The sequence below is a fragment of the Nelumbo lutea genome, chromosome 1, assembly GCF_056320005.1.
Source record: "Nelumbo lutea isolate HS-2025 chromosome 1, American lotus-T2T, whole genome shotgun sequence".
Classification (NCBI taxonomy): Eukaryota; Viridiplantae; Streptophyta; class Magnoliopsida; order Proteales; family Nelumbonaceae; genus Nelumbo; species Nelumbo lutea.
The window spans coordinates 190,451,211-190,523,299 of NC_142684.1; the positions used below are offsets into that span (position 1 = coordinate 190,451,211).

A 72,089-nucleotide genomic window follows, 5' to 3' on the forward strand; every position below is an offset into this window, starting at 1 on the left:
AGGAAAAGGGAAAGATTACTTTGAAAGCGCACAAGAACTGCAGTAATCTGGACATTGTGGGAAGAAATAAATAAGAGAATATTTGAGGAGAGAATAAAAGTAAACAGACTCCGATTGAAAGTATAATGGTGACACATTGGGTGAAAACAGCTAAATTGTTTCTAGACTTCACATTTGATGATATTTTTAGACAATGGGACACAATTGCTGCATCATCCTCAGCTAAGAAACAAATGGTAATATGGAAACCACCAATGGATGATGATGAGGGCGGATTTGGCCCTCCAGTGAAATTGTGACACCTGACACCTCATGCAAACCAAGTGCAGCCTCTTGACAACTGGGCAGCTCGACAGAGCTTGCCACAACTTGCCATTTACAGACAGCTCGGCATGGCTCGCCACAAGTAGCTCTGCATAGGCAGCTCGCCATAGGCAGCTGGCCACTCCGCAGGTAGCCTGGTGTCTCACGAAGAGCTCGCCACTTAGGGGTAGCTCGGCACTTACAGGTAGCTCGGCATAGGCAGCTCGCCACAAGCAGCTGGCCACTCCGCAGGCAGCCTGGTGTCTTACGAAGAGCTCGCCACTTAGAGGCATCTCGACACTTACATGTAGCTCGGCATAGGCAGCTCGCCACTCCGTAGGCAGCCTGGCATGTTACGAAGAGCTCGCCACTTAGGGGTAGCTCAGCATAGGCAGCTGGCCACAGGCAGCTGGCCACTCCGCAGGCAGCCTGGCGTTTTACGAAGAGCTCGGCACTTGGGGGTAGCTCGGCACTTAGGGGCAGCTCGGTGTATTGTAGGAAGATCTCATGCCTGACAACCGTACCTGACAAATCCAAAGACCTACGCCCACGTCTCTCGCTAGGCGGTGCCGTGCCTGCCAGTCCTGAGAGTTGTCCCTTGACTGGAAGAGCCGTACTTTGCGGCAGCCGCCTGCACCCGCCACCTCAGCTCTGGTAGTAACAGCTGCGGCAGAGAGACAGAGGCGGTTACGCCTGATTTGACAGACACCACTATATCAGGACTCCGACCCCCAAAGACAAGAGAGAGAGAATGAAAAAATGGAGGTAATCCCTGGTCTCTAGCTCTCTCATTTCACTCCAAGCTCCCTACAATCAGAATGCTAACTTAGGCATCGGAGAGTCCTCGTCGGTAAAATATCCCCGGGTCCTCTGATTCAGTTCTCGCAAGTCCCTCAGCTCCCGTCGGCTACAAAGGAGATGAGATCACCTCATGTAGAGGACAGTCGGGTTGCGCTACACCAGGGAGCTCCACCATCCCCTGAGTTACAAGCCGCCTAGGAGTAGGTCAAATGACGAGTCCACCCAGGTAGCTCACCACTAGGGAACTCGTCACCAAGTAGTTCACCACCAAGGAGCTCGTCACCAAGTAGCTCACCACCAGGTAGCTCTCCACCCGGGAGTTCGTCACCAAGTAGCTCACCACCAGGGAGCTCGTCACCAAATAGCTCACCACCAGGGAGCTCGTCACCAGGTATCTCTCCACCAGGGAGATCGTCACCAGGTATCTCTCCACCAGGAAGCTCGTCACCAGGTAGCTCACCACCAGGGAATTCGCCACCAAGTAGCTCATCGCCAGGCAATTTGCCACCAGGGAGCTCTACCATCCTCTCCTGGGAGCAGGTCAAATAGTGAGGCACTTAACCAAAAAAAAATTGATACATCACAAAAAATTGATATGTGACCAGAAACAATTACATCATATGATTTTTTCAAATTGAATTTTGACAAGAGCTGTTTTGGCAATCTGGGTGCTACGGGAATGGGAGGGGAGATAAGAAAGTCGAGGAAAATAGTGTTTTTGTTTTATGGGCCTATAGGGCAAGGGGACTCAACGGGTGCAGAACTAAAACCTACTGTTTTGGTGTCCAATAGGAATGGAATAAGGGATCAGAAAGTTGTTGATTGAAGGAGATTCAAAGGTAATCAGCAGCTGGCTGAAGAAGTTTAAAAGATTCTCAAAAGACATGCAGGTGAATGTGCAATGGGTTCCTAGATCAGCAAACAGTTTAGCTGATTATTTTGTCAAGCGAGGGGTCAATAGAGGGAATTGCTTTTGGACTCAGCAGTAACTGTAAGAATATGGTTCTGCTATCGTCCTAAGAGTTTGGGGTAGCGGAGACTACTCTTATTGTAAATTTTCTTTCAAAATTAATAAAAGAATTTTTTCTGTTGCTGATAAAAAAAATATTAAGCCATTTTTAATTTGTTACATTCATCTAGTAGTTACTTTTGGAGTTACCAAAAGTTACCAAATCGTCACTAAGGCTCAGTTGGTAAAGAGTACAAATACAAATATGTATAATGCAATTACATACAAAATATAAGGTCAAATTTGTATCTGTATGTACTCCCAAACTGAGCCTAAAGGAGTTGAATTTTGTTCCTTCCATGAAGGATGACAGTGTCTTCCCAAGCACCTTAGGGTTTGGTTTGAAGGGAAAGGTAATAGGCTCCCCTACCTTAAACTTCAAACCAAACATAGCTTAATGGACGGTAACCAGACTTGAACAACAGCCAAAAAAAAATAATATTCAGGTCTCATACAATCCTGATTACATGCATTCTACAGTAACCAGCTTCGAAATAAACTCGTTTTTCTGATGGGTAGGGCCAAAATGAACGCTTCTACAGTAACATACATTCTAGATTTCTCAAAAATTAATGGCCTCCAGGTAATAATCATAATCAGCCTAGATTAACTTATCTAAAGCCTCTAGGTAATCATTCTGGATTCTGGTCAGGCTCGAGGGCCCACAAGGGCACAGTCTCTGAATGAGGAATATGTGTGATCTGGTTGCATAAGCCAATCCAAAATTCCAAACCAGACAAATGGACTCTGGCGAAACAGAAGGAGAAGAGACAATGCCTTCAAATCGAAGGTTCCAGGGAATACCAATCTGCCAAAATACCACTTCAAATACCTGCTGTGCCTAAAGTAAGGAGGTTTTCTCCAATCTGCCAGCATACCTCTCTCTCTCTCTCTAACTGGGGCCCAAACCGGGTTTAGAAAATAAGGTTTTTTCAAACTGAAAACGAGAAGTCATTTCCCAATCTTGTATTAAAATAAAAATTAAAAAAAGATAGCAAACAAAAGGCTTTAAAAGTTATCAATCATCAGTTGCCCCTATTAAAGACTGCATTATTTTATATTTCCATAACTGTTTTTTTTTAATAATTTTACACTACAATCAGTAAATGACAGATTATTCATGATCTAATACTGCAATCACAGCTGGACAATGGGTTAGCAGAGAATACTGAAAATCTGCACCGACGGTCACCTTGAATATAAGTGTTAAAGCATGCAAACCGGAGAAGATATCATATACATAACCTCTTCCAAAATCCAATAGTTATTTAGAACAAAAAAAAAAAAACAATAGTTACAGACCAATTATGCAATGCATTTTCTCTTTTGTTGGCAAACAAAGCTCTGAGAACTTTACAGGGAGTATTGGTAAGGTGGACGAGAGAGCATGTTAGTTCAGTTGCCTTCGGGCAAAACTTGTGACTTCTCAATAATTGATTCAATTCTCTGTTGAAGAAGGGATAGGTTAAAGCAGTTTAAAAAGAAAAAATAAAAGTCAACAATAGAAGAGAAATGGAACCTATGAAATGAAAAGACAATTAAGGTTTAAATTGGATAATAAGCTATAGATATCTTGAAATCTTAAAATTGGGAAAAAAGCGGAGATCCACACCTTAACTGATTGCTTAACTTCTTCAAGTCTATGTAGCAACAAATCACTAGGCACTGCAGTTCTAGTCTCCTGTAAGGCACTCTGTGGTGAACCTGTCACCTGCATATATAAAAATAAAGCAGTTATTTAATAGCATAAAGGCATGATGATAACAAATCCATCAACAATAGAATGGAAGAATTTTGCCTACAATGTAGAATATAAAACATTGCTAATATTATACTTTTATATTTATACTGAATCCCAGAGAAGAAAAAATTTCCACTTTCTGATGCCCTTTCCTTGTTCAAATGTTTATCAAGGCAGAATACGTCAAAATGGGAGAAAAACAACGCTTTCTAATACAGAGGGAAAACAAAGAATCCACCGCCATAATTTCCTAGCACCTCCGACCACAAGGAGTCAAAGACCTATATCTACAATTCTACATCATTGCAGCCACCTTGCAAATTATAATATAGAATTCTGGACAACGGTAACTGTAGAAGCATGGCACTTAAAGACTTTGAATATGCAATTTGATGATGATGATAAATAACAAAGGTTAGGTCTGTATCCAGTCTATCCCTCCCAAGTCCCCGGATGGCAAGGACCATTGATAATAACCCTTTTTGGGATTAGGCCTTCATCCAGATGGTTGTTTCTGCAACGGAAATAGGTTTCCATGAAGGTCTTATTTGGAGAGGGAGCCCTTTATTCAAACTATCCTTTCCCATATTCTTTTTGTTTACTTGATCTTACTTTCTGTTGATGCAGTTGTGTGCTTCAAGAATTTGTTTTGTCTTTCTTCTTGGTTGTGTCAAATTCCTGATTGGCTGGAGACATAATCATGCACTGCAGACTGGGCAACCTATCATGAGTGAACATGCTGGTGTTCTGTATGAATAAGGTGAGTCCCACGTTCGCCCCCCTCCTGATTGGTTTCCCTGCCCAGTGTGCATGATTTTGTCTCCAACCCATCCAGTCCTTAAAATATTAGAATAACATATCAAAGATGAGATTTTCCTCCCTCATACATTTGCAAAGTATAAGGGGAAAAGATATTTCAAACTTATTTTTATGTTCTGGCCTAAACAGATAAAGCCTTGGTTATTGCTAATTTCCCAAAGAGATAATCTAAACAGAAAACAAAATATTAAACAATGAAAGCAACAACCTAGGGCCCCAAAAAATCCTGACTTGTGAATCCCTGAGATAAGCAACTCAAAAGTTACAAAACTGAACATGATCTGCAATGTTATTGTTGATCAACAAGAACAAAATCAAAAAACATAAACATCCCCCAGAGGGTACAGACAAACACAAGTCAAGAGCATTGAAGTACTACAAAGACTGTAGCCATCACAAAGAACAGAATGCAAGACAGCTTCAATGAAGGCAGCAGGCTCATCTAATAGGCCTGCTATATATTGAGCACTATGCCATCACTCTGGACCACATGGCCAATGTACCCACGCTAATAAACATTTGATGGAAAATATGAGCTTTATTAGATTATCATAAGCATCTATAGAATATTTACTCAATTATAGTCATGCTAGTTATCACCCAAATTAATAAATTGATAGAAGTTGTCAAACAACTAGAAATTTCATAACAGCTTGATCTTTGGCCTAAGTAATCATATTACAAGAGCCTGATGATTGGAGAATCCCAGCCTGATAAGAATGTACAGTACTGACCCATATCATCCACACAAAAGCATGGTAGTACAGAAAACATTCCTTGTTTATCATTCTGAAGTGCCAGTCGTTCATTGAACTAAAATAGTATCTAAGTCTCAGACAAGCTTCAGAAAAAAATAATTAGACAGTTGGTGACAGTTTGTTTGGAACAAGTTTTGCAGAAGGGAAAAGCAATTTTAGGAGTCATAAATCATTACCTTCCAACTTTTAGATGGTGATCTACCAACTGGTTGTGTCTCAGATAAAGATGCCATACGAACTGGTGTACTTGCCCCTTCACCAGTGTGACTAGTCTTCAAGCTTATACTAACTTCTTGTATAATCTTTGCAGCTTCAGTGATAATGATCTGCATGACATGCAGAGATCCCCATAATAAAATTAAAGGATATGAATTAATCTCCAAACCATCAAATGTAGCTATCTATTTTCATTGCTAATAAAAACAACTAGAAAGAATGTTGCACATACAGAATTGTTGAAATACGAAGAGACAGGTAATCAGTGGAGTTTTGAGTTACCTTCCTCAGAAGTCCTGGGTTAGACACTCCTTGAACCTGTAGTTGATCCACAGGGGCAGCTTTTCCATGGGTTATGTGCTCAACTCTAAGTGTATGGATTCCATATACTGATTGCAAACAACCTGAAGGAAACAACTTACTAAATTTCATTAACCTAATGAAGGAATTTTTCATAGGTCATTTGTCTTTTATTTTTAAAGGTATACCAACTCAAAGAAAATTGAGGCCTTTTCAATATTTGAAAATTACACCTACAGTAATTCAGATAATGCAAGAAAGGAAGGAAAGAGAGGAAGAGAATCCAGGGCCCTCTGGGATTGGAGGAGTTTTCAGGAATGAGGAAGGGGTTGTTATTGCTTTATTCTCTGGCCTATTGAAGGAGGTGACTCTCTTAGGGCTGAGACCCTTGCAGCACTTGAAGGAATTCGAAGAGCAAAGAAATTAAATATCAGCCGTTTGATCCTGGAAGGTGATTCGAAGGTGGTGGTTAGCTGGTTGAAGAAAGAGGACAGTGGATTGTGGAACTTTAACAATGAAAAGAAACAGTTCTTATGGCTGTGTAAGGACATTGAGATACGATATAGCTGGGTGAAGAGGAGTGCCAACTCATTTGCAGATGGGTTGGCCAAGCAAGGGGAGAATAGGGAGTCTGTCTTTTGGGCTAGTTTTTAATTTTTTTCTCTTTGTATTCTGTTATTGGGGAGCTAAGATATTTTATCCCCCCTCTTGTATCCACAATCCCTGTTTTCTTTTAATTTAATGAAGCTGGTGTTATTGATCAAAAAAAAAAAAAAAAACAAAGAGAGAGGAAGAAAAAGAAGATGAAAGAAGTTTCAGCAATAGGTTGTGGAAGAAAAAAAGAAGGGAAGAGAGAAAAGAAGAATTCGAACCTCTCTCTAGCCCCCATTCATCACTTTTATTAATAATTCTAAGTACAATTACATGGATGCCCTTAATGGGGTGGCCCACACTAAAGAAATAATTAAATAAAATAAAAGAAGGCCCATAACTTTTAAACACTACTTAAAATAAATGAAGAACACTAAGGCCCATTCGGCCCATTCTCACTACACCCCTCAAACTGAGCATAAATGTCAATCATGCCCAGCTTTCTTACATAATGATGAAGCTTTGCCTTTGGGACTCCCTTAGTTAGAAAATCTGCTAGCTACTCTTCTGATGCAATGAAGGGTAGGCACACCTCTCCTGAAGCCACTCTCTCCCGAATAAAGTGTTTGTCTATCTCAATGTGCTAAGTTCTATCATGCTGAACTGGGTTGTGAGCAATGTTAATAGCAGCTTAGTTATCACAATACAACATTAGTGGCTTGTCACATGAAACACCCATCTCATTAAGGAGAGATCTAAACCATAACAACTCAAAAACACCATGAGCCATAGCTCTATACTCTACCTCAGCTGAAGATATAGTAACCACTGACTGCTTTTTGCTTCTCCAGGAAACAATATTTCCAGCTACCACAGCACAATATCCTGATGTGGATCTCCTGTTGTCCACATTTTCTGCTCAATCAACATCTGTATATGCTTCTACCTTCATGTGTCCATGTTTAGCAAATAATATACCCTTCCCAGGTTCCCCCTTAAGGTAGTCTCTAGGAGCATACATGAATTGGCTGATGACACTCAAAGCAAATGAAATGTTTGGATGAGTCATACATAAATATAGAAGTTTCTCCAGTAACCTTTGAAACACTCCCTTGTCAACTAAAAGTTCTCCATCATTAGCTGAGAGTTTATGATTCACATCAATAAGGTAGAGGTAGCTTTAGCACCAAGTTTTCTAATCTCAGTAAGAAAGTCTAGTACATACTTCCATTGAGAAATAAAGATACCTTCCTTGGACCTAGCAACCTCAATGCTCAGTAAATACCAAAACTCCCCTAAATCTTTAATTTCAAATTCAGAACTAAGAAACTGTTTGAGAGCACTAACTTCTTCTGTATTACTGCCAGTAACCACAATATCATCTACATAAACTATAAGGAATGTCATATTATCACCAGAGTGCCTTTTTCTCTTAACAAAGAGGGTATGATCTAATTAAGTCCGAGTGTAGCCAAACTAAATAGGAGCAGCCCTAAACTTGTCAAACCAAACACGTGGAGATTGTTTCAGGCCATAAAGTGATTTTTTCAATCTACACCCCTTACCCTGCATTTCCTTGCCATATATACCAGGAGGAAGGGGCATATATACCTCTTCAATGAGATCACCATTTAGGAATGCATTCTTAACATCAAATTGATACAAAGACCACCCATAGCTCATTGCTAAGGATAAAAGAACTCTCATCGAAGTCATCTTAGCAACTGCTGAAAAGGTCTCAATGTAATTTATCCCATATACCAGGGCATATCCTTTGGCAGCAAGCCAAGCCTTATACCTCTCAATTGACCCATTTGCACAATACTTGATGATGAAAACTCACTTGCACCCAACAAGTTCCTTCCAGCTGGCAAGTCAACAATATCCTAGGTATTGTTTTTATGAAAGGCTTCTATTTCAATACTCATAGCATCCCTCCAATCTGGTGTGGTTAGAAAGGCATGGTAGGATGGGGACAACAAGTTGTAGGAAAGGTGTTTGGAAATACAATAAGTTGTACATTTCCACTTACCTTTTGTCAAAGCATTGGGTAGGTCAAGTTTTGGAAACGAGGGTGCTGGTGGAGAAGGTGATGGGCATGTCCTCTCTCCAGTAAGGAGCGCCTGAGACGCAACCGGAGGTGTGGGATCAACCTGTGTTTACCTTAGCCTTTGCTGCCGGTACCATCTCTAGAGAATAGGATGAGTAGAAACAACTAGAGGTCTAGTAAGAGGAGGGGGAGGAGCATGAGTAGAAGACCTCAAAGGAGAGGATGACTCCACGGGAATGGGAGTAACTGTAGAGGGCTCAACACAAGACTCAATTGGAGTTGGCAAAGGGATGAAGAAAACAACTCGAGAGATCTCTCCCCCTCAGAAGGATGGCTATAAAAAGGAACTGACTCTACAAAGGTGACATCCATGGAAACAAATTGAGTTCCACTAATGCGATCAAAACAACAATACCCTTTCTGTGTGGAGGCATAACTAAGGAAGATACACTTCTGAGCCTTGGGGTCGAACTTATGTCTTTTGGAACTGGGAATGTGGACATAACAAGTGCAATCAAAGACCCTCAGAGGAATAGAGAAAATCTCAACATCAGGAAAAATGACTCCAAAAGGAGATTTTAACCCCAAGACTCGAGAAGGCATGAAGTTAATAAGATAGGTAACTGTTAAAACTGCATCACCCCAAAACTTCAAAGGACCATGGGTAGCAAAAAGAATGCTCCTTGCAACTTCCACAATGTGTTTGTTTTTCCTCTCCGTTACTCCATTTTGTTGTGGAGTGCGGGCACGAGAACTCTAATGAATAACCCCAAACTTTTCAAGATAGGAGGTAAGGTCATTCTTAAAATATTCCTTAGCAGTGTCTAACCGGAATATTTTGATGTGGGTATTAAACTGAGTGGGTATGTGTTCATGGAACTGTTGCACAAGTTTAGACACTTCAGCCCGAGAGCACATAAGGTAAATCCAAGTATATTGTGAAAAATCATCAATAAATAAGATGAAATATTTATACCTACCCATACATGGTAAATGGTAAGGCCCCCACATATCAGAGTGAACAATATTAAAAGAAATAGTTAATCTTTTATTACTTGAAGGATGAGTGCTCTTACAATGCTTTGAGAACTCACAAGATTCATAATGAAGACTCGATAGACTAATTCCTTTAAATAACTCTAGAGACAATTGACTCAATGAAGAAAAGGATAAATGACCAAAACGACTAGTGGACTCTGACAAATGCAATTCTCTTAGGTTGTACTCGGCTCTGCTCAAGCATGTCTAACAAATAGATCCCATTTGCCTCATGGCCACTCCCAATCACCTTCTAAGATTCCATGTCCTGAAAAACACAATGTGAAGGAAAAAAGGTCATACTACAATTCAAGGATTTAGTCATATTACTAACTAAAAGCAAATTGGTATTAAGTTTGGGTACATGAAGAACAGATGATAAGGTCAAGGCGTTACAGGTCTTAATGTCTCCCTTTCTCGTGATAGGGGCTAGGGAGCCATCAACAAGGGATATCTTATCCCGGCCAAAAAGAAGTTGGTAAGAGATAAATAACTGTGAAACACTGGTCATATGGTCAAAAGCACCAGAATCAATTATCCAAGGGGTTTTATAAGTATCTGAGACTGAAGCATGATGTGCAGTGGCATGAATACCTAAGTGAGCATATGTACAGAAAGGAATAGTCTTTGAAGGAGCTATAGCAATGGACTCCAAGTGACTAATGATTTGGCCATACTTCTCATATTCAGCCCTGGCGATTGCAAGCTAATTCTCCCACTAATTTCTCTCCACCCCATCCTTGTTCACCATGTAAAGAGATACATTTGAATTTCCACCTTTTCCAATTTCAGCCTTTTTTCCACCATTTTCTTTCTTGAATCTGATAGGAACGAGCTCTGGATGCAGTTTCCAACATGTGTCTTTAGAGTGTTTAGGCTTTTTGCAATATTCACAGATAACATCTTTCTTCCCAGTGCTAACCTTCAACTTCATCCTACCATTAGCATAATGATCAACCTGCGACTCAACAAACTGAACCTGTCTTTTGCTCTCCTCATTGCCCACCATAGCATATGCCTAAGACAAAGTTACCTCATCCTTCGCTAAAACATTTTGCCTTGCAATATCATACTCCGAGTTGAGTTTGGTGAGGAACTCAAAAACCTGATTTCTCTCCACCAACCTTCTATATATTTTTGCATCCTTTGTGCAATCCCATACAATAGTCTCCATCAAATCAATCTCTTAATCTCTTGCCAAAGAGATTTCAGTTTAGAGAAATAGCTTGCTAAGGGCTTCTCCCCTTGTCTAAGATTATTCATATCATGCTTCAATTTGTAGGCCCGAGAAACATTAAGCTTTTGGGAATAGATCTCTGTGACACTATCCCACACTTCTTTTGTAGTTTCCATCCACAGGTAATGCTGATTAATGTGTGGTTGCATAGAATTCACTAACCAACCCACTATTGTGAAGTTTTCCTGCATCCACCTTTCATAGGTAGGATCATCCCCCTCTGGTTTCTTCTTGGTCCCAGTAATATAACCCCATTTTCCTCTACTACACACATGTATCTTAATAGATTGAAACCAAGCTAAGTAATTGGTCCCATCTAACTTCACAGTAGTTACAGCCCCAAAAAGATTCTCCACCGACCCCCCACATGTCCAAACTCAGAATCTATGGAATATTTGGTCTCTCCTCCAGTTTGTTCCATTGAGTAAACGAATGCAAACAAAAATCAAATAAGTGATTTACTAGGCTAGATTTATTGTTCTAAGCAAAGAACAAATTAGGGTTTCACAGGGTCCTATGGGATGGATAGAAAGATAGAAACTTCAACCGCCCTTTCCAAAGGTTCCAGAATTCAATCCGACCGAAACTGCCCCTAAAAGAAATCAAAAGGGTTACCTCTAGTCCCCAAGCGCTTAGTTCACACTGTCTCTATGACCTGTAACAAGGTTTCTCCAGTTGTATAGGGTTTTTGGGAAAAATTTCCAAGAACCTGCCCTAGGCTTCAACTAAGGATGAAAAACCTCCACAAAACTCTCCAAAAACCTTCCTAACTGGGCCGCATAAGTAGTTGATTGATCAACCGACCAGTTCTCCATACACACTATGTATGGACAAAGAAAGGGGAAAAAAGTCGAAAGTGAGAACCTGCTCTAATACCAAGTTGAAATTTACACTTATAGTAATTCAGATAATGCAAGAAAAGAAGTTTCAGCAATAGGTTGTGGAAGAGAGAAAAGAAGAATTTGAACCTCTTTCTCTAGCCCCCTTTCATCACTTTTATTAATAATTCTAAGTCTGAGTACAATTACTTGGATGCCCTTAATGGGGCAACCAGCACTAAAGAAATAATTAAAGAAAATAAAAGAAGGCCCATAACTAAGAAACATAACTTTTAAACTCAGCCCATTCTCACTACAACAATGAAGTTTTATCACTTGAAACAGGGTTTTTTTCCAAACAGATAGCTAGAGCCAATCTAAAAAGATGAGAGAAAAATGGAAAGGTGACAGATTGACTACAGAAATGCTTAATGGATTAAAAAGTGTGAACAAAATCTCTAATCTATTAGGGATATTAATTTTTTGAAATTCTCTTATTCATAAATTTTTTAGGAAAATAAAAAATCTTTGCCAACTATTGATGGCTTGATTCAGAAAATTATAGATGCCTAGCCTAGTAATCTTTCCAAAAGATCGTCACTTGCAATCCTAGCACTTTTTTTTGGTCATAGTAGGAATTTTTGGTGGCTTTCTTCCAGTGGCCTAAATGCTTTTCATCCATCCATCTCTTTAGGAGAAAACACCTTCTTCCCTGAAACTTGGTATACTAATATAATTAAAAATCTAGTAATTCAGCCTATGCACCACATACATTTTTAAGGCCATCCTTTGTAGTTACACCTTTCTTTCTCTTGTACATATTTGGGGGAATAGTAAGGATGGTTCCTAGTAGTTTTCGCATGCCTAGATAAAGCATCAACTAAATGGTGTCCAAGTTATATCTAGTCTAACTTAATAGCCTAATTGTTCTTCTGTTTCCCCTCCTTAATCATGACAAGACTATCTCCATCAGTCTATTCTCCTAAACCTACTCAGGCAAGTAGCCTATGTGAACTGTCAATTAGTTGCCTAGAGGAATTTAAGGACGTCAGACACCTAGTCATTGACTACTGAAAATTTGTTTATGCCTTGACTACACTATTTGGGGTTGATCGACTGATTACACCCTATTTAAAGTACTGCACTGTTTGTGGTTGATAGACTGACTAGACCCTATTTAAAGTACTGCACTGTTTGGGGGAATCACCCCCTCATTTTCTTTAATATACTGTTTTGCTTACTATCACAGGGATTTAAATTTGAAAAAAAAAAAAAATGTGTTTTCGATTGGAAACTCTGCAGGAGGTTACCATTTAGAATGAGAAGAGAGGAGGTAATTATATATTCATGTGGCAAATTTTACAGGCAGCCATTCTATGGAAGGTTTCTGAAGAAATTAATGCAATGGTTTTAATTTTAATTATCACAGAAAAAAGGCAATCTGAGGGACTTCTTTGACAAGACACAACAACTACAAACTTTGATTGATCTCATCATACGTAGATCCAGTCATTGGATTATACCGAGGAACTCAGAGATTTTACAATTGATGTTATCAGGATCATTTGTTCAGAGTAATAACTAGCAGATAGAGTGTACCGCAAAAGTAATCTTCTATCAGTGCATAAGCAGTTATACTGAACTTCGATGGCTGTTTCCCTTGGAATCCAAGTTTTTTAGGTACTGGGGTTTCTTTTAGGTAACCAAAAAGAAAGTTCATTCTAGTTCTTTTTGACCCTATTGGGGCTTCAATCAGAGTGTAGATTATGGACTGATAGTGTTGCTTTAGAGGCTGAGGTTAAAGTTCTTGTTTAGCCTATTTCAAACTGAGATTGATGAAAACCACCAGTCTGTGGTTGGCTGAATTAGAGATGGTGGGGAGGGTCTGTGTCTCCTTTAGCATATACTCGCAACTCGCAAGTTATGATTGACAAAATGAGAGATAGTGAAGGTCCATGTCTCCCTCAGCATTGTATTCAAGATACCAGACTTTTGGCTGCTAGAAAGAAAATATCTCTCATCTTGAAATAAAAATAAGCCAAGTCCTCAGTTGATAATTTGGCCAGAGATAGTGTAGGCATAATAAAGTTATATTGTTGAACCACAATCCCCTTGTAGGTCATGGTTCTCCTGGATTTTGAATTGTATTTCATTGATTCTTAGTTGTGTTTGGATGGCCTTAGTGGAAAAGCATGGGTTCTACTCCCTCCTTATGAAGGACTTCTTGTTTCTCCTTTTCTTTTTCTTGTTTTTCTGCAATATTTTCTCATCATTGATGAATAAAAATCTTATTATTCATGATTAGTAAAAATATATACATTTCAATTATAAAGCTAATGCATTTGATCTCTTTTGGTCAAAACCATAGTTATTTAGCTAGCAATTTGGTTTTGCTACATGGTTCATAATTCACTAAATATTTTGTTAAATTTAAATTTTAGAGGAAACTATCTAATGTAACTATATAATTTGTCATTCCAATTTAAAGTTGAATTGATTTTGTGGATTGATAACTATGGATAGAGGGGGCTAAATCTTTAGCAATTAAGAAATAGCACATTTATGGATTGAAAGTACCACACAAGAATATTGAAATAGATAAGTGGCATTATTGGCACAAATATTTATCTAGGAACCCAATAGTCCCAATAGGTAACAATATTACAAAATGGAGCATATTAGGTCTGGGGCCACAGACCTCGAAGTTGAAAGTGGCTGCGTAGTTGGTGCAAGGCTATGTGAGTGGATGTCTCCCACATTGTAAAGGGATAAGAGAAGCAAGGGACTTATATAGAAGGATTAGCTCACAACTTAGTAGCTTAATCTTTTGGGATAGAAGTGGTGTCCAACTCTTGTGTGTAAGTCTTACACATTGTGAGAGCTCTCAGGTTTTGGCGACTCTCCTCGGTTCCCCCAACAAGTGGTATTAGAGTATGGTTCAGTTGAGCACAAGTTTTAATGAATGCATGTGATGACTCCTGTGGCTCTTCTAGTTCCCCCTAGTTGAGTGGTTGGCGACAAGGGAAAACATTTCAACATGATACGCCCTGTATTGTATGTATCGTATCATATCGACAAACCCCTAAAACCCTAAATAAGGGGTGTTTCAGATTTTAACCAGTTTCAGGGGGTAGGCAGGCCTAAAACCGACCCCCTAAAGCAATTTTGAAAACAAGAACTAAAAAAAATGTTATTAGGTATCGAAACACTCGATACACCTATTCATGCGTATTAGGTGTATTGATACTTTGAACCAAGGTTGGTGAGAGCAATCGGGGAGTGGTTGGTGATTCCCATGGCCTAACCCACCAATGGTTGAATGGGGATGACTCTCTCCCTTGACAACTAGTGGTTGAGTGTGGGCTCCTTATAATGATTGTAAGCTTACATGAAGGGGGGGTTTGTTAGGATTCCCATGTGAGTGAATGTGTCCCACATTGGAAAGGGATAAGAGAGGCAAGAGACTTGTATATAAGGATTGGTCAACAACATAATAGCTTAAGGTTTTAGGTTAGAGGTGGTGTCCAACTCTTGTGTGTACGTCTGGCGCATTTGTGAGAGCTCCTAGGGTTTGGCGACTCCCCACTATTCCCTCAACAATTTAGTCATCAGTATGACTGATTCAATTGATCTTGTTCCCCAAAACTAAAAAAAAGTTCATAAAACTCTCAAATAATACACTTCAATCACCCTACAAAATGAAGTAATTCAGGAAGTCTAGAAACAGGTTCTACAATATGTTCATATCTTCCACATCAAATCGCATACCAGAATTTGCAGTGCATGACATTTTACATTCCCAATTTTTATATAAAATTAAAAACCACGGTTTCTTTTGTTTTGTCATTTGTGTTGTAGGCTTGTAGCAGCTGAAAAATTGATGTGTCCATTTGTGGTTCAAAGATAAAACTGCTAAAAACACAGAAACTGCCAGTGGGTTTGGAAACATCTAACCACAAATGTCTTGCCGTGTACCTTGCTCAATAATGATGTCAATCACCAGGGCAAGAGGTACGTGCTTCTCAATCTTTATAACTCCCCAAAACGGCAAAAATGAAGGTCTTGAAACCTAAGAGAAGTACTTTCATTAGCTCCATATCATGTTAAACACAAAAAGAAGACTACAAACTGATAATACAAGGATAAAATATATGAGAAAAGTACCTTATAAACTATCTCCTCAGGTGTAACATACAACTTCCTTGAGAAAATATCCTTTTGAAGTACATATCTTCGAACAGGCAGGTACAGAAGCATAATAATCCCAACTCCCCAGGCTAAAACAAGAAGTAGCGCTATAAGGATCCATATTACCGTGTCATACTGCATATGGCTTTCCGCCAGTTCCTCAAACGAAGCTCTGTACAAAATCCTCCCAGGAATTTCTGCTTCTTCATCATCAAAATCAGCTACAGGATCTGCAAGTAGAAGCTGATTCGATGAACTATGTTCCCGTAAACCGATTGCATGACCCGTCAGCATTCCTTCAAGCGGAAAACAAGCAATAAATACTTAAAATCAGTAAAAGAAATTCAAAACTTTTCACAAAAACATAAGGATATAAAATTTTCAAAAAATAAACGTGTATAGTCAGACTGAATTGAGCTCGTGAATTCTATAATGACAAATGCTAGGCAGAAAACTATTTAGCCCTCTAAGGAGAAGCGGCACTGAGGATCATTTTATTGAGCAAAAGCTTTGGAAATGGAAATTGCACAACCATAGTACTAAATAGTAACATTTGAGATAAGTTTATCAGATCTAATACATTTTCAAGCAGCTACAACAGAGAGATTATTTTGTTATCATTACTTAAACTCTTCTGATATTTTCTTCTCTCTTCTTTGCCATCTAGTACACAGTAAGGACTCATAAAAATATCGAATTGCATACCGTTTTCGAAAGGTTTCATAAGAACATACGCGATCGTTGAATGGCGAAGTACAAAAAATTAGTAGAACTCGTCAGCGAGTCGAGAAACTTGCATCCAGAAGAGTTGGACGGATAGGAGTTGAGTTTAAAGATCAGGAAATTTCTGTTAGGGTTTGCATGTTCAGATTTGAAGGAATTAGGATGACCTTCAGCTGCTATTATTGGCGGTTTGGTGCTTCAATCAACAGACCGATGGCCGAGCTACCAGTCATGGCTGTGTTTTAAAAAGATGTAACCCCATTGAAGTTGCTAGACCTGGAATTTGGTGTATTATCATCCTATGGCCAAATCAACGGTGGAGGATGCCACGTGTAGGCGAATGGAACAGAACGATGTATGGTCCCAGCGTGGATATTGTGGGCCAGAGAAATATGCTTGAAACGCGAGTACACGAGCACTGTACGCTATTTTATCTTCGTTCCCTGCCTCCCTGAAAAAAAGATCGCAAGCGTAATTCTGGGGTGTAAATCGGGCCGGGCCGCGGGCGGCCCGGAACGGCACGGCACGACCGCTAACGGGCCATGCCAGGCCCAGTACGGAGCTCTGTGCCGTGCTGGGCCGGGGTTCGAGGCCCATGGGCCGACACGGCACGGCATGACAGCACGTGTCATGTCGCTCACAGCCCGCGTGCTGGTACAGCCTAGCCCGCAGCATGGCATGTCCCGCCAGGCCCATAACGGGTCGTGTTCGGCCCACTTGGGAATATAGCCATTGGGCCCCTTTGGGATGACTATTTATAGGAATTGAACATAATTTAATTACCCAAAAAACTATCTATTATTTAGTTTTTGAGAGGGGTATTTTGGTTATTGCAAAGTTACTTATAACTTTACCCAAAATGCCCCCCTAAACTAGTTATTATATAGTTGTTGGGTCCAACGGCTAGTTTTAGCTTTTAGGGGAGGTTTACAGAAATACCCCCCAATAACTATAAACCGACATATTTGGGGGGTATTTTTGTATTTTGCTTATGAGGGCTTGAAAAAATGACATAAATGCGCCCCCAACAACTATATAATAACTAGTTTATGGGGGCATTTTGGGTAAAGTTATAAGTAACTTTGCAATAACCAAAATACCCCTCCCAAAAACTGAATAATAGATAGTTTTTTGGGTATTTTGGGCAATTGAATTATGTTCAATTTCTATAAATAGCCCTATCCTCCACCATTCTCATCACACCAATTCAACAATTCTCTTAATTCTCTCTCTCTCTCTCTCTCTCTCTCTCTCATACTCATATATTCTCAATTATCTGCAATCTGATCAATTCTGATTACCTGATTGTTTGATTCTGCATTCTCCAATTCTCAAGTTTCAATTTTATCAAAGTTTTAACTTTCAACAAAACAAGGCTTGCTCAACCAGCTCAAGTATCTCAATTCGAGAGGCTTGGATGTTGAAAGGCTTCAACCATTGAAATCAAGTTGGGATTTTGACCCGACAATCCGGGTAAGTCGAATTAGATTAGCTTTTATCATTTTAGAATTAAAAAAAATGGCCGGCCCTTCTCAAAATCGATTCCCCAACATGTTCACCATGGATGACATATCACATCACGATAGTATTAGTGTTAGCATTGATGCCAATGCGTTTGATGTCGATGGAAGTGTAACTTTCACCCTCGATAGTAGTGATACTAGGGGGAAAATGAGGGCTTCTAAGCTGAGTAGCCCGGTTTGGAAAGTTTTTAAAGTAGAGAATATTGAGGGGGAAGGGGAAAATGGCCATTTGCCAAACACAAATTGGGAGGGGGACTAGTTTTGGTACTTTTAAATATTCATAAGAAAAAATGAGACAAGAACTTGCTAAGTATATTGTACATATAGAACAATCATTTATGTTAGCTGAAGACCCAAAGGTAGAAAACTGATTGCGTAGTTCTGTAAACCCACAATATAAAAAAGTCTATAGGAATACTATAAGAATTGATGCTTTAAAAATTTTTTATTCATATAAACAAAATTTAATCTCTTTATTAGCAAATATTAATTCTAAATTTGCAATTACTTCAGATGTTTGGACATCCAAACTTAATATTAGTTATATTTGTATTACTGGCCATTTTATTGATGAAAATTGGCTTTTGAATAAAAGAATTTTAAGTTTTACTAGGTTTGAATGGCCACATAGTGGCCTAGCTATTGCTGCAAGTACTTTAAATACTTTGCATGCTTATGGATATTAGTTTTGATAATGCTAGCAATAATGGTTCTGTAATAAATATTTTAAAATCTCAATTAAAACCACGCTTAAATGGTAAATTATTTCATATTAGATGTGCATGTCACATCTTAAATTTATGCATTCAAGATGCCTTGAATACTATTTCAAGTCATATTTCAAAAATTAAAAATGGTATTATATATATAAAAAAGTTCAAGGGCAAGGAAACAAGAATTTAAATATTTATGCCAAAATTATGGTTTAAAATATAAACATTTTATATTAGATGTAAAGCATAGGTGGAATTCTACCTATGCTATGTTAGCAAGTTGTATATCTCATAAACAAATTCTTTCTGATTTTTATAATTTAAAAATGCCTAATGATATGATATTTGAGAAAGATTGGGAAATGACAATCTATATAAAAGATTTTTTAAAATGTTTTTATGATGCAATAAATGAATTATCTGAAATTTATTATCCAATTAGTTGTAATTTACCGTACCAATTAATGGTAATTAGTGATTGTTTTGCCAAATATAGAAATAATCCACAATTTCAATGTATTGTTGAAATTATGGAAAATAAATTTAAAAAATATTAGGAGAACATTTCTCCCCTTTATTGTTTAGCTACAATATTAGACCCTAGGATTAGGAAAGATGGTTTAGATATGCTATTTGAAATATATTATGAAAATATGAATATTGATATAGGAAATAGAAGAAATTAATAATTTATTATTTAAAATGTACAGTTTGTATGAATATGAGTTGATCTTCTTCTTCTTCTCCTTCTAACTTTGAGCCAAGTAGTAGAAGAGAAAAACTTTTTTATTTAATAAGTAGAAGGCAGAAATCAGCTAGTTCTACAACAAGTTCATTTACTGAACTTAATTTTTATTTGCAAGTAAATTTTTCTAATTTAGGTGAAGTATCAAATAATTTTGATATTTTAACCTGGTGGAGTAAACACTCGAAAAATTATCCAGTTCTCGCCACCATGGCACGTGATCTACTAACCCCTCCAGCATCCACAGTTCAATCGGAGTCTTGTTTTAGTGCAGGTACTAGGGTGCTAGATGACAAAAGAAGCTACATTAACGATGAGAACATAGAGATGTGCATCTATTTCAAGGATTGACTAGGTGCATAAGATAGATTACAAGACAAGGGAGGGCATGATACAACATCGGACATTTCACCCGAAGTAGATGATGAAAGTCATGAATGGTGATTCATGAATTTGACTACTTGTAGAGTTTTTCATTTTTTCAAATTATTGTAAAATTTTTAAATTTTATTTAATTTATTTGATATATATATATATTTTTAATTTTGTAACAATGTAATTTTGTATTTTCAATTTGTAACTATATTGTATTTTTTATATTTTATTAATTTATTCCATTTTTATATTCCATTCATCCAAGTATGCAATGATCCAATCATTGTATTTGTAATTCACTAATTTGTACCATTCAAATTTAAATGAAATATAATTCCTATTTTTCTTCCAATTTGTTATTTCATCATTCTTATTTCAATTTGGTTAAGTGTTTTTTTTTTCATTTATATATTAAATAACTTAGATTTATCATTTTTAATTTTTTAAATAGTTCATAATTTTCAAAGTTCTTAGGAAAGTTAAATATTTTAGTTTTACAATTTTACTTAGAAAAGAAATAAAAAAAAAAAAAAACAGTACAGTCTGGTGGCCTAGCCCGACATGGTCCAAGCCCACGACACGGCTTCTAGTCTGGCCCAGCCCAGGCCCGTGTACTGGCATGACACGACACGGGCCCGCTTGGGCCTGGGTTGCAGGCCATGCTGGACCGACCCCCAAAATTTCCATTGGGGAGGACAGCATGGCCCATGGCAGCTCACAAACCAATACGGCACAGCTCACCTTTAGGGCGAACCGCCATGACCCACTTTACACCTCTACGTACTTCCAAGCATTCCAACGACGCACAAATAACTAATTCGAACGTCAGCTCAAAAAATTGGGTGGAGTGGGACCTGCTCACAACAAAATTTGTAGCAATTCATATCAGAGATATGTGTCACACACATCTTACGATCGAGGTTGGGGACCATCATGTATGTGATATGTGAATATAGATCATGTTGGAACGTGTTGAAATATTTTAGATAAATTAAAAATTAGTAATTTGTATTTTGGGGTTAATCTCAATTCAATACCCAAATTTCAAAACATACATGCCATTGCCGTATTTGAATTCTAAAAAACTGCAGGTTTAGTCCGCTTCTCCATCCTGTTAGCTCATTTCAAACTTATTCTACGAGTGATTAAAGAAATTTTGAATGAGTCCGGATTTCCATCCTGTTTAGCTCATTTCAAACTGATTCTACGAGTGATTTTAACCAAGTTTTGAACGAGTACGGATCTCCTGCCCACGAGAACCCACAACACACTACCCCCGCTCATACAATGGAAGCATTGAAAATCGAGAACAATATCTTTGACATTCTGATTAAGAAAGTGCTAAACCATTCCATTACCAACACAGATCTCACTTGCTCCAGTTATTTGGACTACCAATTCTTATTTGACGCTTTGTTTGTTTTTTTGTCTTTCTCTACAGGGGGAGCTTGTGGATATGGGAACTTGTATAACCAAGGCTATGGCGTGAACACAGCCCCGTTGAGCTCTACCCTCTTCAACGACAGGCTGAACTGCGGCACATGCTTTGAAATTAAATGCGCCAACAATCCTCAGTGATGTCATTCCGGCAGCCCTTCCATCTTCATCACAGCTACTAACTTATGCCTGAAGATTAATAACTCCATATATTTATATTTGAAAATTTATATATCACATAGCTTCAAGGCAATACAATCATAATTGAATTGCATTGTTTTGAAAGAGTAAAGTATCAATTTATTAAAAAGATGTGTCCAAGAAGTACATAAAAAGGCAGCCAGCAACACTCCCTTGCTTGCCAGCAACAGAAAGCAAAAGCCTAAAGCAATCCCTAACACTAACAGTGACCCCAAAACTCCTTCCAAAACAGGAAAAAAAGCCACCCAAAAACAACTGTCCAAAGCTAAGCCCTGTCTACCTGGCTTGCACTGTTAGAACGAAGAACTTCCTTCAACTTCTCACGAGACCCCCCCCCCCCCCCCCGCCCCTTGCCAGTCGGGCTTAGCACGCCGGCACTTGGTATTGAAAAACTTTAAGGGAATCAAAGCATTGCCAAATTGTCAACAAGGGAACCAGGCCCAGATTAAGGCTACTAGAAGGGGCATATTGCGAAATCGGTTTTGCCCGAATAGGTCGGGTTGGGCCCCACAAGGGGAAATTTGAAATTGAAACTAAAGATACCCCAATTTGTAAAACAATTTAACTTTTGAAAGAATGAGAAAAATCAGAAAATCCTGCCTTCTGTGACTTGCTTGGAACACTCCAGCGAAAACAACCCCACCCCCCGGTTCCTGGGACTGAGGACAATAGTCTTTCCACCCCCTTCTTTTGCCGAGCTCCTCTGCAACTCTACTTCCCTTCCTGACCCCTACGATGCCCTCCGCCTAGCGTTTTTCCGCTTTTTTCTTCGATGTTTTATAGCAGCCAGATGGACGGGGAGGCCACCGACTGAAGACATCCCACCACCGCCCGCAAGATTGCCAAACAGAGCCTACGGGTAACGACGGAGTACAAAGGTGGCGAGAACCCGGGTACTGAAGCGGAAACCTTGCGTTTCTTCCTTCGAACTGAGATTCAGAATCCTCTACTGCGATTTGCAATAAATAACTAACACCCCCATCACTGGCTTTAAGCATTTATCTATCTTTCACTGCCCTGCTCCAGACCAGTAGACGAAGGGCATCGAGTTTTCTCTACGCCGTATTGCTCGTGTCGGCTGCAATAAAGCCTCCTACCGCATTTTCAATTTCCTCGAACACCGCGGGGCACTAGGCTATAAGCGGAATGCCGAAAGATTCTGATCCACCTTCTTAGTCGTGCTCTTCCATTACACGTGATGTTGACATGGCTTGAGAGAGGGGGCGGCCAAGGAGATTGCTGTGCATTCTTGGCCAGTTCAACCATCACCCGAAAATCACTCCCCCAATTCCAAAATCGAGGAGTGTAGTGTTCAGCCACGACTATGTGTGGAAGAGTTTTGCGGTCCTCGATTGAGAAACTTTAATTTCTTCAAGTTGATTGGCCCAAAGTAAAGTCAGTTTGCTAGGCAGACTGGCCGGTTCAACACTCATGCCATTTCCGATTTGGGTCGGCAGATGCATCATTTCGTCTTCCTGAGGTCGTATGCATGTGAAGGGTGGCGTTGAATTAGCACTGTTGATTTGGATTGATATGGACCATTGGTCCCCCTTATAAAAGGGGAGGTGGAGAGCCATTTTACTTTATCATTTTGAGTGAGTGATCTTAAAAGCTCGACTTGAAATAGTGCTCAGTTGGTGCTTTAAGTGCTTTACGATGTAATCTCTTTGATAAGATATCTTCATCTAACTCGTCTTCTTGTTCCTCCTCTTTGTCTAGCTCTTGTACGCTAAGAAGTGAATCTGAGCCAAGGTCTCATCCCAAGGCCATTATGCTTATGGTCCTTGAGACTGATGTCCACGGGGTTGAGTTCGATGTGCCTAAGGGTGAAGGTTCCAATGCGGAGGAGGCCATGGCCATTTGGGAGGCTGAGGTTGGGGAAACTGACGAGGCCGAAGTAGATGTTGTGTCAAAAGAGGGGCCTAGTGCCCCTGTGCGGTTCAGTAACCACTTTTCGTCTTTGCCTTGCATACTGACTTCCGGGAACTTGGCCCGAATTAGGGCCCTTTATTGTATTCCCAAGGAGTACGAGCTGAGGTGCCCTAGTATTGGTGAGAGAGCTACCTCGGCTCGACTAGGGGAGTTTTGCATCTATAAGCACAACCTGATAACCGGGCTGAGGTTTCCTTTGAGTGAGGGTATTGCAATGGTGATGAAGTGGTACTGTGTCCAACCAGTCCAGTCGATGCCCAACTCCTTTAGATACTTAGTTAGCCTCCTCTGTTATTGCTCGATTCATGATGCAGACATTACCCTGTCGATGTTCACATACTTTCAGTACCTGAAGAAGCACTAGTAGGGCTATTACTACTCGGCTCGACAACACAATAAGGTGCTCATCAGAGCCCCCTCAATGAAACACTAGAAGGATGGGTTCTTCTTTGTGCGCTACCTGGGGGGCTGGTCATTCCTTGCTGAGCTGTCAATCCTGAGGACCAAGGTGAAAGTGTCAACCGAGGTCGAGCTATCTAGGGAGGAGTTAGTGTCCATCAGGAGGATAGAGAGGGTCGACATGCAGGAGTACATGTCATTCTCAATGTTGGTCTGTGCCAGGCTGATGGAGCCCTTAGCTAGTCTATTCTTACTTTTGTAAGTGTTTCTTCTTTCTTTGTTTCTTCAACTTTGATTGACTTATTTTTTCTGGCAGATATGATGATCATGGATGAGGAGGAGAGGACCAAACGCATGTAGGCTGTCGCATAGAGGGAGGCGGTGGCCTAGGTTGGGGCGGCTTAATAGTAGTGTCGTCTTGAGGTCGTGAACCCTCAGTTGAGCAAAACATCGAGGCCGGTTGAGGGAGACAAGGTGGACGTTGGCTCCGACAGTCCCCCACCGAGGTCTGTGCTGTAGAGAGGTTTCAAGATCACATCTCTAGGTCTAACAGAGCCGGTGGCTGATGTGTATAAGTCAAGTTGGAGTTTTCGATTGAAGGACACTCTGGAGACCGAGGGCGTACTCAAGCAATTGGCTAGGGGCATTCTACTACTTGGCATCCGCAGAGAGACTAGCGACTACACAAGCAGAGTGTTGGAGAGAGCGCCATCTAGGAGTCCATTGCGGTAAGATTTCTATAATGTCTCCTCTATTCTTCAGTTTATTTGGCTGGGCTCATTGACTTCGTGTTTCTCAGGTCATCTACACGGTGACAACATTGGTCAACAAGATGTGTGCCCTTTATCAAATGGTTGAGGCTCGGGAGGGTAAGTTCTCCCATCTACAGGCAGAGATGGTCGAGTTGAGACAAGCGGTGGCGACGAAGGATGAAGAGATATGACATCTGAAGAGTTATGCATGCAAACTCAAGGGGGACTATGACAAGGCGAGGAAGGTGGCTAAGGAGGAAGCGGTTGCTAGGTACAAGGAGTCTGAGGAGTTTCAGATTTCCCTCAGTGATTACACTTCGAACTCCTAGCAAATTGGCTTTTCTTGTTGCTAGAGGAGGGTCATGCATGAGCATCCTAAGATCGCCGTGATCATGGAGCAGTACGATCCCTTTGACGTTGAGGCGCTGCCAATCGAGCAATTTGCCCCAAATGACAGTGTGGCCACCTTCGAGGAGGTGAACCCTACAAATGGCACATCCAACTTGGATTGATTTTTTTCTTTGTTGTACATAGCTCGGTATGCCGAGCTTACAATTGTTGTATGGACCTTTTAATTAATGGAAGTTTGATCTTTTTGTCGAGCATGATCTATGTTGTTTTTCCCTTTCTTTTTGTTTTGCTTCGGAGTGTGGTTGGTCAATGGGATTGATGGTGCACGATCTGGATGCTCCTACTTGGAAAGCAGCTCGGACGTTGATTGCAGAGTTGATCAGTCAAACTGCAAGAGAGATGGATCAGAGAGCTTGGGGTGGCTAACCCGACGAGGTCGCTCCGATGCTTAAGTCAGTACTTAGTAGTAAATTGCGAGTTGGAAATTAGTAAACTTGAGAGCTAGAATGAACTTAATTGCGCGTACCTGGGTCAAAGGGGCTAATGCCTTTATATAGCTGAACCACCTTAAGCCTCACGAAACCTCTTCGAGATCTTTGGCTTGAGTAGTAGGAGTCCGTCCTATTCTGGAAGGTGGATAGTGTGCTGGATGATAAGGCTCATCGTGTCCATCCGATTCGGGCGGAATGAGGATGAGGCCTATGGTTGCGCGGTATGATCCTAGAAGGCTCGGAGATAGTTGGCGGGCTTCTAGAATCTCCTATGTGCCACTTCAACGGATTTGGTTATTCGAGGTGCCCAGACTTCGGTGCTATCCGAGGTGACCGAGACACCCGAGGTGACCCAATTTGCCAAGGTGGTCGGAGGCGTTGAATCATCATCTAGCTGGTAGGTCGCGTCTACGTGTCCTCTGCTTATCAGGTCGGGCCGAATCACCCCTCATCAATTTCCCCCCACTCCCCATGCCAGGGGTCCCGACCCGGTGCAAGGAGTTCATGACAAGCCCAGGTGGATTTGGCCCGAGTTCCCTTCAGTTCGGAGTTTGGTTCAACAGTTGGATCACGATGACTCATGTGGTTTGATTAGGAAAACAGATCGCATGTCAGGGACGCGTGGATGTCATGCGGGTTATAAATTTTGTGGACGTCAAAACACACGCTCAACCGATTCCAACCTTAGGAGGCGTGCATCCAGTTTTCATGAGAATTGTTGGATCGTGTAGATCTCAACTATCAAAGTCCGATCATCATGGCTATAAATAGGGGCCTTGGGGCCCATTTTCTTTGCCACACATTGCGTGCTAAAATCCTTGAGGTCGCACATCTATCTCTAGGTCGGTGCCATCTACCCTTATTTCTGAGGTCGCTTTGTTCTTTCTTCGGTCTTAGGTGAGTTGTTTGGTCTTCGTCTCCTGTTCGTCTTTTCTTTCATTTTTTATCTCGAGATGTCTAGTATTTGCATTGATAGTCTTTTTGACACAAGTGGTGAGTTCGCCGGGGCTGAGGTGGGCACCTTGTTTCGGGTTGAGAAGTTGGGTCTTGCCGGGGCAAGTGCTTTGGTTGACGGTTCCAATTCCACTTCGTCTGGTGTAGATGCATTGAGGCAAGACCGTAAGGTTTCCGAGAAGGAGGCCTCCACCTCGCATCGCTCCCGGGGGCCGGATCGCTTCAGTTCTTCTGTCATGATGGCTGAAAGGCTCCAGGCTCTAGCTACTCGCTACAAGTTCCCCGATGACCATGTGTATAACATCCCCCTAGGAAGATACCCCTGGGACCACGACCACAATGAGGCTGTGGTTTACAATGAGCAGCTCGTGGCTGAGCTGCAATTTCCACTTCACCCTTTCATCATCGAGGTCATCAAGTTCTTCAATGTCACCATAGATCAATTCCATCCCAATTCTATCTGTTCCATTGTAGGTATCATTTCCCTTTTCCACAACTACGGTAGACCCCTAAACCTTGAGACTTTAGCTCAATATGCTCTATCAAAAAGAATTATGCCTATGTCCCCCAAGAAGAAAAACACAATTATTACATGTCTCCCTGACCTGGATATAAAGTCTTGCAAGGTTTCCTAAACAAAGTCCCAGCCTGGAAGTGGTGTTACTTTGCAGTTTCCATCACTGGGGGTGGCCATTCCCGACACACTGGAGGATGGCCATTAGTGACCCCATTATCTAGTTAGATAGGGAGATAAAGATAGAAATCCGTTCTTGGGTGCAGCTCGGTCTGAAAGTAAAAGTCTTTTTGTCCGAAGACAAACTCATGAGAGCTGGGCTGAGTCCTCCTAGTAGGTCGCCACCTCGATGCACACACTCGTCTTTCTCTTTAAATTAGTTTTTGACTATCTCGGTTATTCTAATGTGATTTTCTACAAGGATCAAGGAAGGCATTCCTATAGCTGAGCTTTTTGGGAGTATGAAAAGGGAGAAGAAAAGAAAAGCTGCCCGAAGAGCTCGTTCGTAGGATATCGCTACCCAGCCCGCCGTCGATACCGTTGCTACCAAGAACCCTCCAATCATCAACTTAATCAAAGGAGACTGAGGTAAGGGTTCCCCGCCTCACCCACCCGAGGAGACTCCAGCATCTGAGCTCCATGCCACCCGCGGAGTCAGTTCTTCGGGAGAAGGCTCCGAAGTGGCTCTGAGCATCATGAACCCCAAGTCGAGTCTCCACAAGAGTAAGAAAGCGGTCTTCCCCAAGGAGGTCATTCATCTTTATGAGCTACTTGTTGCTCAGCTTGGGCAAAAGGCAACCAGTCATTGTATGGTGGTACGTATCTGAGCTCATTTTCTTTGCTCGCTCTCCTTGCTTGTTCTCTTTCGATACTTAGAAATTTTTTTCTTCTTCTCTTTGGTAGGTGAATTCCTTAATTCATTCTCTTGTGCGATAGTTCAATCAGCATTTGAATAGGGCCCTAGCAGCCGAGGAATCCTCTGCAAGTACCCAAGGAGAACTGAATAAGGCCCGTGGTCAAATCCATAAGTTGGAGAATGCCGTGTGATAACTCTGTATTTTGATGCCATAAGGGCATCATTTTTGGGGTATTTTTGGGCTTAGAATAGTCAAAGTATACCCGTTTCCTAGTTAAATTCAATGTTGTGACTTCTGAGGGTATTTGTGCAATTCTATGCAAAACTGGGAAGGTTTCATGGCTGAATTGCAGTTTTTGGGAAGCTGGTGTGAAGTCCAGCTGAGAGAGGGGGTGTTTTTGTGAAAATTTGAGAATAGGAGGGCGCCTCCTATTTGCTAAACCCAAAATGGCGCTCCTCCTGTTATATTAGCATGCTCCCCTTTCCTTAGCAAACCCTAGGGTGCCTTTTAAGCCATTCTTTTCATCCTTAGCAAACCCTAGCCGCCCCTAGATGTTTAATCTCCACCCTCCACCCCTTCCAATCTCCATCATTCATTCTAGGGCATTCTCTTTGTAGCTTTTAAACCATAGGGCGCCACCTAACTTCTAATACTCACCATTAAGCCCCTAACCACTAGATCTCAGCCCTCCACCCCATCCTCTATCTTAACCATCCACTCTAGGGCGCCACCCACTCCTTTTAATCTCCACCTTTCAACCCTAGGCGCCTCAATCTCCTCCATTCATTTCTGGGCGCTCAATCTTAGCCCTACATAATATTTGGCACCCTTTCCTTCTTCTCTCTGCCCTAGGATCACCCTAGAACCATCCTAACCCTTCATTAGAAACCCTAGGGTGCCCATAACTTTGCTAAAACCCAGTTGCCACCCCCTTCTCTCTCTTTAATCCTAGTTGTGTCCACCATTCTCTATAAAAAGGACCCATGGGCTCTTGAGAAGGGGTTGGATTCTGCTCCCAGGTAAGACGGAAGGCTGATCTTGAGAAGTTCAAGGGTAGAGGAAGAGGAGGACACCCAAGCAAGAGGAGGGGTTCTTGCTTGAAGTTCACCTAAGCCACTACTGCCACCTCTGGATTCAGATCCCAACCAATTTACATTAGTCTTAGATTTAATTTTTGTTCTTTTATTTCCAGTTCCATTTTTCTTTTCTACAATTTACTTTCATTCCATTTAAATTTCGTTTTCTTTTCTGCAGATCTGAAATTCGGCCAGGTAAGACAGAAGACCTAGCTCGACAAGTACGAGGGTCAAAGGAGAGATTCGAAGATTGTTACCTCTAATCGGATTACAGACATTTTAATTAGTTTCTTTTATTTATTTATTTCTATACTTATTTATTTTTCTGCCCTTTTAATTTTCACCAATGTTCGAATTCTATTTTTCCAGTTTAATTAATTAATTTCCGTAATTCTACAACTCCCACTTGTGTTCTCTTTCCTAGATCTAAGCACGTAACGGTTTTTCCCTTGCTTTCTTGTGGATACGACCCGTTCTCACAATTTTACTACGTTTGTAGTTGTTTGAGAATCGAAAAAGTTTTATAAATATTAAATTAGTGTTCCGAAGTGCTTAACGACACGCTTCTGGACACACCAACGTGCGAGCCCAGAAGGAGCTGATTGAACACCTGATGAGGGAGACTGGGGAGATGGGGGCCCTTATGAAGGAGCATGAAGCCATTTTTGACGACGCGATCAAGGATGCTGAGAAGGCTGACGTCGAAGCTTACAAGAGTTCGGATGAGTTTCGAAAGCAGAGGGTGAAGATCGACACGTCGGCATACCAGAGGGGCTTCAAACTTTGTAGGTGGTTGATTCGGCACTAATTCCCTGACCTCGACCTCAAGGTCATCACCACGATCGAAGTCACTAATGAAATGCTCGCTGAGGCAGAAGGATCTAGACTCCGAGGAGGAGTGTGATGATGATTTTGGTGAGGAAGCGACGGAGGAGACCAAGGAAGATGTAACTGTCGAGGTCACCATGGAGACCGACCCATCTAGAGATGCCAAAGGTGGGGGTGAGGAGCCCCATAATGACTGACTTGCTGCCTCTTTTCTTGGACCCCCCCGTACATAGGCTCGGATAAGTTGTTGTCTCTTTTCTTCTCTTCTCTCTTTTTTGAATGTACTCGAATTACCTTTTGAATGAAGAGAATATGTTTTGTTCCTACTTCACGTGCAAAAATTCCGAGTGTGCATAAAATTTTCCTAAGTGTGGATTACTAGGTCTTGTATTGCCCATACTGAAGAGGCGACTAGGTCTTGTATTGCCCATGCTGAAGAGGCGGCTAGATCTTGTATTTTCTATGCCAAAGAGGCGACTAGGTCTTTTATCAGCTCAGCACCATAGCCCTTAGGCTTGGGGAGCAACTCATAGTCCACTCTCCAATACGTGCCTTGACCATCTTGGTGGTCTTCTAGACTTGATAAATTTTAGAGGATGTCTAACTCACGAGCTCATAAGTAGTACCTCTTTAGGTTGTCAACATTCCAAGCCCGGGGTACTTACTTCCCTTCCATCGTCTCGAGCTCGTACATTCCTTCTCCGAACATTCATCTCACCTTGTACAAACCCTCCTTGTTTGGCCCGAGCTTACCTATGCTGGGCTCAAGTACCATCACCTTTTGGAGTACCAGGTCGCCAACTTAGAACTGGCGTCTCTTGACTCAGGCATTGTAGTACCAAGCTACCTGCTGTTGGTAGGCCGCAATTCAGATGTAGGCTAGGTCGTGTATTTCTTCAATCAGGTCTAGGTTAGTTCTTAGTTCATTGTCATTTGCTTCCTCGTCGTATGCATCTAGTTGTAGGGTTAGTACTTTGATCTCGACTGGGATTACGACCTTCATTCCATACGTCAGGTTGAAAGGTGTTTCTCCTATTGTAGTCTCGATAATCGTTCTATAGGCCCAAAGGACACTGGATAGCTCGTCCACCTACAATCCCTTAGCTCGCGCCAAGCGAGCTTTCAGTCCGTGAAGGATGGCCTTATTCGTCACTTTGGCCTGTCCGTTTGCCTTCGGATGCACCACCGAAGTGAAGTTCTGTTGTATCCCCATCTTGGGTAGTCCAAAGTGACAGACTATGTTCTTCTAGAAGAAGTTCTACACATTCCGAGCTGTGATTGTTACCAGGGGCTCAGCTTCCACCCACTTCGTGAAGTAGTCAACTGCAATGACTAAGAATCTTCTTTGCTCGGTTGCTGGCGGGAACAAGCCAAGAATGTCTATCCTCCATTGCGCGAAAGGCTATGAGCTAGTCAGGTACTTCAGGTTGGCACCAGGTTGATGGAGGATGTTGGTGTGCCTTTGGCAGTTATCGCATTTTTTGACAAGTTCGAGTGCGTCCACTTTCATGGTGGGCTAATAATATCCTTACCTTAGTGCCTTTTAGGCGAGGGCCCTACCTCCCAAGTGTCCTCTGCAAAGGCCTTCATGGATGTCGTGAAGTACCTGGTTTGCTTCCGAAGGCCGCAAGCAACGTAGGTAGGGGAGTGTGAAGGATCTCCTATATAACTGCCTGTCGATAATAACATATTGAGCTAACTGATGAACTACCCTCCGAGCTGCATTGCGGTCTGCTGGTAAGGTCTTGTGGAGTAGATAATCAATGAGCGGATCAATACAACTCGGTTCTTCTTGCAACACGGGAGTAACCTTTTCTGCCCCCCAAGAATGTTGGGCCAAGGCAGGTCTTCTATGTACACAGTTCTCATTGTTTTGTCACTAGTGCTCACCAACTGTGATAAGGCATCGACCTCGATGTTCTTGGACCTCAGTATTTGTCAAATGAACTAAGAGAGGAAGGTCGGGAAGAGTTCCCTTACTTTAGCTTGGTAAGCCGCCATGGTGGGGTCCCAAGCCTCGTAGTCGCTGTTGACCTGGTTCAGCCCGGTTATCAGTACCTCATACTCCACCTCGTTGTTCAATGCCTCGAATCTGAACCGAAGAGCATACTCCATATTCACCTCGCTTGGTCCATACAATATGAGTCTAGCACTGCTTTCTCGCTAATTAGACAAGTCGTCTACGTAGAAGATCCAGGGCTCCTCATCCTAAGTCGGGCCTTCTCTGACTAGGACCAATACCGCACTGGCCGATGCCTCCGACGTGCTAACTGGCTCAATCACTTCAGGGGCCACCCGCCGATTTGGACATAAACAAGTTTAGGGCAGCTACCCAACCAGTTAGACTTTGAACTTCCTTTATTTTTTGGGGCAGTCTCATATCTAGTATTGCCTTTATCTTATCTAGGTTGGCTTCGATGCCACGTTGGTTCACTATATAGCCAAGGATTTTACCTGACGTGACCTCGAACACACATTTGTTCGGGTTGGGCTTCATGTTAGATTTTCTTAAAATTTGGAAAACACAATTCAAATCATCGATTAAAGAATTTGAAAACTAGGTCTTCACGACCATGTCATCAACATAACACTCTACTTTATTTCCAATCAAAGGTTTAAAAACTTTATTGACAAGTCGTTGAAAGGTTGCTCTAGCATTTTTTAGTCCGAAGGGCATTACTTTATAACAATACAACCCTACTTCGGTTACAAAAGCAGTTTTTTCCTGGTCAGCTACATCCATCCTAATTTGGTTGTAACTATAGTAAAAGTCCATGAAGCTCAGCAACTCGTGGCCAAAGGTCGCATATACCAGGCAGTCTATTCTAGGAGGGGGGAAGCAGTCCTCCGGGCAGGCTCTATTGAGGTCAGTGTAGTCGATGCACATGCGCCACTTTCCGTTAGCCTTTTTCACTACCATAGGGTTGGCCACCTAGCTCGGGTATTGGACCTCCTTAACGAAGTTTGCTACGAGGATTTTACTGACCTTCTCATCAACTACCCACCACCGCTCCGGGGCGAGGTTTCATTTTCTTTGTTTAATTGGTTTGACTATGGGGTCCACATTAAGTTTATGAGTTATTATAATAGGGTCAATGCCAGATATCTTTGCCATGGACCAAGCAAAAACATCTAAGTTACCAAGTAGGAAATGTACCGGTTACGACCAAAGAGGTTCACTTAATAGAGCATCGATTTGGAGGGTCTTTATCGGCTTAGCATCGGAGACTGGTACTTGGACTGTTTTCTCCATTGGGGTAGCTCACTCCTCTGTGTGCTCGAGTGGTGACTCTAGTTCGACGTCTTCCGCCAACTTCGGTTTGCCCTTTAGTCTGGCCACGTAGCACTTATGTGATTCAAGTTGATCGCCTCGTACTACCCCTACTCCACAGCTCGTCGGAAACTTCATCGACAAATAGTAAGTGGATACTACTACACGTAAGGCATGCAGGATGGGCCGACCTAAAATTGCGTTGTAGGGAGATGGAGTCAAGACCACCAAAAGCGTGTGCTCAAAGCGCACTGAATTGGGCCATGCTCTTGCTGTGATTGGCATAGTAACTTGGTTGAGGGGCCTGACCATCTCATCGCTAAACCCCACTAGGGGCGAATCTGCTAGCTTCATATCGCTTTGCTTTAGCTGCAACTTGTCAAAGGCTTCTAGGAATAGGATATCTGCCGAACTGGATCTTATGTGCATCATCCTCGATAAAGTAAATGGGTTCTTCTACCCGAGGTCATTTTGGTGGGTCTTCTTCATGTTCTAACTCCCGAATTGATGTCTTCCCTACTGCTATAGTACACCCTGCAACGATGGACCTGCCAATGGTCATGTTGATCACCCCATGGATCGACCTATCTTCTGGTGGTGGGGGCTACTGTCGAGGTGGCTGGTCAATCCTTCTGCTTTACTCCGGAGCTTCCCTTCTTTGATCAGCTTGCCGATCTGTTGACTCCTTGTCCTCATGCTAGATGAACTTCTTCAGGTATCCACGACGGATCAACTCCTTGATTTCGTCGCAGAGGTTTTGACAACTTTTTGTATTATGCCTGATATCACGATGGAAGTGACAATAGACTTTTGGGTTCCTGGTTCCCAGGTCTCCTCGCATCATGTGTGGTCACTTGAACTAGCCGACATCCTTAATCGTCATTAATATGTCACCTCGTTTTGCATTGAGGGGAGTGTAGGTAGTCCTTTCAACTGGAGGGGTCCTAGATCGCCGACCTGATCTAGAACCCCGAGGTGGTGACTTGCTCCTTTTATGCGGGGACTTACTTTTTCTTCACCGATGCTTGTTGTTACTAGCTCCTTCGTCTTCTCTCTTCCTCTTCTCCCCCCATTGGATCTCGGCCTTGGAGCCGAGAGCCTCTTCTGTGCTCATGAACCTCTCAGCATAGTTGAGGAACTTCTCAATTGTCTTCGGTTGGTTCACCCTAAGGTACCATGCGATCTCAATGTGCTTAACTCCTTTCTATGCCACAATGATGGGATCTACTATAGGTGTTATGCACCAAGGCTGAGCTGGGGAGCCAGGTCTTCTGGGCGGCTGTGGTTGCTCATAGTCGGTTTGGGCCTTGTGTGGACCTGCGTGGCACCTTTTGGGGTACTCGGTGCAAGGATTGACTATAGTAACTTGGGGGTGCGAGCTGGTTGGCCCATTGTCTCCATCATGACTAGGACACAGTTGACCTTTCTACTACATGACAGGATGGGGAACGGGCTCTAGAGCGGTTGGATGCGTTCTTAGGTATGGATGCTTTTAGTGCACGGAAAGGGGTTTGGGGAATGACTTTTTGTACATTCTCACGAATGGCGCCAATTTGATGTTATCCGATCTGAGGTGCTCCGAATCAAGGACACAATCAGATAATCCTGCCAATTGAATGAGGCCGAGGTGGAAGAACGAAGCTGCACATTGAGATCTGCAACAGGGAGAAAATGTTAGAGGCCCGAACAAGTTGAAATAATGTTGGTCCAGGCCGAAGAGATAGTGCAGAGAGGTATTCAAAGAGTGTTCTTTCAAAATGTCCCTTATCTCCAACGGTCACGATTGGCCAAATCAATGTTCCTTTACCACTTGCCAATGCTAAGAACAATGTGAACATGCCACCCCCACCTCCATTTGCACCTCCCACAGCTGTGGATGTACAACAATTTAATGATTTGGAACGATGTGTACACAACATGACAGAGCAAATGTGAACGTGGGAAAACAGATTTGTATTCATTTCTAAGAAAAAACAACACCAACAGCAATATCGATAGCCGCATCTTGTGGTACCAGATCAACTAGATCAGCAGGACAACCAGCAAATACCGCGAGGAAGTCAACCTCACAACAACCAACAACATACTTGTCATAACTCCAATCGTGAAAACGCACCCCCTCAGGGAGTGTGAAGCCAAATTTAGGTCCTAGATAAAAGAAGAAGCGGCAGTTCAAAATGAACAAGTCCCAACAGAGAGTCAAGAAGATGCACTGACCGAGTCCAATGCATCTAGTTCAATCGAGTATACCAAGAAGAAAAAATGGACACATCGAACGGGAAAGAAAGTATAGCTCGCCCGAGCCAAAAGTATGATACCACTTGGAGAATGCAACATTGCAACTGGTAAATTGGTCTCCTTTTCAGAATAGCATAACTTGACCCGCGAGACTCCCCTGGCACTCGAAATCCTTAAAGCACCACGACCCAAAAACTTCTGGGCCCCCACCCTTGAATCCTATCAAGGAAAAATAGACCCCGTAGAACATGCAAATAGTTTTCAGGCCCTTATGCTCCTCCTTGGAGTGAATGACGCCAGTATGTACATTGTGTTTCTCACCACTTTGAAGGAAGAAGCATGGCTATGGTATTCATGGTTGGCCCTAGAGTCTATTAAGAACCAGGACCAATTTGCCATTCTCTTTATTAATCACCTTGTCACTAGCAAGCGGCATTCAAAATCAGCTACATGTCTATTCAACATCGTACAAAAGCCCAGTGAGACACTCAGGGCCTACATTTGATGATTCAACATGGAATGACTACAGATTCCGAACCTGGATCCCTCTATACAGCTCATCGCAGCTAAGAAAGGAGTAAAACACCGAGAGTTGAAGTGGGAAATTGAATTGTGTCCCCCGACTACCATGGAGAAATTCCTTGAAGTAGCCAATGATTTCATTAGAGTAAAGAAAGCAATGGCACAGAGTCTGAGACAACCAAAAGGAAGCGAGCTGATGAAGAAGCAAGCACCGGAAAAATTAGGCGAAGGAGCAGGTCACCCAGAAAGAGCAAGTCCCCACGGAGGAGATGTAGTAGCTTGCCACGCTGAAAAAGCAGGTCATCGGTTAGGAGGGCAGCACAACGAGCAACAATGCCACCGGCATACACGAGGGTGTTTACCCCGCTGAACACTAGGCGGAAGGAGATCCTAATGCAAATTCAGTCCAATGATTATGTAAAGTGGCCTCCCAAGATGAGGGGAGACCCTAACACCTAGAACCCAAATAAATGTTTCCATTTTCACAGGGATTTTGGACATGACACTGAGCATTGTTGGAATTTAAAGAACGAGATAGAAGACCTCATCAAACGAGGTTACCTAAAACATTTCATCAAGGATGAACAACAGCCCGAAGTAGGAAGGCACCTCAAGACACCAGGTAGCATGATCAAACTACGTAGAGTAAGCAAACACAAGAAAGGCAGGTCCGAGGGACCATAAATGTAATTACTGGGGGCACAATAATAATTGGTTGTACCACGTCAGCTGGGAAGAACACAATGCGAGAATTGGAACAAGAAAACAACCAACCATGTAAGCGCCCACAAAGGGAGGAAGTCATTTATTTTACAAAAGATGATATGCACAGGGTCTAGTACCCCATGATGACGCTCTAGTGGTGAAACTACTCATCAATGATTTTAAGGTGAAGAGGATCCTGGTGGACTTAGGCAACTCGGTAGATGTTTTGTTTGTAGAAGCTTTTAATAGGATGGAACTTAGTGAAGGCGACCTGCAGCCCACTGACGTACCCTTAGTAGGATTTAGTGGTGAGGTAGTTCGCCCGATTGACAGGATCAAGCTGCTTATTGAGGCGAGCTTGCCACCCCACACGATATGTTTTGAACATGATTTTCTGGTAGTGGTTGCTGTGTCACCATACAACGCAATCTTGGGACAACCTATATTACATGCGCTACGAGCTGTGGCCTCAACATACCACCTCACACTGGAATTTTTAATAGATATGGGGGTAAGAGTGTTATGAGGTGACCAACTGGAATCCAGAAAATATTATGTGGCTTCATTAAAAGCCAAAGGCAAATGATAGTTGATATAGACTTGGAGCCACCACCGGATAAGATGAAAGAAAGAGCTCACCCAATCGAAGAAACGACAACGGTACAGGTCTCCAAAGCCAAACCTAAAAAAGTACTCTAGATAGGAGTCCACTTGAAGGAACCATTGTGATTTGAATTGGTAAGCTTTCTATTAAATAATTTAGACATTTTCACCTGGTCAACTGCTGAAATGCCAGGTATAAACCCTAGTTTGATAACTCATAAGCTTAATGTGGACCCTATAGTCAAACTAGACCGGTAGAGGAAGAGAAGCCTTGCCCCAGAAAGGTGAGACATAGTAAACGAGGAGGTGGAGAAGCTGTTAGCAGTGGACTTCATCGAGGAAGTCCAATACCCAAGCTGGGTAGCCAACCCATTCTTAGTAAAGAAAGCAAGTGGTAAATGGTGAATGTGCATAGATTTTACAATTTTTGAGCCAAGCCTGCCCAAAGATAGCTTCCCCCCTACTTAGTATGGATCGCCTAGTAGATGCGAACTCAGGCTTTAAACTGCTCAGTTTCATGGACACCTATTCATGGTACAATCAAATTCTAATGGAACCCAAAGACCTCAAGAAGACTGCTTTCATCACCGAAACAGGTCTGTACTGCTACAAGGTTATGCCATTCGATTTAAGAAATGCTGGGGCAACCTATTAGCGTTTAGTAAACTTTGTTTTTTTTTTGAGTTGATTGGCAATAAAGTCGAATGTTATGTCGATGACATGGTTATAAAACACTTTTTTCAAAAGATCTAGTTTCTGATTTAAAACTTGTGTTTGATGTTATGTGCAAACATAACTTAAAACTGAATCCGAACAAGTGCACTTTTGGTCTAACCTCTGGCAAGTTCCTAGGTTACATCATCAGCCAACGTGGTATAGAGGCCAACCCAGAAAAGATTCAAGCTATCCTAGATATGAGACCACCTAGGTCGGTTAATGAAACCCAGAGACTAATAGGACGAATAGCAGCCTTGAACCAATTTATGTCTAAATCGACTGGGAAGTGCCTTCCCTTTTTTAAGGCCATAAAAACAAACTAGGCCTTTGAGTGGACTGAAGAATATCAACCGTCTTCAACAAACTGAAGCGATACCTTAGCTTCCCCCTGTTGACTAGGCCAGAAAAAGGAGACGAGTTCAAGCTCTACCTCTCTACATGTGACGAGGTGATAAGCTCATTCCTTGTGAGGGAGGTAGATAAAGTACAACGACCTGTGTATTATGTCAGTAGGGTTCTCTACGTTGTTGAGACAAGGTACCCCAACATAGAGAAGCTCGTCTTTGCATTGGTATTAGCCGTGCGAAAGTTAAGGCCCAATTTCCAAGCCTACACCATAGTGGTGCAAACTGACCAACCCCTGAAGCAAGTCCTCCTGAAGCCTAAGGTCTCAGGAAGTCTCACTAAAGGGTTAATCGAGCTCAGTGAATATGATATCCGGTTCAAACCGCATGCAGCCATAAAAGCACAGGTCCTGGCAGTTCATTGCTGAGTGTACCTTCAGGTCATTATCGCCTGAACCGATAGAGCAGGAAGTAGAAGCTTCATCTAGCGTGGTACCTCCTCCAGCTCGCGAGATAGTAGGTTGGGACGAGGAGCCCTGGATACTTCATGTGGATCGCTTATCTAACTAGGACGGAATTGGAGCTGGGTTAATGCTATATGAACCTTGCAAGACAAAGCTAGAATATATGCTCTAGTTTTAATTCCGAGCATCAAATAACGAGGTTGAATATGAGGCCCTACTAGTAGGCTTAGCACTGACAAAAGAAGTGGGAGCTAGATACATAATCATATGTAGTGATTTGCAGCTTGTCGTAAACCAGGTAAATGGAGATTACAAAGCATGGGAACCTTCCATGGCAGCATACCTCGCCAATGTAAGAGAGCTACTCTCTGGTTTCGACTCTTGTTATCTCTAACAAATTCTGAGATCGAAAAACACAGAGGTTGATGCCCTTTCTAAACTTGCGAGCACGATTGATTCGACAAAACAAACTATCTATATAGAAGAATTACCTCGCCCTTTGATATAAAGGATAGACGAGGAAATCACTAGCATCGCAGACGCAGAGCCGAGCTGGATCGACCCAATCTACAACTACCTAAAATACGGAACGCTACCAACAGAAAGAAATGCAGATCAGTGAATAGAGCTACAAGCAGATCGCTACATGATAGTATGCGAGTTGCTCTACAGGAGATCCTTCATGTTGCCCTACTTACGATGCTTGAGGTGAGCTGAAGCGAGTTAAGTTCTTCATGAGATCCATGAGGGCCTTTGCGGAGGACACCTGGGGAGTAGGGCCCTTGCACAGAAAGCCTTATGACAAGGATACTACTGGCCCACCATGAAAGCAGATGCAGTTGAGCTGGTCCAGCAGTGCGATAAATGTCAATGACACGTGAACATCCTATATCAGCCCGCTACCAACCTAAGATACCTGACTAGCCCGTGGCCATTTGCACAGTAGGGCATAGACTTATTAGGACCCTTTCCACCAGCTAAAGGACAGAAGAAGTTGCTGGTAGTAGTCGTTGATTACTTCACCAAATGGGTGGAAGAGGAACCTTAAGTAACAATAACAACTCGCAGAGTTCAAAATTTTGCCCACCATGAAAGCAGACGCAGTTGACCTGGTCCAGCTGTGCGATAAATGTCAACGACACGCGAACATCCTATATCAGCCCACTGCCGACCTAAGATACCTTACCAGCCCCTGGCCATTTGCACAGTAGGGCATAGACTTATTGGGACCCTTTCCACCAGCTAAAGGACAAAAGAAGTTTCTGGTAGTAGTTGTGGATTACTTCACCAAATGAGTGGAAGAGGAACCTTAAGTAACAATAACAACTTGCAGCGTTCAAAATTTTTTTGTGGTGAAGCATAGTGTGCAAATTTGGCTTACCAAGAGTACTAGTCTTTGATAACAAAAAATAGTTTAAAGATATCAAATTTCAAGATTGATGTGGTCAAATTGGAATAAGGCAGAAATTCACATCAGTAGCACATTCCCAAGCCAAGTCATCAATAGAGCAATATTATGAGGACTCAAAGCTCGACTATCTTGAGGCAAAGTATTGTGGGTGGATGAGCTACCCAACGTGCTATGGGCCTATAGGACCACTGCCAAAACAGCAACCGGCAAAACACTGTTCAATCTAACATATGAAACCGAAGTTGTGATACCAATAGAAATAGAAATTCCAACGTTACGATTTGAGTTATACACCGAAGAATAACCTCAACCTACTAGAAGAAACTAGAGAACTCGCTCAAAAAAGGCATTGTGCAATACTATAATGCTAAAGTCAGAAAACGTAATTTAGAGTTGGCGACCTAGTACTCAGGAAAACCATTATGCCTGAGCCTGGATTAGGGAAGCTCGGTCCAAACTGGGAAGGTCCCCATAGAGTCTCTAAAATTTACAGTAGGAATGCATATGAACTTGAGACACTTGAAGGCAAAATGGTTCCCTCGGCTTGGAACATAGATAACCTGCGCTGGTATTACGCCTAAAATAGGGACTCAAACAACTTGCCAGCACCAGAAAATTAGTTCGCCTGACGGTAGGCAATAGGTAAGCCCATAACAACACAACACGACTAAGTCATATAGAATAAACAAGCATGGAACATTGGAAGAAACAAAACTCCTTTAATGAAGAGAGAAAAAAGGGGAACCAGAACTCTCGCCCCTACAAGAGGCAAGCCAAGCGGCCGCCTAAAAAAATGGTTTCATGAGTTTGGACAATATATAGGGCATATAGGCCCCAAGATCTTAACAGGAGCATAAATCCCCGGAACAACTGAGAAGAACCACCAAAGACCACCACAAATTCCTCGGTCGAGCTGAGAAGCAGGCTACTCTTCACCACTAGCATCATCCTGAGCCTCCTTGCCATCTCCCGCTTCAAACCCCTCTTCATTGTCTTCCTCTTCCTCGGATGCGGTTAGTGACTCCTTGTCCACCTACGTGACGAGTTCGAATGGCGCCTTCTGAGAAGTAATAGAGCTGATGTCGAGGTCAAGAAAAAGAGACATAAGATAGCGGCACCATAGCTTGAAATCCCTTTTTGTCAAAGGGATATAGTCCAATGCTTGCTGGTTCTCGTACGCGGGGGACTTCAAGTAAGAAGCAACTGCCCCCTCCCTAGCCTGCTCAGCCCCTAGGCACTCCTTCTGGGAACACTTTGACCTCACCTCTGATAGCTTGCGCTGCAAACATTGACGCTCCACACTCTCCCCCTTCGAGTCTAGCCTGAGCTTCTACACCTTGGCATTAAGCAATCTAATCTACAGGCTAGCTCGCTCTTTCTGGCTAGAGTAAGCAAGACCCAACAAGGTCTGACCATAAGAGTTCACCTACAAAAAGAAAGAATAGAAGGCATAAAAAAAAGTAAGATAGGAGGGAGGGAGAGAGAGAAGGCAACTGTATAGTGCATTGGGTTAGCCGAGCCCCAGTCTCCGCAAGATCCATCTTGGCAATTTGCTGCATGCTCACCGGAAGAAGAATGCCCCTACTAATTTGAAGCGCCACTCGGACATCACTTTATCGATCAATCACCTTCACATAAGGAATAATGGAAACAAAAGGAGGGACGTCTGAGAGCCTACCTATCGCGTAGGCTGAAGGCCAAAAGAATCATGCTCTATAAGCATTAGATCCCCCTCCCCTTCTAGGTCGACAATGGGAGAAGTCCCGAAAGAAGAAGCTCCACCCCTCGACAGCCTGAGCTCAGCTCGACGCTTCTTGCGGGTAGACCTCCGCTCAGCATTAAAAGACATCATGGAAGCCAAGCTCGTCATACTTGAAAAAAGCAAAAAAGTGTTAGTTGCCAAATCAAACAAAAGAAATAAATAGACAAGCGACCTAAACTGAATGTGCAATAAGTGGCCAGACATCCAACCCACCTATCCGACTCAGGCCCATCTGCATGAGCATCAGCTAGGCTAGAAAATCCTCAATTCTAACACGTTCTCGGACGAGCTATTGAATAGTGGCCCACAGCTTGTCATCTTTGTACTCAAGAACCTTTTGAGGACTACTAAACCAAGTAGTACTACAGCACCAGCCACCTGCCTTTTCAAGGAAAAAGAATCGTTGTCTCCAATTCCTAACCTTGTTCGGGAAGTTATAAATCTTCTTCACGCTATGAAAGGGAAGATAGAAACAGGAGGGACTCGAAACCCGCTTCATGTGCACCAAAGCCGACAAGGCTTCAATGCTTAGAGGGAAGCTGCGATGATGGAACAAGATGATCAACCCAATCATTGTCCTAACCCCGTTAGGGGTGAGCTGGCCCAAAGACACCCGGTAGCGCATCATGACTGCAACAATGAAAGGATGAAGGGGAAAATGAAGACCAGCCGCTAAGGACTCCTTGTAGATACATAGGCCTTCTAGGCCATGCTCCCAAGGATAGCTACTAGGACCAGGCGCGATCCACTAGTACTCGTTTGGGATTTCATACCTATGACACAGTTCTACTATCTCATCCCTTTTGCCTACTAGCGCCCCATCATAGAAAACCTTGAAAGACTCTTCATCTGAGGAGCTAGATTCCTCCTCTGACCCACTACAACAAACTCTATTCTATGGAACTGTGAGACATGTCGAGAATGAAGTACTCACCAGAAAAACGCTAGGAGGGACTCAGAATGACAGCCACCGAACTTGGCAAAGGAAGAAAAAACAACTTACCCATGGAAAACAGGGCTAGCCTCAACAGGAAACTCCTAACTCTCACTACACACATATCTTCAGAAAAATCCAAAGAATAGTGACAAGGTGGGGACTTCAAGGGCCCCCATATTTAAAGCTCCCACGATCGAGCGGCGCTTGCGCCTGACAGGTTGCTGACAGTTGGAAGCAGATGCATGTCGAACCTGTCAGCGCACCAATCGCAAAAATTTGAAAAAACGGAGCACATAATTTAAAAAGTCCGCCGGCCCGTGGCAGCAGACCTCATCAACTGTGCCATACCGGATGAGCTGAACCGACCGAGTAGAACTGACAACTGCGAGATGAACCAAACCGACTGAAAAGGTGAACCGAACCTGAGAGAAAAAATAGGATGGACCAAAAATGCCTCAGGAACTTCTACTCTCTTCGCCTACTAGGTAGTGACTCGAGAGTGGGGGCATTTGATGAGGGGAATTTTGGTTAACCCACTTGATGGAGGACAGCTCGTTAGCTCAACACGTGGCAGTTTATAATAGGTGTATGGCCAAGCTGAAGCGAGCTCGGCCCACCGACAATGATAGCTCGCCCGAAATCGTCTCGTGTTCCATATCTGATTTAGTACCGTTACCGAAACTACAGGAACAACTCGCCGAACCATGCGCTACGAGACCCGTAGGCGACCTGTAATAGCCGCACGAATTTAGCAACTAACGGCCCAACACTCCCTTAAACTATGGGAACAGCTCTATAGAAAACTCAAAGGCGTTGATCAATGACACCTGGACACCTAATTACTATAAAAAGAACCTAGGGACACTCTGAAAGGTATGCACACATAATCTCTCACTCTCTCTCTCAATTTCTCTAGGAGAACTGCTTACTAACTTATGCATCGGAGTATCCTCCTGGGTAAAATTTACCTAGGCATTCTAACCTATCTTTTATTTCAGCAACTCTCAGCTTGGACCCTCAGCTCGGCACAACAGATTGACTTACCGTAGATTGAACCCAGTCCGAGACATCTCACTAGACACGGGGGAGTGAATAGATTCTGTTCTTTATCTATTGGTGGGCAAATTTTGTGCTTCATCAGGTTGGATTATAAAGAATATATTAGATGACACCCAAAAAAGCTTTTGTGTCCTTTCACATGCCACACTTAATGTCGGTTAATAATTTTGGACCAAATTGAGAGCTCAGGTATTATAATGGCACGTTTTGGTATTCGGGTACTGAAGTGAGACTAACCTCAAAGTAAATGGTACAACTCTGCAATTTAGCCAAACATTTTTTTTTTTATTATTATGAACAGATCCAACGCCAAATTAGGTAAATTGCAAATAAGTACTCTAAACTTTAACTTTGGGGCTAATCTCACTTGAACTTCTAGAAATATAGCAAACTGCACCAACAAGGTAAAGTTTAAAAGTGAGACTAGTCCTAATGAATAGATTGGGGTGAGCTTACTTTGTTGCTATTGGTTTGCACCCAAAGTTTGAAGGTAGAAGAAGATGAACAGACAAAAAAGAGAACTATTTTCATAATTTTACCTCTCATCAAAATGTTAGTTTAACGAAGTACAGGGTGCTAATTTGTAATTTGCCCTAAAAATTCAAGCTTTAATATATGTTCAATTATCTGCATTTCCTTTTAACGCATCTTGATTTTTGCTTTTCTATTTTTTTTCTTTTAATTTGAAAACATACCTTGATTTTTGTTTAATGCTTTATACGTTTTTACTCCATGCATATTTTGTCTCTTTGAAATTTTCATTACCCTTCAAAATCTAATGTCTTACTCTTACCAAGTACACTAAAAAACATTTATCCCTTGTAGTTGAAAAAAAAAACAAAACTATTTATCCCTTGTAGTTAAAAAAAAAAACAAAAGCATTTATCCCAAATTGGATAGAGACAAAGGATTTTTTTGGTACAAAGGAAGAGTATCAAGCAAATCTAGGGAAACACATCCAGAACTATCCACCAACACTAGGTATTCCATGGCCGGGCCATAGTAAAATGGATGTTGATGAGTCAGCATCGTGTCCTTCATTAGCGAGCGAGTCCACCGGCTGGTTTCTGCTCCATGCATGTGAGAGTATGAAAGGACTATATTCTCCTTCTGTTGAATCATGCACCCCTCAAGCATTGACTTGGAGCTCCATGAAGCTTTGAAGGAACCTTGCAGCAGCACTTCGATTGTGACCTTAGGATCGCCTTCGATGATGATGCGCCTGCCTCCAACAGTCTTTGCTAGCTTATGGGCATCAAGCTAGGCTCACCCTCATTTCAGCCACCATTATGCTGTGCTGTGATATTAATGGACCCATTTTAACCATTTTAGAATTTCTCTCGTGATTACTTAACCACGCATCAAAAATCAAGTTTTCATCTTATTTTCTTGAAGTATTAAAATTTATTTTAATTTCATTTGGATCGGGTGATTTCATCGAATCCATGCGATTTTTTTTTTCTTCTCATCTTCATTTACTAGATTTTGTGCCTTAAGCATTTCCTTGATCTTTTGAAGGGCCGGGCTGAAATTCATGAATCCAGCTTTATTTCGGGTTGGGTTAGGATTGACTCCTTGGGTAATCTGACCCAATCCAAACCTGACTCTATAATATATGTCATACATTGGTTTGTTTAGATATATGATAGTTGTATAGCCCTCACTACATACTATCATGTCTTTCTATTAAGATAATCACTTCACTTAATCCCAAATGAAAAGACTAAAACCTTAACAACATATTTTGTGTTTTTTGAATATTTTATTCTTCATCTTCTCTCTAATGTTTGTTGTCTATAAAAGATCTATTATAAGTCATAACTCATAATAAAATATAATCGTTTCAAACACTCATTTTTTCGAATTTTATACTAAAAGAACCAATAAAAACATCAGCAAACAAATACTAATAAAACATAGATTAATATATATATAGTGAAAATTGAGTTAAGATTTGAAATTAAATAGTTTTATGAGATTTTAAGGGATGGGAAGAAGGTTGGGTTGGGCCAAACCCAAAGTTGACTTCGGGTTGGATTGGGTTGAGTTAGAGTTGGGTAGATCGGCTTGAAGGTCAGGTTGGGCTAAGGTTGGCCTCAACCCGACCTAACCTGGCCCGATTTGCAGCCCTAGCATTAAACCAAGCTGAACTGAGTTGAGTTGCAGCAAGGTGCGCTGCCTTTTATTTTCTAATGTTTTTTTTTCTTTAATGGCAATGTTTTATTCGTTAGGTGTTTTTGTTTTGGCATAATTTATGGATCACGCCTCTTTGGTTTCCTTTTATTTTTGGGTATGATTTGTTCCTTTTTCTTGTCTTGGATGTTTGGTTATTTGAATCATTGTATGCACTCTTTTTTGACAATTGCTGAAGTTTTTGACCATTGCTGAAACCTTCTTTGAAGTTTGGTAATTGCAATTACCTTCCCTAAACTTTCTAACACAGTTGCAAGTAGCCCCTCCTCTATTATAATCTTTTAACAAGAGGCATGAAAATGTCTAAAAAACCCATACAATTACTTTTGATCAAAATGTTTATTTTCCAAATTTTCTCTTCATATCAATCGCTACTCTAAACCCTTCCAATCTTTTTTTCGAAATTGATTTATTTTCCAAATTTGCCCTTTATATCAATCACTAAAAGGTAAAAGCTATAACTTGAAACTCTTTTTTTTTTGTTGTTGTTCATAAAATTTGTAGAGTTTTTCTATTAAAAACCTCAATGATAACTGCATGGGTATTTTGGACATTTTTGTCTTTATCAGAGGATTCTAAGGGGGTCGATCTACTTGCGACTATGTCAAAAGGTTCAGGCAAGGTGATTGTGAGGGGATGTTTGAGCAATTTACCCAGAAAAAAAGGTCTTTCTACTAGAGTGGAAAATAAAAATAAAAGACAAATGATCATTCAATCTTTGGAACAAAGCGCCTAAGTACTTCCATTTTGCATAGATACTATTATTAGCAATTTAACAGTGGGTTGCAAAATCTTCTAGTTAATAGAAAAATGAACAATTATTGCATCATGGGAGCACAACGCCAGAATCCACTTTGCACTGCTACTATTACTAGTGGGGTTAAAATCTGTTTAAGGACAGTGCAACCCACACCTTGACCATATACTACGCTTGCAGTTTTGTCTTCTATTTCACCCCTTTCCCACCAGGTTTCGCTCGGCTGCTCATATACATGTTAGAGATTCCATTTGGCGTAATAGCATAAATCTAGGTCCAAACTGCAGTTCGATAGAACAAATTCTAGGTCCAAAAACTCCCTACAGTTGTTATGGGCTCCTGGCTCTCATTCCTCTAATGCTCTTGTAATTTTCTATTTGTATATCATACGAAGATTAACGACCGCAAAATTGTTTGATCTATCAGGCCTCCATACATCTTCCCCACCGATTGGATTCCGCTTAGTTCAGCAGTCAATAATGCATCAACAAGATTCAGTAAATCTTAGTTTCATCAGAATGTCAGTTGTCTACTCTTTGATAAACCTTCATGAAGCTCCATCATCTCCCACCTATCAATTGATTCCTTTCTTCAACAGGGTTAATAATTAATTCCCTGATTCCCTCCATTTCCAAGAAGCATTCTAATAATTAAAAGCAATATTAATTTAGAGCTGTCCGGAAAAATGTTCTCATAGTATCATGCATTATTCACATTGAGTGCCTTTATTATTAAAGAGTCTCATCTGTCTTAATCTAAGCCAGCCTAACTCCTTTGGCTTGTATCTATTGTACTCCACGCCATTAAATGCGTACTTCTCTTTTCTGTCGAATGGTGCCACCAGAAATATATATAATCTAGAATCTTGGCTGATGATATTACCTTTGCTTGTTGCCCGACGGAGGAAAGACATTCATCAACTTGAACCGGCCAGAAGTGATTTGTCCTTGACAAACAGTTGTTACTGGTGGAATTAATTCCCCATTCCTATTAACAATACAGAATCCATTATATTGGAGATGAAAATAATATAATTAATCTGCATTTGGTATTGCTTATTTTAAGAACTTATTTATTTTTTTTTTCTGTTAAAATACTCTTATAAATACTGAGTTTTTAATTATAAAAAAGATATAAATAATCCTTAAAATATGGAATGCCAAATGCAGCCTTAGTTTTCTATTAGGGAATTACCTCCCACTGCTTTCCCAGCACTTCACTACTGAATATCGTATCTCTGATTCTCTACAATGGAAAAAGCAGCCGGAGGTAATCAACCGGGCATCGGCTGATCATATCCCCGGTGATCCCTTCAGATAAGATTTGTGGGGAAAAAGGGACAAAAAATTAGGTTATTTTATTTGGGTTTGACTATAATATCGAAAAAACATGATATTGAAAAAAAAAAGACAACCAATCAACTAGCATCATAAAAGATATGACCAATTAGGTAATGGTGAAGTATGATTTGACCCGACTTGATAAGCACGTGGATGCAACCTGTCAATTAGATGATGACTTAGCACCTCCGGCCACTTTGGCGAATCGAATCACCTCGGATAGCACCGAAGTATGGGTACCTCGGATGACCAAACCTGCAGAAGTGACATGTAGCAGATCGTAGAAGCCCGCCAGCTATCTTCGAGCCTTTTGGGATGATACTGCGCAACCGTAGGCCTCATCCTCATCCTGCCCGAATCAGATGGACATGATGAGCCTTATCAGCCAGTTCATTATCCACCTCCCGGAGCGAAACACTCTTATTGCTCGAGTCGGAGATCTCGGAAAGGTTTCGTGAGGCTTACGACAGTTCAGCTATATAAAGGCATCAGCCCCTACTACTCAGGTACATGCGATTTAAGTGCTTTATATCTCTTAGATTTGCTTACTTCCAACTTACAATATACTAAGTACTAATTTAAGCATTAGAGTAATCTCGTCGGATTAACCACCTTAGATTCTCTGATCCTTTCTCTTGCAATTCAACTAACTAGCTAAGCACCGATGTCCGAATTAACTTCCAACTAGAGCATCCAAATCGTGCACACTTAGCTAATATTAATCAAAATTCAAGAGGTGATTTGATTGGTCAAAGCTCTTCGGATACCCTGTATTTCCGTTGTCATAGATTTTCTCTTTTTATTTATGAAAGGTTGTTTAGTGTATATATATTTGGTAAAGAAAGGTAGAACTTTCATTCTCAATATATTATTGGAACCATTTGGTTGTGTTAAACTTTTTGTGTAAGTATTATAGTATTGAACTCATTTGATGGTAGGTCCCATTCATCTATACTGGTTCCATGGCAGGTTAAGAGGACAGTTTCATTGCTGTTTTCTTGTCTTTTCTTCTCTGGATTGAACTCATTATCCTCATATAATTGTGGTGAAGTAGGTCAACCATACAGCTGTCTGATCGAACCCAGAATGCCATCACTTGTACAGCCAAAGAATATTACTGCCCAGCCAAGTCATGTCTCAAAAAAAAAAAACCATGCTTAAACCACAGTGATGTTATAAGGAGCCATAGAGATGAAATAATATTTTGGAGGGTGTTATCCGACGCGTATTGTTTGGTTAATTTGCTGCGATTTCAAGAAATTGGGCCCAAAAACTGGTCTTAAAACAGAAACACATATAATGCATTCATTGCTATGTATTGGTTTTCTTCCTTTTTTTTTTCCAAAGGTTAAACTAGAAATGTCTTAATTATTAAAGTTCTGGTTTAAAATCATGATATTATTTTCTTTGATAGTTTGGATATTTTACTTCATAATGAATAGAATGTTCAGAATTTTTTTTTTTTCATTTGCACTCTCATGTATTTGTAATAGTACAAATTAATAACATTGCACTGCAACCAAATGCAATTTTAATTTGAACAAATCTGAGTTACAGATTTGCCCCCAAGATTGTGTTTGGTTGCAGTGCAATATTATTTGCACTATTACAAATGCATGGAAGTGCAAATAAAAAGAATGCAAATTAATTTTAGTTTAATTTTGTTTTGGGTTTTATTTAATTCTGCTTTGTGTCTTATTTTATTTCATTTGTACTGAAATCAAACAAAATAAAATAAAATTTCAAATAAAAAAATCATAATTTGCATTAAAATCATTTGCATTGCCATGGTTTTGCATCACAAATACAGTCACATTGCAACCAAACACAGCTAGGCTCCATTGGGAAGAGTATAAATACAAATATATTCGGTGTGAATACAAGTAAACAGTTTATGAAAAATAACAGTTATATGTATTTGCACTTAACATATTTATATTTGCACTTTTCCAAAGAAAGGATGAAAGAAATTGAGGAGGCATAGACCAAGTATATGATATAGGGCAGCAACATATTTTGCTAGTTATTGCCCTATTGCAACTATGAGAAACATGCTTCACCAAAACGAATGCATGTTAAGTCTCCTGCAGTCAGCTACCGGTTGAAGTTTACTTAGGCTGTATTTGATTTGAAGAAAAAAGTAGAAAAAGGTAGTAAAACCTTTACAAATGTTCAAATCAAACATAGCCTTAAAGATGTAAAGCTGATTTCAGCCCATCTTTGAATGTGGCTGCTTCACTTTCTTCTAGAGATGATAGATTAGATGTCCTATCAATAATGAATTTACCATTAGGCTTAGTTTGAAAGGAGTACAAATACAAATATGTACAATAGAAATACATACAAAATATAAAGTTTTACAATCTATATGTTTGTATTTGTACTCCTTCCAAACTGTGCCAATCATGTATGATCACTCCAAATAATACCTGAACCTTGTTAAGTGTAGGATTCATCCACATTTATTTTTAATATTCCAAGAGGTAGGTGTTGCCAAGAATCATAAATGGTTGGATGGCCTGCATTATCATGGGATGAATCCAATAACAATCACTGTACCTCCATAAATTGAAAATGGGCTGGTACATTGACCGCTCATTTGGAAATTTGGAATTGCTTCGTTTCAAATTTCTTCCCTCACCACATTACAGCCATACCTTTTTCTTTTCTTTTTCATTTTTTAAGTCTTACAATAGAAAAAAATCATTCATAAATGCTCTGACTACAAATTCAGACAAAACAATCAACAAGCAAGGTGAAATTAAGGCTGCGTGGGTAAATTTGCACTCTCGTTCACTATTGGCCTCTATTTGACAATATTACATTTATGCATTGACAAATGACAGACCAATGTATATTTACATTAATAATAAGATGTAAAAGTACATCAATAAAAAAGAAATAAATTTGCATTCAAGTGGGCTTTTGATAAAAAATAAAAAAATAAAAAAAAAAACATATGCTTTATTGGAAATCATTTTTGCATCTATTACAGCTAAAAATCTGTTCAGTAAGAAAATAAATTTATCAATGCAAAATTAACCCAATTTTACAATTTATATAAATTTACACTCTACAAATTTGTATTTACACTTATTTATATTATTTTCAAACGCAGCCTAAAGTACAATTCCAGAAATACAGACTAAACTTTTCTTTTGCTGCAAAACATAGACTATGGTTGTTGAGCAATGAAAAGTAACCATGCACCGGGAGAGAAAAGCTTGAGAAACTTCTTACAAATGACGTGATAAATTTGATACGGCTATCTGCCTCCAACAGAGACCAACCACAAACATGAAAACCCCCAAATCGTGGCAACACCTCAGCAGAAATTCAAGTTCACCAGCTGGACTTAGGAGAAGGCCCAACTTAACAACTCCGTCAAGAAATTCAGAAGACCAACTTAACAATATAACCCAGATTTCCTGTTCACTTTTTCTAACCACGCTCTACCTACAGTACACTAGCGTCCACATCTCGATCACAATACAATGTGATGATGTGTAGCTGCAATTTAAGGCAGGTAAAGTGTGGGTAGTAGAGAGTTGTGGGCAAGAAATCCGGATCAAGACAAACCACCATAAGTGTTCATGCTATTAACTTATTTGACGATATTAATTAACTTGATTATACATATTTGCTTTGGGTTTTGTGCAATAGGGATGCTCATAAAAGCCAAAAAATCTAAATTGAACCAAAAAAATCAAGCAAAAAAATGTGGTTAAATCAAACCGACTGGTGCATATATATAATATATATATATATATATATATATATATATATATATATATATATATTATTTATAATAGAATATTATATGTATTTATATATTTGTTTGCATTATATGTTATAGATACAAAGAATTGAAAAAAAGAACTGAATTGGTCAAAATCAAAACCGATCAATCATAAATTTAAAGTTAAATCCAAATCCCATATATCATATATAATTAATACTTGCACACATGATCTTATACTAGTGTTATTAACATCGTAACTAATTTACAATAATTCATGCTTATAATCCTATATACAAAAGCTTATATGTTTATGCAATTTTTTGAGACTCATACCTAGGTCACCAAATGATTCAAGTAGCCCAAACCTCACGAAAAAAAAAAAAAAAAATCTAATTCATTCATTCCCCCCTCTCCCCTCTTTTCATTAATTTTCTTCTCTAACTATTGATCTTTCTCTCGTTTTTCCCACTGCACGTGCAAATGAAAATGCATCCAATAAAGCAATGCTTCATTTATTTGAACGAGTGGCTTCGGTAAGGGAAAAATGGATCGGTTTAGTGCTCCACCTCCACCACAAATTTGAAATGATGATGAGAAGAACCAGCATAATGATTACTCTTTTCCGCACAGCAAATCAGCACACGTTCATACTTGAAAATGGTTTATGATCCTGGACATTGATTAGATCTTTAAGGTTAAGGTTATGTTTGGTTTGAAGGAAAAAAAGGTAAGAAAAGAAAGGAAAATATAGAAAAATCTATATTTATAAAGGTTTTTTTACATTTTTTGAATTTCCTTTTCTTTTCCTACTTTTTTCATCAAACCAAACACAGCCTTAGCGAGGCCTTCGCCAATGGTTTTATGATTTTGTTTTCAATACAAAAACAGCTGTCACGTTAGAAAAATATTAATTATTTGACTAATTTACAAAGCTGAATCAGAAAATCCATAAAATAATCAGTTTTGGATTGTTTGATTAGAATCTGCCGTCTTAAAAATATTTTCAAGGTAGTATTGTTGAAAGGAATAATATTTTGTTTGGTTGAATTAATTTGTTTATCATGAAAACGTTTATATCAGATTATGTGAAAAATGTTTATCAGAAAAACGTCAAAATGATGTTTTTTGCAATAATCAAACGTTTCTCGCTTTTTCTATTCATTAGAAAAACGTGTCTCAGATTATGTGAAAAACGTATATCAGACAAACTTTAAAATAACGTTTCTTGCAATGATCAAACATTTTCCCTTTTTTTATTTATCAGAAAAATGTTTGTCTTAGCATATATTTGGGATCGATGCTGTAGATGCAGCATTGCTGATGTGTGGTTAGAAGCACCGATTTTTGAGAAAACAGTGCCTTTATTTTTGTTTAGAATCATTGCTGCCAGGTTTTTTGGAGCAACAACAATTTTTTCTCTTTGGTATTAATGTTCCAAGAAACGTTTTCAGCACTGGTACTCATTATCCGGTGTTACATCATTGCCTTGTTGGTAGCAACTAGCTGCAGTTTCAGGAAACGTAAATTTAACATTGCTCCGAGTCATGGCTTCCCGATTTTTGAGACTTGACTTAAAATACCATTTTTTATGAAAAAACAATTCCAAATAAATGCCTGTTTATTAAAACACCATTTTTTTCGATATGACGCTGATGTGATGCCATTGCTCCAGAAAACGGGCAACGATGCCAAATAGACGCTTAGATTATGTGAAAAACATTTATCAGAAAACTTTTCTTGCATTGACCAAACGTTTTCTCACTCTGGCTTATGCGGTGCCTAGCTGTCATAAAGTGAGAATAACATTTTGTCTGATTTTTTCAAGACAAATCTATAAAAAACATTTCCTCATAACATTTTGTGAATAATGAGTTTTAAAACTAAATCGAATCTAACAATTTTCATATTAAGTTTCAAATATAAAAGTGACACTTGGAGTCGCAAATTCATTAGAATTAATTAATCCTCAAAAATCATGCCAAATCCAGCCTAGTCTAGAGAAAATATTAACAGTTTCCCCTTTCCTTAAATCTTTGTGGTTGAGCTGAAACAATCAAGATCCTCGATTCCCCAAGGTCAATGATATTATTACTTGCCGTGTTTCTCATCCTTTTGTTTCCCCTTTTGATGGGGTCTAGGAATATCAACCTTTCAGTTTTCTTGACTTTTTTCAGTGAGCTATATAATAAAAACGAATCTTCAGGCCACGTGGCAAAGTACTACTGACACCAAACTTGCTACATGCAAATTGGATTGTTCTGAAATAGCTAGATTTTAGTGACCTACCAACTCAGCAGCCATATGTCAAGTATAAAAGAAACAAAATTTATGCTGTTTTTTTGCAGATTAATTATAGAGGGCCTGAAAAATAATTTCAGGAATACAGAGGAAGGTGTACATGAACGAAGGGTATTTTGGGTAAACAATATTAATGACGCGTAATTTTTAATGAAAAATCAGAGAAATGGGTGGGCATTTTAGTCATTTTGAAATAATTAACTAATTATGATTTTTGGCTCTGTCCTCGCCACAGCTTAGCGGACCCGGACCCCATATAATAAGAGAAACTCCCCCACCTACCTTCCCTCTGAGATAAACTCTTTTTAACTGTGGACCTGCTAATTCTGCTCCAGATTTCTTCTTTTCCTTAATCTTCTTCTCCATTGTCTGCATCATGAGAATTCTAAATTCTCCTCTACCTTTTGTATTTCTCCTTGTCATACTAACTCTTGGTCAGATATCCAGTTCCCGCTTCTTCATCCATGGAGCCACCAAAGAGAAAGCAGACCCAAGATCAAGAACCCAAGCTTCAACCCCATTTTCATGGCGTTTCTCTGCGATACCACCTTCTCCAAATCCCAGCAGAAGCAATACTGACCCAGTTTTCGGGGTTTCTGGCCGAGCTGTTCCTGGGGGACCAAACCCGCTTCATAATTGATTGGGCTGGAAGATCCAACCAGGCTGCTGTGTGTTCCTGTTAACCCTCCGCTTCATAATCGATTAGGCCGAAAGATAAACCAGGTTATTCTTCTTGTTTCAATGCCAAAAAGTATAGTGATTTGCAGTTTATACTTAACTTAGCCACGAGTTTTTTTTCACCAAAGATGTATAGTAGATACGGTTTAATTACAAAGAAAAGTTGGTCGTGTATCGTCTTCTTTCTTCTGATGAGATTGTAACTTTAGAACTTTGTTTTTAATAATAAAATTATTATACATTAAACTGAAGCAATTTGAGAAGTTTAACCATTCAGTAGAGCCGATTTTCAGCAGGACCTCATTGGGGTTCCCAGTTGCATAATTAGTTCATTTGAATCGATCGTAGAAATGTGCAGAAAACGAAACTTGAAATAGTGAGTCAGAAGTTGAAGAAAAGAGAGGAGTTTCCGACCAAACACCGGTTAAATTAAGTTGAATCACCGACGTAAGATAAAAAAAATGGGTAGTCAAGACAAATATCAATCCCCACAAGAAATAGCTTGATTGATTATTGCTTCTATATATATATCTTTAAGTCTCTACCATCTACAGGTTACTGATTATAGCAGCTTGCGTTCTGGGAGACAAAAGTTAGCTTTGTTTAGTTTTATATTCTAAAATTTAAAGTTTAAACTGTGATCTTCGGTCACAAAACTGTACTGCTTATCAAAACAAAATTTTACTGGTTTACTTTGGTCAAACAACGACTATTGGAGGATTTCATGATGTAATTCATGGGTCATAACAAACATATGGTAGAATCGTTAATGAAGAAAAAAAAAGGCTTGAAACCTAATGTCCTGGCACAGCAGTAGCTAGACGACAGCACAAAGAAGGGACCCATTTATAATGGCTGAAGAACTTGAAAAAATTCTCTAGGTATTGGCGAACACTGGAACGACGGCAGCAAGATCAAAATGAGTCCCATGCCGGATCCATGGTCGGCTGGCCCAACGAGAAAAAGGAATAGATTAGATTGTCCTGATCACTAATTTATATTTTCTTGAGAAGTTTTACCTTTCTCTTTCCCATTTAGTACTGCCTGGATGCATGCATTCATGAATGGGAGATTATATATATATATATAGATGGATAGATAGATAGATATAGATATATTGAGATTGAACGAAAAGACTAACGACCCGGTTCCGAAATACAGGCAGGAATGAGATATTATCTTGTCTACTTCAGATTCATAATCCACAGAAATCAAACCTTAGAAAACATCCATCAACTTTAAGTGCAATCTGGTCTTCAATGAGTGTGAAAGGGTGGTTCAGAATTAATGAAACTAAAAAGAAATCAATGATAAGGAACTCGATCGATTATCCCAAGTAGAAAAAAGAAATGCTTGTTGAACTTTGTCGGGTGTTTCCTTCTTAGGAAACGCTTGTACACAGCGTAGGTTCAAGATTTTAAGCATTGGGGTTGTTGACCTACCATAAGGAATTTAAAAAGTGCATGCGGAAATTGTAATACCGTAGTGTTTGAGACTTGAAAATGGGACAAATTAAGAATGGCAATTTTACTTTGTGAGTTTCTGGAGATTGAATTTAAGAGGTTTGTTCTTTGTATTTTTACTACTTCCAAACTGAGCCTTACTTTGGAAAGAGTACAAATAGTAGAGTGCAAAACTTTGTATTTTGTATTATTTTCTTTGTATTTGTGCTGTATATATTTGTATTTGTACTCTTTTCTAACTGAACATTAGGCTGTATTTGTTTGTGGTGAAAATCTGAATAGGATACAAATCTTGCACCTAGGTCAGTTTTGTATCCATTTGAATGTATTCCACATCTATCTGATGTAAAATTTGTACATTTTGTCTCATTTGCACTCACTGGCAGTACAAATTTTGCATCCTAAAAACTGATTCAAAAATTGACTACCTCCCTCCTACATTATTTCTCTCATATAAGTTATATGGGGAGCACTCTCAAACAAATAATCATCCTTCTACCTCTATTCTCTTTCATATAATATGCGAATACATATAACTTCTCACAAACAAATAAAACAAAGTCAAATCAGAAGCAAAAATAAATCAGAATTCAAACTCAACTTAATTTAAGTCTAATGTATTTATATTGCTCTACAAATAAATTGATGCAAAAGGGTTGAGTGTAAATTCTGGTTTGTTTTTGCTTTAGATTTGACCATCTTTTTTGTTTGTGAGAAGTAAAATGAGGTGATCCCCTTTTTAAATGAAAGAGAATATTGGAGGTATTACGAGGATTATCTATCTAAGAGCAAGTAGGATACAAGATGATATAGTTCTCACTTTATATGAGAAAAAACTTTGGTAAGAAGGTGGTATAAATTTTATGTCAGTTTTTGGAATATAAAATTTACACTGCCAATGAATGTAAAAGAAACAAAAGTATAAATTTAAGTACGAATTTTATATGATGTAGGATTAATGCAAATCATAATTACAAAACTTCAGTACAAATTTTGCACCCAACGGTCAAGATTAGCAGTGTAACCAAACACAACCTTATAATGAATGAAGCGACCTATGCATTGAGTTATGACTAAAATAGCTATCCAGCTGAAAGAAGAATAGATTACAGCAAACTTCTAGCTAGTAAATGACTAAATGATATTTAACAAGGTAATAATAATAATAATAATAATAATAATAATAATAATAATAATAATAATAATAATAATAATAAATAATAATAATAATAATAAGGATTGTCTATGTTTATCACTTCAGAAGAAAAACGTGTTCCCACAACTTTTCTGCAATAAATACTAATGTAGTAGCCCCTTATATACCATTGAGAAAAATGGTATCTATAGCAATCACTATTTGCTGCATTTGGCATTTCTTATTTTAAGGACTTATTTGCATTGTGTTGTTAAAAACTCAATGTGCATAGAGTATTTTAATCACAAAAAAGAAATAAGTGATTAAATTAAGTTAAGGAATGCCAAATACAATAGTTATTTCAGCAAGAAAGAAAATGGTATGACCTTCAAGAAGAAGAAGGTAAGTTTGCCTGTCCCCTTTGGCTGTGTTTTGTTTAGAACTTTTCCTCAACTTTCTATTTCTCTTACTTTCTATAAAACCAAAATAGCATCATTGATAGATTAGATATGAACACATTAATTTAGAGCTCCACTTCAGGCTTGAAATAGCAAGCACAAAACAATGCCCAAAGATCGACGAAGGAATAAAATCGAACTTAGCTAACTCCGTGAAGTATATCCATGCCTATATTTTGTTATGTTTGGTTTGATAAGAGAGAAACAGGAAGCTGAGGTAAAGTTGTGAAAAATTTCAAGAACTTCCTGTCAACTTTTTGTTTCTCTTTTACACAGCCTTATTGAAGGGAAAGAAGGGGAAAGAAAACAAAAAAGGGAAAAGGGAAAAACATAGTCATCCACCACCAAAGAGACGCGAAACGCAGGAAAAGAAGAAATGCCAATGGTGGAGGGTAGAGTTAGGGAGATTATTCAAATTAAAGAGGTCGCAAAAAAGCCACCTGAACCCGACCCAGACGGCCAGACCCACCCATTGGCAGCCCTAACCAAAACAACATCATTTCCCTAAATTAGGAGATTTTAATCTTTTTCCTATTAAAAAAACTTAGGAGATTTTAATTTAGAAAATTGCCCATCTATTCGAGATGAATACAGTATTACCGTTTGATCTTCATCTCGTGGTGATCGCGATAAAGATTAATGCGTGACTGAACTTCTTTGCTTGCAAAGTTCTACTTCTTTTGTTTCTTTCTTATTTTGTGCCTCATAAGTGAGACATCACTCACCAAGAGTCCAAAGGGGCCTACCCCTTTCATTAACAATTGTCAATTATGAAAATGATGCAACTTGAGTATTGGGCTGGGTTTATGGCTAATCAAGGGCCAATGTTAATACCTGAACCTCAAGCTCAGGCCCAGATTAACACAAGGTCATGTCCATAACTGGCCCTGGATGGGTTGGTTGGGCTTGAAGCTCTTCCTGCTTGTATCTTGCAATTCTGTCTTTCATTTAAACTTTAGGGTTCATTTGGTTTGTAGTTGGAATCGGAATTGAAATCGGAATGGTCAATTCCCATAGTCTGTTTGGTTTAAACAAAAACGGGAATGAGAATTTAAATTAGCAGAAATGGGATTTCATTCCCAAGAAAGGGGCAGGGAATGGCCATTCCCTCAAATGGGGAAATACTATTCCAGCAAGAATGAAAATGAGATTCCGATTCTACCCAACTAAACAGTTGGAATCGGAATAATCCATTCTGATTCCGATTCTAGACCTCTATTCCTGCAAACCAAACGGATCCTTAGTTTAGATATAGAACAAATAAAAAGTACAAAAAAAAATCTAATGAGCCCATCCAAAAAAATGTCAGGTTGGGTTGAGGTGAAAATATTACCGGACAACCTGACTCAACCCAAGCATAACATGTATGTATGTAATTTGTATGCATACATGCATGTTATACTTGCAGCATCTATTCTTGAGTGGTGGTTTAAATGCACACCAAGAAGGCATTAGAACCCAGAATACTCAGTTTATCAAAAGGAGTCTCATAATCAACTTCAATTATTTAGTTTTTCTTTTTAATTTTTTATAAGGAAAAATTACTCTAATGAAAGTCAGTGCTTAAGGATCAAAGTAGTAGTATTAAGTATCATATTGGACAAGTCAGATATGGACATGGATACAGATATGTTTTGGAAACACACCGATATGAATAAAAAATATAGAAATGCTTAGATATGCTAGGGAATATATACAAAATCCATAATTACATTAATAATAACAAATTTAAGGTCAAAATACTCACAAATAATTTATAAGTACATATGAAATGTATATTTTTAATGGTATATGTGAGTAAATATATTACAATTAATATAGCAAGGTGCATAGATATTATACAAATTTATTGGCAATGCATCAATTAAGAGTCCAAGACACATTATATAATTTTTTATAAATTAATACATACACAAAACCATTATTATGTTATTTTCTATTTAAGTTCAAGATACAAAACATATATAGCTATTGCATTCATTATTATATCAATTATATTATTTTTAATATTTTTACTTTTTAACATCAACAAAAAAGTAAACTAAATATAAAATGCAAATTATAATATTAATTAATAATTTATAAAAATATTTAAAATTTTTAAGATATGTTTCACAAGCAAATTTATAAATTTTAAGTACTAAAATAATTTTATTATTAATAATTTTGTATAAATTTATTGGAATTAAATACATTTTTGATAAAAAAAAAGTGAATTTCATAGATTATTTATCCCATAAATTTATAAAATATCAATTTTGAATATTATTATTATTTTTTTTAATTTTTAGTTAATGTTGTTGAACATAGACATATGCTATTTATTTGGACTTTGGATTGCACGTGGAAGCTAAAGTAATAAGACTTATTTTATTTTATCTATTATCACGAAATAGAGGATGGCTTGGTGGTTTAAGTTAGCATCTAAGACTTTGAGCATTGTGTGACCTAAGTTTGAATTCGTCACATATCCCGTATGTATGCGCACTGATACTAATACGATACATCTGATATAGAACGGCATATCATATCAATATTTTAAACCTTACTGCTTATCATGATTGAAAAACCTTTTGGGCTCTGTTCATTTTTTGGTCCATTTATTTGTATAAATACAATTAATTACAACTAATTGTGTTTCAAGTAAGTATTCTGTTGATCAAATGTATTTCCAAGTATGAACATTCTTTTGGCCACTTTTAACCATAAAATGCAATTATTAGACGTCACAGATTTGTTTATAGTATTTTGACAACTTTCCCACCAAATGGGAAAGTCAAATAGGTACCCGAGGGCTTTTGGAGTGAACACAGGATTGTTGGTCAAGGGCAACCATTTTCTCATCGACCAACTCTCCCCCTCGCTCTCCATTTACCTAAAAATGAAGGGGCCTTGATGAGAATGTATAGCAAATTAAAAGTCTGGCAGAAAAGTTTAATTAGAAAGAAAGAGTGAAGTTACGCATATGGTTTGATGAATTTGTCCATAGGTAAAGCTGTTAGGTGAAGTATAATTTTCTGTCTTAGGGCATACTAAAAATTAAGCCTTGGTTGCACCGAACTAATGAAAGGGACATGTCGTCAAGACATTTAGGAAGGAATAGGGAGGTTTCAGTGATATTCTATTTCATATATTGTGTACATTTGTCAAGTCATTGAAAATATTAGTGATTTTAAACTGGTGATTACCTGGCTAGATTTTCTAGTCTACTTCACACCAAATTATTTACCGAAAAGAAAATCGTTGATGTGGTCAAGGTTTTAAAAATTGGATCGGACATGGAACTGTTTTGAGGATCAATTTCTAAGTCGAATAGTTTGACTGTCCAATTCGAACGAATGGTCCATTCTAATTAAAAAATAATTAAAATAAAAAATGGCCAAAAATCATTGTTTGGGTCAATGGGTCTACGGTTCAACCATCCAGGTTAGTGGGTTGTTGACCAAATCAAAGATTTTTTGCCCAAGAGCAATTTTAGGGTGAAATGGAACCGATGCCTGACTGGTTCCCGGGTCAACTGGTTTGATCGTCCAGTCTAGTATGGTTTTCAAAACCATGGATGTTGTTAACCTCGTTACTTAATTGGTTGAACCACTTAAAGTATTTGACTCAGTAAGTGGATTACAAATCAATTATCAATTGTCTTTTTAAACTTTTACCATTTCCATCATTAAAACAATAATTCTAGTTTATCACATTTATTTTTTGGAAAATTATAGTCCGAGCCAGCTCAATATTTAAAATGATGCTATAGGTTGGTTCAAAAGCCAACAAAACTTTGACGACCTACTTTACATTTCAAATTATAAAAACCCTTGCCATGTCATCAAAGGCTTATGTGGCTATTGTCAACATGGGACTCTTAATCCATGTTGAACACAACAAAAAGCCTATACCGAAATTGCCCTTAATGATGGGTTATTTGAATTTTAAAACTAGGTTTCCAATTTCTCTCCCACTCTCTTTATCTTTCGATCTCCCTCCCACTCTCTCACTATCACAGCCATCTTTCTATGCTCAATGACTGTGTGATTTGAATACAGGTTTTACATTCTCTTTTCCAATCTTTCATGTTCTCTCCCTCTCTATCAATCTATCATTCTCCCTTAATCTCTCTCATTTTTTTTCTCGGTTAATCTCTCATTCTCCCTCATTTTCTCTCCTAGTCTCTCTCTCTCTCTCTCTCTTCTTTTCCCTCAATCTCTATCCTTCTCTCTTAGTTTTTCTCCTGCTCCCTCTCTCATTCTTTTTTTTCTTACAAATTTATGCAGTATTAACTAGACCTTATTAAAGAACATAAGACCAACTTGGTATGGTTCTAATTTCCTCAGCCCAATGTGATAAAAATTCACAATAAACTCTTGGCTATGAAATTTACACCAACTTGATAAAAGTTTATAACTTAATTGTACAAGTAAGGGTGTCAATGGACCAGTTTTGGATTGGATCCCATCCAGTCCAAAATTAATTTGGACGGATTGGACAGACCAACAAGACATATTGGATTGGACCAATTTGGCCCAAAATATTTATTTTATTGGATTGGACCTGGTCCGTCCGCAACAAATTTATGTTGGATTAGGTTGGGTTAAGCCAATATCCGGTCCATTGATATAAGATAAGAATATATTAATTTGGACGTATTGGACGGACCAACAAGACATATTGGATTGGACCAATTTGGTCCAAAATATTTATTAGATTGGATTGGACCTGGTTCGTCCGCAACAAATTTATGTTGGATTAGGTTGGGTTAAGCCAATATCCGGTCCATTGATATAAGATAAGAATATATGTGTCAATGGACCGGATTTGGGTTGAAACCAATCTAAATCAAAATGAATTTGAACAGATTGATGGTCCAAACATTGAATTGGACCAATCCAAATCGGACCAAAGAATTCATTGGATTGGATTGAACCTAGTCCATTTATAATGGACTCACATTGGACTGGATCAAATTGGACCAAATCTAGTCCAATTAACACCCCTATGTACAAGTGGTTGGCCTTATGTTCTGTTATATGGTCTAATTAATACCGTATACCGTTAAGGGAGCAAGAGAAAGATTGAGAGAGAAGGATAGAGATTAAGGGAGAATGAGAGATCAATCAAGAGAGAGAATGAGGGAGAAGGAGAGGTTGACCAAAAAAGAGAATGAGAGAGATTGAGAGAGAGAGAGAGAAAGGATGTAAATATAGAAACCTAAAACCATTTTTGTTTATTTTCAAATCATATGGTCAATTGGGTAGAGAGAGATGACTGTGAGAGTGAGAGAGTGGGAGGGAGATCAAAAGAGAGAGGAAGTGGGAGAGAAATTGAAAACCCTTTTTTCTTTATTTTCAATAACCCAGCATTAAGGGCAATTTCAGTATAGACTTTTTGCGGTGTCCAATATGGGTTAAGAGTCCCATATTGGCAACAACCACATAAGCCTCCGATGATATGGCGAGGGTTTTTATAATTTGAAATGTTGAGCCATCTATTAGAGTTTTGTTGGTTTCTAAATTGACCTACAACTTAATTTTAAATGTTGAGCTTCCTCAGACTATAATTTTCCCTTTTTTTTAATATGAAAAATGTGTAATATTAGAGGTATGCCTAAATACTTTTATATTTTTTGTATTTTTATGTATTATTATCAAAATATTAAAAAATACAATTTAATTCATTTGACCTAAATGGTTGAACCACTGGCTCACTACCTAAACCAAAAAGTTAAAAAAGTGATTTTATTCTTAAAAAAGTTCTAAAAACATTGTGATATACAAAATTAGCATATCCCAATGAGAGAGTTACTGAATCACCACTCTTGATAGGGCAAGAATCCAAGCAGAACTTGATTTGATTTACTAAAATCGTGGAGGCATGCATTTCTTTTTTGGTAGTTTTTGTAATTGTTATTGAAGCTAATAAGGCAACAACTTTAGAGTATTTGGTAGGGATCAATTTAAGCAACTAAAATGAGTCATTGATGCTGACAATTTTACTAAATTCTACTTATCTTACTGTGGTTTGAAATTTGTGAAAATTGCTTGAAAAAAGAAATTTGTGAAAGTTGAAAAAACAGTTGCCAAAAGTCCCTCCCAGACATATTGGTTTTTAAATGTCTTGAACAAGTGAACTTTTAAAAATCATTATTAATATTAGTATTGATATTTTATTTATTTATTTATTTATTTGTGGGGCTACACATAGGGGTGTCCATGGTTCGGTTAACCGAACTATGGCCCCTTTTTGTAAACCGAACCGGTGGTACTGGTTTTTTCATTTCACCAAATCGAAATCAAACTGGTACCACCGATTAACCAGTCCGCCGGTTTTGGTTTTTGATCGGTTGGTTCTTCGATTTTTTGGTTTTTTATATTTATAATATATATTATATAAATATATGTATAATACTATATTATAAATAATAAATGATATATAATATATTTGTAAATAGGTCATTATAAATATAATATAAGTATATATTTATATATAATGAATATATATTTATATAAAATACGTAGAAAATATGTGACATATATTAAAAATATATAAAAAATATACATATAAATATATATACTGGTCGATTCAGTTAACCGTCGGTTTTTTATAGGTTAACTGAAACCGAATCAGTCCTTTGATTTTTCAAAAATTCCAAACTGAAACCGAACCGATCGGTTCGGTTAACCGCATTTTGTAGTTCGATTTTCTTGGTTTGATTTGGTTTTTTGGTTTTTCATGGACACCCCTAGCTACACACAATCCGAGAGGGGAGCTTGTCCTCATGCCCAGAAGTATAATTAACCCTCCACACCTTGATGACAATGGGATATGATCCTACAACCAACTGAGAGAACTTAAATGCATGAGCCATCATTAGTTTGCTGTGAATACTTTTCTCTCGTCTGTTGGCCAAGTAGATCTTATTAAGTCGTCAAATATTTTCAAGCATTTGGAGCTTTGTTCAGGTCTAACAAGACCTCTTTGGTATATAATTGTTGTGATGGCTTCAAAACCTATGACATCTGGGAGAAACTATAGAGTCTCTATGTGGTGAAAAAAAATTGACGAACAAGCTATACGTAAAGAAGAGAAACTTGGAAATTTGTATAAACTAAAAGGAACTACAATTTCAAGTCGAGCTGCAATATTAGAGGAAGTAGAGTTGCGAGGCGACAACACCAAGCTATGGCATATGAGATTAGGCTACCTTGGTCAGAAAGGTATGAAGGAACTTCACAAGAGAAAGTTGTTGAGTGGAGTGAAAGCATGTGAGATGGAGTTATGCAAATATTGTGCTTTTGGCAAATAAAGAAGAGTAAGTTTCTAGGCAGCATCGCACACAAGCAAAAATACGTTGGATTATGTACATACTGATGTTTGGGGGTCAGTATCAGTTTAATCCAATGGAGGTGCCAGGTATTTCATTAGCTTCATTGATGATTATTCTAGAAAAATTTGGGTTTATTTTATAAAGCAAAAATTGGAGGTTTGAAAAATTTAGAAAGCTGAGATTGAAACCCAAACTAGGAAAAGACTAAAGTATTTGAGATCCGATAATGGCATTAAGTATACAAATTCAGAATTTGTGAAGTACTATGAGGATCATGGAGTTATTCATCACTTTACAGTAAAGAAAACGATGTCGCAAAAAGAATGAATAGGACTCTATTACAAAGAGCTAGATGCATGAAGCTGAATGCTAGCCTACCAAAGCAGTTCTGGGCAGAGGCAGTTAACACCGCTTGTTTCCTGATCAACTATTCTCCTTCTGCTAGGATAAACTACCAAGTACTTGAAGAGGTTTGGACAAGTAAATCAGCTGATTATTCTATGCTAAAAATATGTGGTTGTCCTTGTTATGTTTATATGCCATGTGATGAGAGATCTAAGTTAGATGCCAAGTCAAAGAATTGTGTTTTCCTTGGATATGCGAGGTACGTGAAAAGCTATGTACTTTGAGATCCCATCACGAAGAAGAAGATCATCAACAGAGATGTGGTATTTGATGAGAAATCTATGCTAAAATACATAGAAAAATTTGAACCTACTATAGATCTACGACAAAAGTACAATGAGATCTGAAGCTAAGCAATACTTGTCCAAACCTCAACTGATTGTAAAAAGGATATTTACAAAAAGAAGGGATTGGTTTTAATGAGATCTTCAAACCAGTGGTAAAGCACACATCCATTAGAGCATTGTTTGGTATTGTAACATTGTTAGATATGGAGTTGGAACAGTAGACATGAAGACATCATTTTTGCATGGGGAGCTAAAAGAGGAGATTTACATGCAACAACTAGAAAGGTTTCAGTAACCTAGAAAGGAAGATTATTTCTGCAAGTTGAAGAAATTGTTATATGGCTTGAAGCAATCTCCTAGACAATGGTATAAACAATTTGATGGATTTATGATCACGCATGGCTTTACCAAGTGCGAATAAGTTGCTTGTGTTTATTTTAAATAACTTTTTGATGGTTCTTTTGTGATTTTAATTTTATATGTGGATGATATGTTATTTGCTGCAAAGAATGAGTTTGAAATTTAAAATGTCAAGAAGATGTTAAGCAGAGAGTTTGATATGGACTTGGGACCAGTGAAGAAGATATTAGGCGTGGAAATATTCAGAAAGAAGAGAGTTGGAAAGTTGTGGGTACACCAAAAGAAATTTATTGAGATGATACTAGAAAGATTTGGTATGTTTTAAGACAAGCTTGTGAAGACACCACTAGCAACTCATTTTAAGTTCTCTTTGGAATTGATGGAGTCCAAGCACCGAAGCAGATGTGGATTATATGTATTGAGGAATCAGCCAACTCTAGCCCTCCTCCTCTTACCAAAAACAACTCTAGCCTTCCTACTAAAGAGAGCTCTAGGTCTCCTACCAAAGAAGGCTCTAGTCTTCCTGCTAAAGATGAACTAGATACTATACAAATGATTCTTACTAAAGAAAGACCAATCAAGGCAAAAAGGAAACTCTCCTCTTAGGAAGTTTCCCATTGAAGTTCCTTTCTTATTTTTCTATTTCTATGCTTGTAATTATTTCTAAATTATTCTCTATTGCTCTTGTATATATATTCAGCTTTGTACATACTCTAAAATCAATGAAATTCGACCCATTCTTTTAAGATCACCTTCTTCATATTACTTTTTTAACTATATGGCAGGTGTACCATATGCAAATGTGATAGGATGTTTGATGTATGTAATAGTGTGTACCAAGCCAGACATCTCTCATGCAATTAGTGTGATGAACAGATTCATGGGTAATCCGGAAAAAGAGCATTGGAGTGTTGTGAAGTGGATTTTATGATACCTAACTGGATCAAATGATCATTCCATCTTATTTGACAGAGCAGAGGCCTCGATGAACATCATTGGTTATGTTGATAGGACTTCATAGGGGATCTTGATAGTAGAAGATCAGTGATAGGTTATGTGTTCAGGTTTGCAAGAGGTCCTATCTATTGGAAATCAATCTTACAGGATACAGTTGCATTATCCACGATAGAGGCTGAGTATATGGCTCTGATAGAAGCAAGAAAAGAAGTCTTCTAACTCAAAGGATTGATCAGTTAGCTTGGTTTCGAGCAAGAAATTTTAATTTTACTGTTTGATAATCAAAGTGCTATACATCTAGCCAAGAATTGGGTATTTAATTTCCGAATAAAGCATATTGATGTACGCTACCACAAGATACAAGAGTAGACAGACAAAAGGGAAATTTATCTCAAGAAAGTCTGTACCGATGATAATGCGACTAACATGCTAACAAAGGTCATAACAAGCATTGGAATTTTGAAGTCCTCTAAAAGCCCTAATTAAACTTTCTTTTTCTATATTATATAACATTGATAAAAATGACTGAAAAAATGGTAAACTATATAATCAGTTTGTGTCTTAATCATTTTAGAAATAGCAAGAACCAATCCTAACCAAGGATTAAAGTATCGATACGATACTCCTGATGTGGGGTGTATTGTATCCGTATCCATGGTCATGGTCATGGATATCGAATACAGCACAATTGGGTATGTATCCCACAAGTCGTGTGTATTGGCATGATATGCCTCTGTATCAGGCCACATCGCGTCATATTGATGGATAGGGTCCAATATGCACCATTATGGAAGTGTATCCATTCCTAGTTTAACAAAACTGTATATTGATTGCTTTTGGATTGTTTTTCATCTTTAATAAAAGTTAAAAATTATAATTATAAAAACTGAAATAAATAATTTAAGATTTAACTTTTCCAAAAATTTAATGAAAACTAAAAGATATAAAATAATATATTTCATCTACCTTAAATGATTTAATATTTTATTTTACACACAATGATATATTAAAAATGAAAGCATAGTTATTATTTGAAAAATATAATTATTATATAAAATACTAAATAAATAAATTTTCCCAACAAAACTAATGGAAAATAGAAAATTATAATTACAAAAACTGAAATGAATAATTTATGATTTAATTTCCCCAAAAATTTAATAAAAAATTATTTTATCTATCTAATGATTTATATGTTTTATTTTACAATTATATGTATAATAAAACAATTATATGCTAAAAAAGAAAACATATTTATTTAAAAAAGGTTATTATTTATATAAAAATATTTAGTTTTTTCAAAAATTTAATGAAAACAAAAAAATATAAAATAATATATTTCATCTATCTTCAATGATTTAATATTTTATTTTATACATAATTATATATTAAAAATGAAAGCATAGTTATTATTTGAAAAAATATAATTATTATATAAAAATACTAAATAAATAATTTTTCCCAACAAAACTAATGGAAAATAGAAAATTATAATTAAAAAACTGAAATGAATAATTTATGATTTAATTTCCCCAAAAATTTAATAAAAAATTATTTTATCTACCTAATGATTTATATATTTTATTTTACAATTATATGTATAATAAAACAATTATATGCTAAAAAAGAAAACCTATCTATTTAAAAAAGGTTATTATTTATATAAAAATATTTAATTTTTTTCAAAAATTTCATCTATCTTAAATGATTTAATATTTTATTTTACACATAATTATATATTAAAAATGAAAGCTTAGTTATTATTTGAAAAAATATATAATTATTATATATAAATACTAAATAAATAAATTTTCCCAACAAAACTAATGGAAAATAGAAAATTATAATTACAAAAACTGAAATGAATAACTTATGATTTAATTTCCCCAAAAATTAAATAAAAAATTACAAAAAAAATTATTTTATCTACCTAATGATTTATATGTTTTATTTTACAATTATATGCTAAAAAAGAAAACATATTTATTTAAAAAGGGTTATTATTTATATAAAAATACTAAATTAATAAATGTTCCCAAACAACTAATAAAAATTGAAATGGAGTGATAATTATTGAATGATGCTTGAATGTTATAGAGTAAGCATTTCTCATGTGTTTACACCTTATTCATAGATTATTCAATTTTTGGTTTAGTATTATTAATATATTTATGTGATTTGCATAGATTTCTCTAGAATGATGTTATATGACTTTCATTCGTATTCATGCATTTCCAAAATGTATTTATATTTGTATCCATAACTGATTTATCCGATACAATACCCGATATTGATATTTTAATTCTTAACCCTAACTGGATTATAATAGAAACACAATAATCATTTTGATTCTATTGGATATACCCAACTGATTGACAACTCTAATTATCATTTAGGGTTGCCTAATGTTGTCAATGGTCTAGATGACTGGACTGCTAGCTAGCTGCTTTCTATGGGTTTTAGACAAGGGTCCCGATCTCCACTTTTTTCCTTAACTTTTTCGTATACTCTGTTAAGCTATCCTTTCGCACCTCTGTAAATACTCATTTCCGTGAGAGTACACGTGAAGAAACACCTGTTACGCAATGAATGGAACCGTAAGAGATAAGTTGAGAGAAAAAAAAGTAGGAAATCCAGAATCGTTGCAGGAATCTTGGTTCTCAACATCGATATACATATACACACTAGCCATGTGGCACATGCACTACATATAAAATCAATGAGGATGTGTATTATGTAGAGAAAAGGCATATGAAAGCAACGAAGAATAGAAAGAGAGGTGAAGGATATAATTGAAAATAGAAAGAAGGCAATTTCTATATATATATAAATAAAGGCAACCTATCCTAAAATGTTTGTGTAGTCACAAAGCCATGAGAATTTGTGTATAAATTAAGACACCTAAATCATATACTTCTTTTTCTTGGTATTTGGTGTCATGCACTATTGATAATTTTCTCTTGACCCACTTTTTCTCCAAAGTACTGGTTGTGGGATTCGATTCTACATCAACACTAGAACAAATCAGCTAATACACCAATGAGTTAGTTCTCAATTGGTATGTTTAAATCATATACAGAAACTCAAAAAAGTGCCATAAGGCCACAAAACAATTTTGAGCTAATGTTATATTATGTAGAACAAGTGACACGTGCAAATGCATCTAGGGCGTAGGATTGTTAAAGGGAGTTCGGATCTTTTATTCATATCTACCCACGCCTCACTAAAACTGTACATTGAGAACATCTCTATTATTTGCATATTACCATTCATGGGAAAATGTTCCGGGTGTATAGTCATACTGTCATGTGGGTAGGTCCGGGTAGGTCTCAAAGTCTGTTACCTAATCTGACATACGATCAGAATGTCTTAGATTTGTATGGTCTGTCTATTGAATCGGATCGGATTGGATGTGGATTTAACTACATTTTAATTAAAATCCGAGCTTAATTATATATAATTCTTTTAATTTCTTTTGTATTTTAAAAATATATGAAGTGTTAAATTAAATCCAAATTCGAGTGGAGTTTGACAAGATTTGAATCCAATGTGAATATTTCCCAAATCCAATTAGGTTTCAGATTTAAGATTTCGTTAGTTGAATAAGTTTAGAATGTTTCTGAATTGGACCTGCTTATAGTCCTAGTTTGGGAGAGAGAGAGAAGAAAATAGTGTGGTGGATGAAAATACATAGATTAAAATTTTGAGATGTTTGTCCTGACTAAAAGGCAAATTGGGGAATCCGGATTTGCTGCTTACATAGCTGTGTATAGCTTGATACATAAGCAGTCATGAGCAAACATGCCAATGTTCTGTACACCTGGTTATGGGTCCCAAGTATATGGAACATTGGCATCTTCACAAGTTATACACAACCTTTGCAAGCAATAGAACTTGACTCCAAAGTCCAAATTAGTGCAAATTTAAAGTCAGGGATAAGGTCAATCCTACCTAACTTGAGGCATTGAACTCCCAACCTTATGTCATTGGGTTGGGGTTGGACTAGATTTGAGGTATCCCAAATTCTTTATTTTTTTCTTGCCTTAAAAACTAGCCAGAAAATTAAAGAGAGATACAACAATACACTTGTGACAATGAGGTGCCATTGTACCCTTGAGGTTTTAGGTTGTGTTTGGTACCACTGCTATTCTATTTGCAATGTTTTAGGTAGCTCAATACAAAGTTTATGAATATATATATATATATATATATATATATATATATATATATATATATATATATATATATTATGTGTGTGTGTGTGTGTGTGTTTTTCTATCATAAATGCTTTGAATTATTAATACAATATTTGGTATCAACATTGTTTTTTGAGGGAACATTAAATTTAATATTTCTACTATAAATACCAAGACCTAATCTGATTATCTGATTTATATGATAAAGACAATTTCTCAAAAATTTGTATTGATCAACTTAAAGCATTGCAAGTAGAAGTGGCAAGGGTACCACGCACAACCTTAGTTTCTTAATTTTTTTGATGTGGCTTTTCAAGGCTCTCCCTCATTGGTGCTAAATATTCCTTCTATATAAAAAGTATCAACACTCAAGATGAAAGTTTGTTAAGACATTATGGTGAGTAGTAAATTTATCAAATTTCATGAATTGAGTAGTTAAGAGAATAAAATTGCAAAATGACAGAAATGGACATAATTAATGAATAAGTTTAAAAAGAAAAATGGAAAAGAAAGGGTTAATAACTAGGATTTTAGAGGAGAGGGAAAACGGTCTCATAAAACAGCAAATGGTAATTTTGAAATTTTTATTTGTTTCAAAAGAACGCACATATCATTGTGTGCCCTAAATAAATAACAGAGTGCTAATGGTTGAAATTAACTATTGATTTCTGAAAGTACAAAGTACCTTATTATCGCCAGAAAAAGTTGAAACCCTTGATTATCACT

At 38.6% G+C, this 72,089-nt stretch overlaps 1 protein-coding gene and 1 long non-coding RNA gene across 3 annotated transcripts; one reads left to right on the plus strand and one right to left on the minus strand.

Moving 5' to 3' along the window:
- Positions 1-3,268: 3,268 nt before the first annotated feature.
- On the minus strand, positions 3,269-16,861 carry LOC148880002 (uncharacterized). 2 transcript variants are annotated; one of them, XM_088961791.1, is made up of 7 exons: positions 16,575-16,861; positions 15,846-16,165; positions 15,636-15,750; positions 5,930-6,051; positions 5,608-5,757; positions 3,726-3,824; positions 3,269-3,559 (listed from the first exon to the last, which is right to left on the minus strand). In XM_088961791.1, exons 1-7 carry the CDS (start codon positions 16,591-16,593, stop codon positions 3,509-3,511), a joined length of 876 nt encoding a protein of 291 aa, XP_088817917.1. In that variant the 5' UTR covers positions 16,594-16,861; the 3' UTR covers positions 3,269-3,508. The 2 variants fall into 2 exon arrangements, with proteins under 2 accessions (XP_088817917.1, XP_088817918.1); XM_088961792.1 differs by having other exon boundaries at positions 15,657-15,750; positions 16,575-16,860.
- Positions 16,862-24,233: 7,372 nt separating this feature from the next.
- Positions 24,234-25,274, plus strand: LOC148880003 (uncharacterized). The gene is made up of 2 exons (XR_016105838.1): positions 24,234-24,645; positions 24,717-25,274. It is a non-coding gene; the product is annotated as an uncharacterized LOC148880003 (long non-coding RNA).
- Positions 25,275-72,089: the final 46,815 nt, after the last annotated feature.

Coding starts and splice junctions, on each gene's coding strand:
- LOC148880002 (XM_088961791.1), bottom strand. Junction 15,751..15,845: donor CTGAGGAGATAGTTTATAAG/GTACTTTTCTCA, acceptor TACTTCTCTTAG/GTTTCAAGACCTTCATTTTT. Junction 6,052..15,635: donor TACACGGCAAGACATTTGTG/GTTAGATGTTTC, acceptor TGTTTCCTTCAG/GTTGTTTGCAATCAGTATAT.